A 72089-nucleotide genomic window follows, 5' to 3' on the forward strand; every position below is an offset into this window, starting at 1 on the left:
ATTTTAATAATCTCTCGTCTCTCCTTGTGGCTAATGGTGGTTTGGTTGCTGAATTTTTCCATTTTCTTTCAGATTCGCTCATCTATCATTCTGTCTCACTAAGAATGACTGGTGAAGTGAAGCTGAAACATATCTAGCTGTTTTGTGAAGGATATCCATCAACTGCGATGGATGAATGCCATATTTATGCAGGTAGGCATAACAGGTCATTTTGAACTGTAATGAATTTCATTTCTTAGTTTTTGGTCTAAGATCATGAAATGGCTTTCTATTGTAGAAAGCGTTGCAGTTTCATGAAACCTAGTGAAGAAAGATCATGAAAAATATAAGCAAGATTCTAAAAAAAAAAACTTCAATAATGATAGCGACGAACATATGTGCTGATATACCTGACCCAAAGAGCAAGTTTCAATTCGCATAGACAACCCTTTCTTCCAATGCAGTTATATACTTGTTAGTGAACAAAACTTAGAGAGATTTCACTTCAACACCAGGAATAATGACGCCTTTGTAGTGAAGGAAGTTTTAAACATAGAAGCCATTTCCATTACATATATGATAATGTAAAAGGTTCTCCTCTGAATTCCATTCACCAACATACCTACAACTACACTGGAAGAGACAGACTTCTCTGAGCATTCCAGAAATGAACAGGAGCATCAGAGAATTGAATCTAATCTAAATGACATTTCTTTTCTGGGATTTGAGAAGATGGTAGAGTAGAGCGTGCACAACCTGTCCAACCCTTTTCAGTGGTCTTGTACAAGGAGAAATTTGTTTTATCAACTTTGTTACGAAACGGTAAGATGCCTGAATGCTTAAGACGATTGCACGTTCTACAAACGACCAGTAATCTCTGCCAATGTGAAAAAACCAACCACCCACTGCAAGCTGGAAATTCGGTACCAAAGACCGAGGAATGATTTAGGGTCATTTCTGAAGCAAAGTTGACAATATTAATATCCACGGTATACTTTTAATCAAAAGTAAAGAGGAACTTGAAATATGCAGTCAAATTGGAAATGAAAGAGCCCTCAGTGATGAACGAAGTGGTGTAGTTAGTTCTCTTGAGACCTAACGAGAAATCGTTGTTAATAATAAGTGAAAGCAGAACTTCTGCCAGAGAGGGATCTGATGAAGAACTGGATAATAATCTTTATTTCTAATGCCACTGCCAAGGCGTAATGGCTCCAGTTTCTATACTACCCGAACTTCACATTATACCCGTAATTCAATCAGAATATTTTCTTTAGAATACCATTCTTCAGCCGAAACTTGCTGCTGTTTCTCTAACAGTAAAACATCACAGGATTTCCTGAGGTCAGTCAGGATATTTTTTCTCCAAATTTCATTATTGCAAACGATGTGTCCACTGTTTCTGTCCCATCATATTTCCATAATATTTCCAGAGGTCGGCTAAGAGTTTTGTCTTTATAATGTCGTTGTACAGACGAACCATTTGTTTATCTACAACAGCGAGACTTAAAATTATCTTCGGAAGTCACTCAGGATTTTTGCTCTAGTGCAGATTTACAGACGAATGTCAACTATTTCCGTAAAATCACGAAATATGGAACGTGATTAATATATAAATAGAGACAAAATCCCCAAAGGAATAATAACAAGGTACTGGTGCAAGTTCTTTCGATTTATCGTCCTTATCTAAGCAGTAAAGGACAAGAAGCCGAGATGCCTCGCCGTGGTATTCCATTGTTACACTTTCCTTCGTGGATTTTGTCTTTATCTCAGAACATACTCAGAGGTCAATCAGAATAGTGTTTTTCTAATGCAATTACACCTACATGGAATATCCTTAACTAATGCCTTTTGTAAACTACAGTACTATAATTATATGTGTCTTGTTTTCAGGCCGCTTAGGCAATCCTCATGATTCCATTAACCAGCTGAAAATTTTGCAGTATTACAAAATGATATCTTGCCACTTATTTCTTCTGCGTATTAGACGTTAAAAGAAGGATAGAAATAATCGTGTCAAAAGGGGAGTGATGATTCCCAGGAATAAAGCTCAGGCAAAAGCAATACCAGGTATGGAATAAGCCAAACTTATCCTGTCCAAAGACTAATGCTGTTGTGATCCTCAACCCCTGCATGCTCTCTCTCTCTCTCTCTCTCTCTCTCTCCTCTTGGTTGTAATTCTTCGACTTTAATCCCTCCATCCCATTGAGAGATGAGGGTGCCATGAACTGCCAGTTTCCAGGAAAATATAACACAATCACTTCCGAAATTGCTTCCAGTTCAATCGCGTCACTGTTCTCTTGTGGCAAGATGATCCAGTCTCAAGCAGCGCCCTTCATACATCACTCATCGACGCCTTGAGGTTGGGAACGCGATAGAAATATGAATGACTGGAAAAATCACTTTCGCTTTTGAGGAAATTGAAAGAAACGTAGTTCACAGATCACTCCAAAAATGGCTTTTCATTGTATAAAAATCCTGATCCGAGTACTACTTTCTGTCAAAACGATATTTCGTTAAAAGGTAAATATAACATAAAACAAGAATAAAGCTACACATAGTCATCTGGAAAAGCAGTTAGCGTTCAGTAAATAGTCTGAATGGATTACATGTTGTTCAGCCTTTGAAGGTTTACCTTCATTTTACCGAAACACTGGTTTATGAATACCCACTCACCTCTTCTCAAATACAAAATTAATCCTTTAGTATATAAATAATTTAATTAATGTTAATTTTAGTGTGTCAGTGTTACGTATAATCGAAATGGTGGGTCCTGGACATTGCTAGACTTCTGTTCGCATCGTTGAAATTGAGTACGCGTTAATATTCAGTGCTAATCCCTGGATGTGATGGGATTTGCGCTCTGGTCCACGAATCAACAAAGATTTGCTTTTAATGCGATTAAATTTTGAAAGCAATATGTCGCAGAATACCGATGCTCATAGACAGTGCATAAAGTTTACTGAAGTGAGAGAGGTCGCAGCTTTTAAGTTATGTATGAATTCTTGTATATTAATAATGAACGCTACCGTCACATTAATTTCATCCCAATAGACGCAAGCGCTTGCATATGAATCTTTGTGGTCGGCAAGCAACAGAAGGGCGTCTAGAAAAAATGGACACTCAAGGATCCTCGTCGTATTTGTTAAAAAAAGGACTAGTAAAATAAAGGAGGGAGGTTTTACATTAGGACGTCGCATCATATATTCCACATGTTAAAATGAAACTGATGCGGTGAATGATGGTGCATAGAGCTGGCCGCTGTCGGAAAGCATATATATAGTAGTATATACATACATACATATATATATATATATATATATATATATATATATATATATATATATATATATATATTATTTCGTGTGTATATAAGTGAAAAAACAAAAAAAAGACTAGTAAGACGAAGAGGGACGGGGTAAATGATGGTGCATAGAGTCTGCCAAAGGACACAGGAGATAGGAAAGGTCCCGAGGTATCAAAGGAAGGCTCAAGCTTTCCTAGAGAGGTCAACTCGCAATTTTCTACCGAACTTCGTTTAGTCTCTCCTATTCGGCTGACACCAAATGTTTTACTTTTTTTCATAACTTTTGAAACCTGGACTGACTCAGGTGTTATAACGGGAATCATTAAAAGTCTTTGGAGTGAAAAACGAAGAGAAATAGATTAGTGGTCGCGTAGGTAAGTTTTGCGCTGAAACCGTTTGTAGTTTGTCATAATAGAGGTCAGAAAGGACGATAGTTTTCTGAGAGTATGAAAAGTTGAAGGTCAAGCAACGATGATGACCCGGCTCACAGTCATATCGATAATAGCTTCTGACTTCGAATCGACCTTCTATAATGATGAAGGTCAGTGATTTCCTAAAGAATCAATAGTATGGCAGTTAATGTCCTAAAACAATGGAATTTCACTTCATTTCTTTGCTTTGTCTGTAAACCAATTAATCTGCTTTTAGAGTAAGAAGAATTCAGATTTGCTTCCTTAGAAGAGAATTCCAAAAACGATCAGGCATAAAAAAAAAATGTTTTCATATACAATTGTGGCCTCCCCCTTGTCTCATACCAGAAGCAGGCAGGTTTAGGGGACTGGATTGGCCCTGGTAATTACTGGCTGCCTAATCATGGTTGCCAAGGCCTCAGTATTGTGGTTGCTGCATTACAAGAGGCACACTACAACAAACTGATCCTGCTGAAGTGATCTAGATGAACGGATACCATGAGCAATTACGGTCGTTGGACTCCACGGGTATCATACTATATATATATATATATATATATATATATATATATATATATATATATATATATATATATATATATATATATATACAACCCCTTCTTACATCTATTGCCTTGACTGAGACTGGTATGAAAGTGTAATACATTCATAGCAACCGATGCTGCGAGAAGGGTCCAAGAATGAAGTTCATGAATTATTCCAATTTATTCCGGTTTGAAATTTGATTACACCTTGACAATGTTATGGGACGTTCCCTCTCCAATTCGGTCTTGGGAATATGTTTCGTTCCTTTAGAGTGTGACGTATAAATAAAAATTCGGTATATACCAGATTGTTGAAAAATTTCCGGTTGTTGTAAAGGTTAATCTGAGATTTAGAAAATATCCATAAGACGGAAAAAATATTCACAGGCAAAAAAAAAAAAAAAAAAAAAAAAATAAAAAAAAAAAAAAAAAAAAAAATCCAGTTCGCGGAACTATATTTTCATGGGACTTTTGACTTGCATTAATAGCGGTAATGAAGTGCAAATGGAAGCGATGGTATAAAAAAAGGTAATTTTTTTTTTTTTTTTTTTTTTTTTTTTTTTTTTTTTTACCGACAGGACAAAAGAGCCTTTCGTAAAGAGAACAAAAGAAAGTACCCCCAAGAATCAGGATACTGGAATTGATGTAAATTACTTTCAATGACCTTATATATTTAGACGATTACTTAGAAACAAAGTATCGAGAGCTTAATATACATTATAATCCCTTCAATTCAAATAAATATTTCGGAGGGAATTTTTCCTTGCCTAATGTAGCTTAACTCGACGCTTATGCTTCTCCCTCACAGAATAGGAGACATGAGGAGTAGCGTGTTATTTATTCTAAGCTTTCACACACAATTTGAAACTCCTACCCCAGCCTGACTTGTCGAAAAATAATTTTTGTCGAAGCTCGGCTTCTGGAAAGTGGTTTCCGGGTTATGACCTTTTGTTTCAGAAAAGAATCCCTCTGATTACTCGGAGAGCAGACAGCTGGGGATGTCACTCCTCCAAGATCACCTTCACAGAACTGAATAAAATGTGTGTAATGTAAGTTTGGATTTAATGGGAGATCACTTCTCCCCTCTTTCAAGCAATTTGCACATGGAATTTTTAAAAGCAGAATGTCCAGTATAATCATTCCGGGTAATGTAAAAGAATTTACGGATATTTACAACCCATGTACCTGCCCGAAAATGTGAATACTTTATGCAGTTAAATAAATTATCTGATGCCATTGATTAAATTTATTATAGAAATGGAACACGGCTCTAACCTCTCCTCTTGGGATTCCACATCATTTTTTAGAGAGGTATTAATGGGTTTGGATTTTATTTGTACACAAAACTGACCAATATTTATGGTTAAAGCAATAAAGTAACATCCTTATTTATGTGAGATATACATATAACCAAATAAACTGCCAGTAATACCATTCATCTATATATATATATATATATATATATATATATATATATATATATAATATATATATCATATATATACACATAATATATATGAATAACTTGATCACGAGGTATATAAAACGTGATGCTATGCATAAATAAAGGTTTTGCCTGAGTAAAGGTCGCACTAGGCCGAAAATGCTTGGCTATCTCCCATTTCACTTTTCCTTCGTGGCAAAAACCTTTACCCTTTATATATAATATATAGATATATATACATACATGCACACACACACATACATATATATATATATATATATTATATATATATATATATATATATATATACATATATATATATATATATATATATATATATATATATATATATATATATATATTATATATATATATATATATATATATATATTATATATATATATATACATATATATATGTATATATATATATATATATTATATATATATATATATATATATATATTTGCTGCTAAATATTTGAGTTGGAATAATTTTCAATCCCCTTTATGTCATCTTTATTCAAGCATTTGATATCCGTCATAAGTTTCCAGTGACAAGTATGAAAATTTGAATAACACCAGCGAGTCGTAACTGTCGGCCGAAAAGTTTGTATATTTACATCGCGAAGATTAATTTATTAAAACCCACCATTCTTCGACAGAAAACGGTATTTTTGTTTTGTTTATGATGCCTTATGCCACTAATATTTGCCAGTCATATTTTTATTCGTGAGCCTTTACGCATTCCGGTAAACCTTACTTGTATATCAATAATTAACAATGTGTTCCCCAAAAAATAATTTAAAAAAAAAATTCCTTCTAATTTTTGGTATTCTAATTAAGAGAAGGCGTGATCGACCTCCAGCTTACTCGGCGTGTATGCTAAAATCTATGATGAAATAGCTTGTCTCACCAACGTAAATGAAAATAAATACGCTATATATCATTGGAAATAATTGTTCTGTACTCTTTAGCATGCACATTATTTTTTACATTCTTATTCTAATAAATAAATCATAAATATCCTATCCTACAATTCCTGTATCTTTAACTCTAAGTGATACACCTTTTTCAGACTTTTAGGCTTTTCTATAGATCTTTCCAACCCCCTCCCCCCACCACGACAAGAAAGACAACAGCAAGAAGAAGAACTACAAAGTATTTTGTAGGCTTACTCCCCGAATAAGCGAAAATGGCACGCAAGTGTTTGCAGAAACAGTAGCGAGAGAGACGAAATAAAACTTGAGTTTAGCTTGTGATATTTTTCTCTATTCGCAGTTATTCTGAAATGGTGTTTCTTAGAGCACACCATGAAACAATCCCCTCTCTCTCTCTCTCTCTCTCTCTCTCTCTCTCTCTTCTCTCTCTCTCTCTCTCTCTTACATAGTGTCCCAGGTTACTTAAGGAACTCTAATCTCTACTGATTTTCACAGAAAAAAGGAAATATATCGAAATAACGAAATAACTCATTAACACCTACATTATTCCCACCCACTGCTTTGCAAATCCTGGTTCGCTTTGTTCTTCTGTAAATAAGTCTTCCACTTAACCACAAGAGGCTTCCTGTCAATCATGTCTTCATAATGGCTTTCAAAACTCCTACCTTGACACCTGCCTGTGGTTATCTGCAATCTCAAGCGTTTGTGTGTGTGTAATATTTGTGACTTCTAATACAATGTATCAGTCATTCGTCAATGGCTTGGAAATGAAGTTGAAACCGATCAGGACCTACACCCTGTCTCTTATTTTTTACCTGTGGATATGTGTGATAAATGAATCACATGCTTAAGTTATTAAAACTATATATATATTCAACATAACTTGCTAACCCGATTTGAGTGTGGTTTGAATTCATATATTCCCTCTGATATAGTAAACCGGAACTCCTGCATATAATTTGACGTGTACGTACATTGTACCATAAGGGAGTATTTTAGGAAATGTACCCTACCACTAAATATATATTTAACGTATGCTGTGGTGCTTATAAACTGGGGGAAACTGTATTATGTATGTGATAAGGATAATTTCTTTACGTTCCAGTTCTTGTTCTGCGCGTTATATATTTTCTGACATTTTCCTGTGGCCAACAATTTCGAGATGAAATGCTGAAATAATTTCTGAAGGCAAAATCGTGATGCTTACCTTCGTGTGTGTATGTTATCTCTTTTCCGTGCGAAATTTCACTCATGCTTGAAATAAATAACAGTTATAAGAAATGTATTGTCCTGTTTGTAAGTAACTCTGCCAATGAGTCCCGTGAGATATACGAAGGATTTACGAATCTTCTTCGGAAACCAGACTAAATGATCAACCTACGAACAATTAGTTAACCGTGTTTTATCATCCTATGGTGCTATTACTTTACTTGTTACGTAACATATTAAAATTGATAATTAAGATTAAAATAACAATATATGATCATTTTCACCGCTTGAGACTTACGAGAAAATGCTAATGAAATTTGCCAACATTATTCTTTGTGATATTTTACGTTCATACGTAAGGAAACATTCAATAACACTTATAAAGTTATCTCTCTCTCTCTCTCTCTCTCTCTCTCTCTCTCTCTCAGCCACCAAGACTGAGTCCGGAAAGACTCCATTGTTGATTGTACCAATCCTTTCAACATCAAAGTCGCCTCATGAGGAACTTCAAATCAATCACATTAACAGGAAACAAGCACAGCCTTAAAAAGCCAACAACTCACATCAAAGCTAAAGAAAGTCGACTGAGGAATAAAAAAAAAAGAAACTGGGGAAAAAAATGTTTGCATGAGCATTAAGGTGGAAATATTCTCTCTCTCTCTCTCTCTCTCTCTCTCTCTCTCTCTCTCTCTCTCTCTCTCTCTCTCTTTAAGTCTAATAGTTGCATATTGCTTCCTTTATACCAATTTCGTCCAAACTCATAGTTTACTCATGAAGATCTATAATTTTTGAAAGCTTTGGATGTTTCTGTAAAGAATATATTGTATATTATATATATATATATATATATATAATATATATATATATATATATATATATATATATATATATATGTGTGTGTGTGTGTGTGTGCGCGTGTGTGTGTGTGTATACATACATACATATATACTATATTATATATATATATATATATATATATATATATATATATATATATATATATTATATATATATATATATATAATTGACAATGCATACTTCTTGGAAGAAAATTTTTGCAAAATAAAGTGACTGACAAGGTATTAAATTCTTCTGCATTTGCATTACTTCACGAACCCGTTGTTTATATGAATCCTCGGAAAGAACAGCTTCTCATCCTCCAAACGTGTCATCAACATAACGTTTGTCCTATTTAAACAAGATTCTAATGCAGATTCTTTCTTGGACTTCGTCAATACCCAACAACCTAACATAAAATTTACGCTAGAAAAAGAATCTAACAGTAAACTCCCATTTTTGGACGTTCTTGTTTCCAAGAACTCAGTAGGATTCCACACGGGTATATATCGTAAAGGTACGTTTACGGATTTGGGTATGAATTTTTATAGCTCGTGTTATTTCAATTTTAAATTAAACGCTGTTGCTACCCTTCTCCACAGGGCTTTTACTCTATCATCTAATTGGCTGACCTTTCATGAAGAAATAACTACTGTTTCAAACTATTTCAGGAACAACTGTTTTCCATCAAGGCTGTTCTTCAGACAGTTAAATAGTATGTTGAATAAGAAGATTACGCCACCTCTTCTATATCACACTGTCCCTAAAATGAATTTGTACGCGGCGTTCCCCTACATACAAGATGACACTTTCAGGAAGAAATTTTTAAACATCATTCAAAAAGAATTACCGGCCCTCAACCTGAAACTCATTCCGAAGAATCCCCGAACAGTTGGCTCTCTCTTCAAGTTCAAAGACAAGCTCAGTCCTTTGTTTACATCCAACGTTATATATAAGTACAAGTGCCCCAGATGTAGTCAGGGGATCTATGTCGGATGTACAAAGAGGCTGTTGCGAGTGCGCATTGATGCTCACAGAGGGGTCAGCTTCAGAACTGGGAGCAGATTGTCTAGCCCTGAACAATCCAATATTAAAAACCATTCAAAAATATGTAAAACCTATATAGACAATAAAGATTTTTCAATAGTAGGACAGGTACAAAAAGAACACGACTTAACAATACTGGAATCCATTATTATCAAATTGACCGTACCACCGTTAAACTCTCAAACGTCATCTACACAACTGTTTATTACCTGATGGTCTTGTTGAGCTGTTTTTCTCTGTCTGTGTGTTTGTTTTTGTTTTCTCTCTCTCTCTCTCTCTCTCTCTCTCTCTCTCTCTCTCTCTCTCTCTCTCTCGTTGTAACTCTATACGAGTACAGTTACAGTAGTGTTTTTAACTTCCCTCTGGGTAGGTTGTCACCAGCCATTTGCTTGTTCTTTAAGTAAATGTTTTATTAATTACATTCTGAATGTTTTAATTTAATTATATGTAATTCGGATTTTATTAGTTTATTGATTGCCATGTTCGCCCTTGTTTGCAGCCTAGAAAATGCAACTATGTGGAGTTTGGGGTGAAATGAAATCGGCATATATTTTAATAAAATGCATATGGATAGTGCCTTTCCCTGACCCGCCTTGGATTATATATATATATATATATATATATATATATATATATATATATATATATATATATATATATACTCAAGGAAGCAAGGGAAGACGTTTTCTGGCTTATTTAAAAAGGCATTTATCAAGAGACGTTTCGGGGTCCACCGTCATCATCACGACTGTAAAAAGGTTTAATACTCATCAATATAATACTAACATACATTTCAAATTCGGTTTTAGAATAAAACCTACTACCCAATGCCTGAAAAATTACCATCCTCCCAAAAGGTGAAAGGAAGACGAGTGACCAGAAGAAGAAGGAAAGGTTCCAAGTAAAACATAGTTATGCCAGGTAAAGAGGGGTAGCTGTAGTTTGATTGTCTAATTTTTGAGAATTCTGTGAAGACAACTGGACACCTGTTCTATAACTCACCCCCCTGTGGCAATCAATGCGGGCTTTAAGAAGCCTACGTGAGACCCGACATAATTTCCCAAAGTACATTTGGAAACGAAAATGAATAGACCGCATTGGAAGTCAGAAGAGGGCTCAGTTTTTATTTATATCTAAATAAAGACCCAATAGCTAAGAGTTCCTTAAGATTAGTTGGCCTTCTACGGCCGGACAATGTTCAACGTTATTAATCGCTTAACTTGGGTGTATATATATATATATATATATATATATATATATATATATATATATATATATATATAATATATATATATATAATATATATATAATCATCATCATCATCATCATCATACCATCAGCCGTTCCTAGTCCACTGCAGGACAAAGGCCGCACACATGTCCTTCCACGCCCTTCTGTTTATGGTGTATATATATATATATATATATATATATATATATATATATATATATATATATATATATATATATATATATATATATATATGTATATATATATATATATATATATGATATATATTATATATAATATATATATATATATATATATATATATATATATATATATATATATATATATATATATATATATATTATATATATATAGTATTTATATACTTCGCGATTCTGTGCCATTTAAGTCAGTAGAGCCATAGTCGACTGACTGCCAGATGAACAATTCGCTTCCCAGGAGTAAAATATCTAAATATATTCATGTTTTTCTCATTGAAATTTATTTCTAGGGATTTGTGTTCATGTCCGACATTGGCAGGGAAAAATGTCATTGTTCTTGGGGAAGTGATGTACAGCCAGCAACAAAACCGGCGTCGCCCCCCAAACCTGGCTTAGAGAGATCATGCCCTTCTATCCCTGAAAGGTGGCCCACGGTCAAACAACCAGTACATAGTCAGAATGGTTCGAATGGGAGGAGGAGGGAAATTACGGTAATCAAGCAAAGAAATGCATAATGAATGAAATATATTGGGACAAAGAGAAAGACAAGAGAAGAGAGAGAGAGAGAGAGAGGAGAGAGAGAGAGAGAGTATGAGGAACAGTAACAAAAGAAATGCATACAGTGTGCAGAGAGAGAGAGAGAGAGAGAGAGAGAGAGAGAGAGCTTTTATTCCTGTTTAGTTATTAATCTAAGGAGTATATTTGAGGCCTTCTGCTTTAAGGAATGTTATCGTATATGTTTTGGAAAATAATTATTATGAAATTTTATCACATCGTATTCTTGTAAATCGCTATATTTTCTATATAAAAAAGCCTTTGTTAAATATTATTGGAACTGACTATTCATATTAATATAATTCAGACGGAAATGTCCTTCTTTTTCATTGTCCTGTAGCAGCTGTATTCTCTCTCTCTCTCTCTCTCTCCTTGTACGTTTGACGGCAATGATGCCTCACTGCTGGGGTGTCATCACAGGGCCAAATCATTGCAGAAGGGTTTTGTTTAACCAGCAGTGAGCGCCTTTCCTCTGCTCATTGGCACTGCTCACCATAACTTCTTAGGATTCATTGAAACAGGTTTCCATTTGTAGTTCGTTTTCCGGAGGATCCCTCAAATGAACATTGACAATTTCACTTTGCACAAAATCGGTTTATTGATGATCTTCTAATATAATAGCTTCTTTCTCATTTTGCTCGATCTTCTATTGTCTCTTAGGAAATCAGAGTTTTTCTTTTTCTATCGATGTTCTTGCTATCCTTCCGTTTGACTTCTCTTTGGTTTATCTCGCTTTCCTCCAGCTCCTCTCATTTCCGCTTCCAGGACTCCTTCGTGCATCAGTCTTCCTTTATTTCTCGTCTCCTTGTGTCTCTTCTCTGCAGACCTTCATGCATCCTTTTTCTGTTTTCTCTCAGCCCTTCTGTCAGCCCTCCTCCTCCTCTTCAGTATCTACAACTAATGCCATCTGAATTTCTTCTTATTACCTATTGGAACGTTCTTTTTTACCTCTCGCCTTCCTGGAGCCTCCTGTCCTCTGTCTTTTCTAATGAGCAGTTATGCCGTGTTTGGCATTCTCAGGATTCTTTTTTAACTCCTACTGAAGTATTCCGTCCTGCAACTGCAAAAGTAGCCTATCTCTTCCACCTGCTTCTGAAATTTTTCTTAACTTTCTCTCTCTCTCTCTCTCCTTGCGCTTTTAACGGCATGATGCCTCACTGCTGGGGTGTCATCACAGGGCCAAATCATTGCAAAGGGGTTTTGTTTAGCCAGCAATGAGCGCCTTCCCTCTGCTCATTGGCACTGCTCACCAAAAAAAATACTGTATTTCTTGAAGTATTGCTCCAACTCTGAATTTATATATATTCAGAATTTCTGAATATATATAAATTTAGAATTTCTTGACATGGTGTCATATGCTTTCAGCTTCTTTTTGAACAATAACTTGTTTTTGTGGACGATCCTCGGACAGCTTGTACTGTAGTTCTTGAAGTTTTATATCCTCCAACTCCGAAATTTATATATATTCAGAATTTCTGAATATATATAAATTTAGGATTTCCTGACATGGTGTTAAATGCTTTGCAACTTCTTTTTGAACAATAACTTGCTTGTGGACGGCCCTCTGACGGCTTGTACTGTGTTGTTTTCACATTTTGGAGGGTTCCATATATGTACCAGACATTTGGTTTCCTCCAAAACTTGTTTTTGTACCTTGTGTTTGATGCCAGACTCTCTCGTGGAGGGTGAGGAAAAGAGCTTGAAGCGGAAGGCTGGTTTGAGAATCTGCGGAGGCTTCGACTCGTCTCTTCTCGATTTTCGAAGTCTTCCTCCTTACTTGGAGACGACGGAGACTGTTCGTTCGTTCGTCCTGTTCCATGTGTGTCTTGAAGGGCGCTTTCCCGTTGGGATTCTTGAGGACTTGGGAAGCCTTTCATCCTCATGAGTTCCGCCACCTTAAGTTTGCACTGGAGTCGACGCTTTTCCTTCATGAGGTCTTCCACTTCCTTCAGCAGGCGCTAGAACCTGAGCGCGAGGTCTTTCCTCTTTGGATTCGAGCTGCCTCGGTGGCGTCATTTTGTTCCTGGATGAGCCTCGCCATCCGCGATGCTTATTCAGTCCTGAGCTGCTGGCTTTCTCCTTCTGTCGTAGGAGTTTATCAGACCTTTGAAGCTGGCAGTTTGCCTTTGCTAACTGTTAGACAAATTCCTCCCATAATGCATCGTTTTTCTGCCCAATTTCCTTTGTGTTGTACTTTCATCTGGCGATTTTCTTCTGTGATCTTGAGGACCTTGTTTTCCAGCAGTTGTTTCTCCCTCTTTATCGTTCTCCTTCTTCAGAAACAAAGTTTCAGCCTCGAACGAGTGGCCCTCTCTGTTTGCAACACCTCATGAGTGATCTGTCCCAACGCCATCATAGTAGTCGACCTCTGCTGCAAACTGACGATTTGTTATGTAAAGTTCACCTGCTGAATGGTGTCTCGTAAGGCCTCAATTCTCTCGTCCAGTTGCTTTTCCTTGGGCTCTTCAGCTCCATCATCAGAGATCTACATCCTCACCAGTGAATCGGCCGCTACAGCAAACATGATGACTATTCCTACGTCAGACTTCTCTCAGTAAATCGCTGGACATGTGGACAACAACAGCTGCTGCCGAGGCCAGACAAGGCCATATTTTCTTCAAGCTGGAATCCATATCTGCAGAGGCCATACCCACAGTCTTACACAACACTCCTCCCTCTCGATTCTTCATTGAGTTTTTCTATATATCACGAGAGATATTTCGTTTCTTCAAAATATATCAGGAAGTATTTTGAAAGATTTGGATAATGTCTTCGGTCTCTAAGTGTTATAAATTGCTGAAATAATCTCTCTCTCTCTTCTCTCTCTCTTTGCAGTGACAAACGTAATCTTAGAGTATTAAGGAATAGAGAGAGAGGAGAGAGAGAGAGAGAGAGAGGAGAGAGAGAGAGAGATAGAGAGAGATGGATTATATTTTAGCGCAGAAAAATAGTGTATTGGTATATATGAAAATCACTCCGTTTGGACAGGAAATCTAAATGTTTTTACCATATTTTTTTTCGTGTATAATGCCTTCAATTAAGGATTTTTTCAGTATTCACTCCATATATATATATATATATATATATATATATATATATATATATATATATATATATATATATATATACACAACTTATCAGAGAGTGAGAGAGTGTCTGCCGTATTTTTCTTTGAGGTTATTATAATACACAAAGTAGACAATGCATAAGATTAGAAGAGGATTGATTTGATTTCTAATAATTTTCTAATTCCAGAGAATTGATGAGTTTGTCATATTATTCTATGTCATGTAATACCTATAGCAAAAAATATTCACGCACAAACAAGGGTTGAGTTTGCGATATTGTTGAGCATATAATAATAAAAAAAAAAAATTAAAAAAAAATACCATTTGCCAGTATTACACTAAAATATAATGAAAGTCTATTTCGGAATCTTTACGCTCTCTCTTTGTCCTTCTACAGTTACATCTTTTAAAGAAACAGGAAAAATCTGAATATGTTTGGTAACTCATAAAACATCACTATACCCCCTCCAACCCCCTTAAGGAGTTTCGTAATTTATGAAGGGCCCCTAATTGGTTGCTGCAATATGTGTGATCCACAGTTTGGCTATTTATCCCTTCTGCAGTTTCTAACCCAAGTAAGGTAGTGATGGTCCTTGCTCTTTTTCTTGTCAAGAAATGACACTGTATGTACAGACGGCCAACGAAGAATTGGCGTAGTTTCTTAATTCATTGTTCGTTATGGAAATATTGCCATATGCAGGTGCCAGATTATTTACTTAACAATAAATAATATTTCCTCTCAAAGGTGCTATACTTGAAATAAGTTACATTAAGAACTGAATAGACTTATTCAACGTATTAAAGTTAATTATTTTGCAAGGTAAGGAAAATATATATCGATGGGTCCACGATTTCTAATTTTTTAATTATCAACTCTAGCTTCATGACAGCATACCGAAGAAGATTTTGAAGTTGGCTTTGCTGCCGCTCGAGTCTTGACTCAACATATCGTATTGCACTGGGATGTTGTCATTTCGTCTCCAACAGCCGATAAATAATACTTCAAGGCGTTAACATTCTTTGAAAACGATGTTTAGTTGAACTAATTCTGTCTTTTGATCAATAAAATAATTTGCATGACACATTTAGTGGGCCTAAATTGGACTTCTGATTTTCCACATGATTAGCCTAGGTCTATTTTCAGCAGCATACTCTCTCGGATACGAATATAATTAATTAATATATTATAATATATATATATATATATATATATATATATATATATTATATATATACATTAATCTGCTTTATTTGACTATTCCCGTTATTCTTGTTTTATTAGCCATGTTCGCCTTTCTTCTTATCCTTTTCATAATTGCTTACATAATTAACTCAGACCTAGCTATTCACAGTAAAAAAGCAATCATAAAAAATCAAACGAATATAATTCAGTCTATTTTTTATCGAATTCCTTGCATATCTTCCTGTTTCATTTGGACACCTTGGAAAACTGTGGAAGTCAAAGCTGACGAATACATTAAAAAAGGCTTACTTTCCTTAAAGCTTTCTTAGGTTGATCTTTCTGTAGCTATTCATTTCTTCTAAATAGAAAAATTAATTCAAATTAGTTTCACATATATACTACTAGAAACCTACTACCATAAGCATATTATGAGTAGCTGAAAGGATAAGAAATATTAAAGGTGACGTTCTCGTTTAGGTCTATTTCATATGTGTGTTTTTTTTTTTTTTTTTTTTTTTTTTTTTTTTTTTTTTTTTTTTTTTTTTTTTAAGAAAAACCTACTGCTTTAATCAAGGGTTTGCTCTTTGACGGCTACAGGGTGTAACACGAGTGTATGCACATATTTTGTGGAATGAAAGATAAAGTTTCTTTTGAAACAAGAAAAATACTTTTATAAACATGTAATTTTAAGGCGTCCGTTGTCGGTGCGGGCAATTTGAAAATAGCCGTTATCATTAGTGATGCTTTCACGAGATAGAGTTCGTAGTGAGAAGTCGGATCTAGTCGCCTGAGATGTAGAAGAGAGGCGAGGTGGCGTATAGGAGTAATGGAAGGATGGATTAGGCCGATGTTAATAAAAGTATCTCCCAATAAAATGTATTGAAACCGTTTCCCTCCCTATCCGTGGTATTCACTGGCCACCGATAAAAAACAAAACAAAAAGAGGAAGCCTACCTTGAATCTCTCATCCATCAAAGATAAGTTTGCTTATTCATTAGACTTATTGATTAGACAACTATCAAAGACTTCAAAGTGTAGATTTTAAAATCTCTTCTCCCCATCTAAAGTATTCATCAGACACCAGTCACAAGCGTAGAGCTAGTTATGATTCCTGGTTCAGCCATGTCGTGACGAGGCACTAGAATTCAAAGTTCACAAATGAATGTTGCTCAGCAACATTTACACTACTGTATTGTCTTGTTCTCATATGGTGCTTCCACCTCTAGGCCCATGTTCTAAATTTTGCCGTTCTTTAAACAATTTTATTCATCTATGTATGATTCTCTCCGGTTTATTAAGCTTTCTTGATATCTCTCCAACAGGAACTTGCACCGAATGCAGTGCAATAATTCTCTCGCTCATCGAGGGATGTTTCTTAGACCGATAAATGACACATTGACATTAGATTCCCGTGCACATAACTTCAAAGCAATAGAGTGAGGTCGTCTGGTTCACACTGTTAAGATATCGTTTTTTTTTTTTTTTTTTTTTTTTTTTTTTTTTTTTTTTAATCTGATAGCATTTTGTGAGATTCCAATGTTTTCTGTAAAATTTAACAAAGGAAATAGTTCAACTACCTTCACCTTAATATTGAAATGATAATTTAAGGACTATGTTTATGCGATACTACTAGTGATAGGTGTCTCCTGTCTATTTGGTAATGTATATCTATGGTTGTGATATGACGTTTTTTATCACTTCGTTTCGTTCACGTCAATTTTGCTATATGGAAAATAGTTTTACACAATAACATAATATGATGTTCTAAAGATATCAGTGACTGTTTTTTAACGTCATTACATGATTTCTTCCATCTTTGAAAAGAAAAATAGATAAATAAGGCATGAATCGTGCTTCAGGCAGGTGAACGAAAAATTATGAAACTCTGCCACGAGTAGACTAATCAAGGTATCCGAACTATGACATAAAAGCTTTTTAAACATTTTCAAGTACAATTATTACTAAGAGGTACATATATAAAGCAATGTAACAATCCACAGTTATATTGACTTATAATTCAACGTGCTTATTTAATAGTCTTCAGGTAGGCTAGCTTGTAAGAATAACTTAACTTTTCATAAACTAGCCAAGACTTGAGCTGTGGAGAGGGACAAATGAAAACAATAAACTGTTCCTGAAGGTTGCCAAGTTAGGCTACTATTGCTAAGCTAAGGTTAGGCTATGGTAGGCTACCTTTAGTTATTTGATGATCAACCCTGGTAGACTAGCTGGTTGGTAAAGTTACTTGCAGACCAGCTAATTGTGAAGTTCACTTAAGGCCCAGCTAGTTGATTAAATTTACTTGTAGATGAGCTAGTTGGTACAGTTTACATTTAAAACTATAAAGTAGTATGAATTTGAAGTATTCTTTTAGGGTAAAAATGATAATGGTAAAATTGAAGAATACCTTACTATCTTTTAGTGTTCTGGCAGATCAACTTCAGTTGATACATGGAGGTTTAAGAACTTATTGATAACATGGTAAATAACAGCATAACACTTCGTTAAGACTTAAAACTGCAGCAGTCCTAGGGCCAGGCCTCAAGATACAATGCATACAAAGACCTGAATGCAAGACAAGAAATATAGTCCTAAACTATAGTAATTGGGTTGATGAAATGAAGAATTTAAATTTTATTGCTTATAACAATCATATTTTAATGAGTCCCATTATATATAGTATATAGTATATATACGTGTATATATATATATGTATATATATATATATATATATATATATATATATATATATATATATATATATATGTGTGTGTGTATATATAATATAATATATATATATATATATATATAATATATATATATATATATGTCTCATCACAACACCGTGATTCATATGTAAGCATTAAGCTACTAATGTCCTTTAATCTAATTCGCTCTACCTCAGAATTAATATATTTTCATATATGTTAACTGAAAGGGAATTTTTAGTTGGTATAATTTCGACACCTCCCGGGCGCGAACCTACATAGGAACCAGAAATCAGGACGTCCAGTGAAGCGTCTTTAACCACACAGCTACCACGAGAGGATATAAGTTAACGCCGCCTCTCACCTACAAATCCCTGTCGCGCCCAGGTATTCGTTGTTTTTGGAGTCGGTATCAACCCTCTTCGACCTTGACAACTCCAAAACAACGAATCCCAGAGCGCGACAGGGATTTGTAGGTGAGAGGCGGCGTTAACTCATATCTTCTTGTGGTAGCTATGTGGTTAAAGGCGCTCCACTGTACGTCCTGATTTCTTGGTTCCAAGGTTCGTGCCCGGGAGCCGACGAAATTATTATCAACTAAGTTAACATATATTACATATACCTAAGACGTGACTGATCTCCCCAGGTCTAAAGACTGTCACCCAATAATTTGAGACGTCGCCCAATAATTTGAGACACTAAATATGTTAATAGTATACGGTTTTGCAACACCTGCATCCTTTATACCCTACCATCATTATATTAATGCACCGATTCACACATTCACTTCATTTCATTCATTTCACATAATTTATTTTCTCAAGAGTTCCAGAAACAATATACAAATATAATATAATATGAGAAATATAGCAAATAAAATACTTTCTAAACAGCCTAGATGGTTGCGAGGGGCGGAGCCAAGTGGCCCATCACACCAAATACTGGTAATTCAACTAAGTTATGCCATAAATACAAACCCTGTAGTACTAGAGTAGCATATCCAATAATGTGTTCTTAGCATAGATCAATATATAAAATAATACCTTTGCAAAATTGATGCATTGATGTCTCACACACCCACGACTATAAAACCTGGCGTGTAACATCTTTGTGACTATATTAGCATATTATTGGTAATACAAGTAATTATAGTCCAGTCAATCTAGTGCAAAAAAGTTGTAGCCAAGCAACAGTTGGTAGAGTGCCATTTACGGTTTCGTGATCCTTGGCCACATCCAAATAACATGAATCGTTTACCATTATTTAAATAGTGTATCCAGGTGATTTAAGATGGAGGACAGAACGACAGATGGAGAGAGAGAGAGAATACAGCTGCTCTTAGGATAATGAAAAAGGATATTTCCGTCTGAATAATATTAATATGAATAGTCAGTTCCAACAATACTTAAGGCTTTCTTTTTTTTAACATAGAAAATATGATAACGATTTAAAACAGTACTATAAGATAAGATTTCATAATATTATTTACAAAAAAATGCACGATAATATATTTCTTAAAGCAGAAGTCTCAAATATATCCTCAGATTAATAACCAAAAGAAATAAAAGCGCTCTCTCTCTCTCTCTCTCTCTCTCTCTCTCTCTCTCTCTCTCTCCATAAACTGTACGCATTTCTTTCGTTACCGTTCCTCGTAATCTCTCTCTCTCTCTCTCTCTCTCTCTCTCTCTGTGTCTTTGTCCATATATTTGATACATTATTGTATTTCTCTGCCTGATTACCGTAATTTCCCTCCTCCTCCCATTCTACCTATGTACTGGTTGTTTGAAGAAGGCCACCTTTCAGGGCAACAAGGGCATGATCTCTCAGAGCCAGGTTTGGGGGGCGACGCCGGTTTTGTTGCTGGCTGTACGGTGAGTCTAAGGTTAGAACATGTGAGTGGATTGTCTAACTATTCTTCCTTGAAGAAAGAGAGGTGAGTGGATGTTTAAAGCAAATCAAGATACAAAAAAAAACAGTTTGAACTAATTTTGACTGTTTGTGTGAGACGTGTGGCAAACAAATAAATGAATAAAAATAAAACACGAGTAAGAAAAGTGGTTTCTATGGAGTCAGAACGGTCGGGACTAACGGTATTTTGCCAAAAAGTTGTAACACTGCTCTAAATTTACCAGCTACAGATAAGAAAGAAAACGGTTTAATATTATATGCCTGACACCAAATGCTATTCTGACCTTTATATTACTATAATACTGATGCCAACTAGATGTCTAATTTTCTGAAAAAAGAAACCAAATGTGAAGCAGATCTGGCCTTGTGGCGTAGTGCAAGCAAACATCTCTGCTGGTCGTTAGGGCATTCCAGACTTTTATATCAAAATCAAATAATAATAAAAGGAAAAAAAATTTTTGGAATACACCTTTTTAAGATAACTCTAGTCGTAAGAATTTGATTAAGGCAATGATAAAGGAAATAGTTTCATATACATTCAGAATGGCACTGGAATAATGGTATCTACGAGGGAAAAGGTTTAAGTTGTCTTTTCTGTGTTTAATACAGACAAATTTCCACTTGACGTAACCTCCTGCCTCATACTGTTACAATCACGAATTGCCAATATAAAAAGACTTTCAGTTTCAAAGCACTGGTGATGAATTATTAAGTGAATAATGAACTGCATGAAAACAACGAAGCCTAACTTGCCATTGTAAACCTCCAACCCAGGTTTCTCGATGAAAATAAATGAAGTGCCACTCTCTCAGAAGCGAAATTAAGTGAGAAGTGATGATAAGAAGAAATTAGTATGTTATTCCTCAAATGAATTGTTAGGTTCAAAAAGCATAATGACGGGCTGGTTGAAACTCAGAATTCTGAAACCAACCTCTCAATAGAAGTCTACAAGACTACTGAAAATTGGTTTAACTTTTGATGGAATTGCATAGACATGCAATGTTTTTTCTTTTTTGTAATATTTGACATCTAGTGGTTGACATCAAAACTGGTACCAATAAGAACATTAAACCTCGAAACCCCCATTATAGTCTTTTAGCGCTACGAGCTACCTACTAGAATGCAAGAGAAAAGACTATGGACGGGTAATAGACCAGGGAAATTAATATCAGACTATGCTCTCAATGGATAATACTTGTCTAGAATACTCATAAAAATGAAGATTGTTGTAAATTCAACTTTAACCCTCGAAACTGAATTATAAACTTTTTTTTTTAACGCGGCGTTTGATGACGAAGCTCTTTCGTCCTCGCCTCGAATGGAGGCTACAAGTGGATGCAAATCCTTTTCTCATTCCATTCCCTCAATGTCTGCTCCATCCTGACTCGGAATCCTAATTGTAACCTTACATAAGATTCTACTTAATCATTTTCCACAAATACCTTACATATCATTCTACTGTTTTCGTGGGCTGGCTTTTGATGTATCAGTGAGATTGATCCAATTAAGAACCGCAATAAAGAGATCACTGTTTCATAGCAGTATTTGGCCTTTTGTCGAAAGTTGAAAAAGGACAGATCTAGCGGGGTTTCCTAATCAGTATTTAAGCTGCCTAAAGTAATTCGTGGCAGATGTCTTTCACTTAGTCATTTTTTTTTTTGCAAAGGAGTAATTAAGGAAAGGACCATTGTAAATACAAAAGCTTCAAATAAACTAGTTTTATTCCCTGTTTTCGGAAATTCCTTCGATAGGTATTTTACAAAATTTCTTATCGTTTTCTCTTTTGTATTTTTTCTGATAAAAGTTTGTTTGGTCGTCCTCTGAAGGGAATATATATTTTGTTCGGTTGTTCATTCTGTACAACAATACAATGGACAGATGACTGATATTCAATTTTTTATTTTTTTACTTTTAGAAGTTATAATAAAATTTCCTTATTCAATTAACCCTTTCAATTTCGTTACAATAAAATATTCTCTTGCCAATTATCATTCAGTAATCAAATTTGATAATTTACATTTCAATTCTAGTGAACATATTAAGGACCTTAGACAGATCGACTCTCTCTCTCTCTCTCCATCTCTCTCTCTCTCTCTCTCTCTCTCTCTCTCTCTCTCTCTCTCTATCATAGTAAATCCATTCAATGTTATACGAAATCTTAATTGGTTTTCCCCTTGCTAATTCTGGTCTGCTTCACAAGTTTTTATGCAAAAATTAGCAATCATAAAAATATCAGTAATGGGTTTATTTCTGGGTTTGTTTATAAAGTATACAAGTTGTTTGTATTAATCTAAGTTTACATTCCAAAACTGAAATGCAAAAAACTGTCAAATCCCTCTATTTCCTTTTGAGATCATTCTTTCATCTATACATTCACGTACCATTTACTTTTACATCACATTTTACCTTCTGGTTCTCGCCTCCTTTCTTTCCTTCACCTGAGGCAGACTTTCAGCATCATGCAGGTCAAACCTAAAGTTCATTGGTTCCTGCCCTAGTGGAAAATTTATTTGTAAATTTATCTTTTTTTGTCGGTGACAAGATGATTAATATGAAAACAACACTGGATTGAGAGTTGGTGGGTTCAACTACAAAAGAAAAATTACATGAATAAAGTTCACCCATATTCGTTTAGAGAAGGACTTTTACAATTTTGATAATAAGGCTTCCATTTCTATCACAGACATCTGCAATTGCATAGGACGGTGCAACGGCCTGCTGTTGAAGTTCCAGCATCCATAATAACATAAACATTCTCCATTAGAAGCTCCAGCAGTGAATCGTAGCTGTTGAGAATTTGTTGTAAATCCATCTGTATACTTTTGCCAAGACTGAGTAGGCATTGAATCCAAAGTATTTTTTTTTTATGTGGAGATGATAAATTAAGCAATTTGTCCAGCTCATTCGTGGTCTCTGCTACGATGATTGTGCATCTGCAGATATCTTTCAATTTCTACATTTAATCCAAGCGTGAAGCAGTGATAAAAACTTGTCAGAAAACACAATGACATCACATCTTTTATTTCTAAAGAGATAAATTCCTCCCAGAACAGCTTCAGATAAAATTAGATTTATATTCATTACCATTACGTAATATTTCAGTAGTATTCTGTGAGGATTACGCCAATAACCTCGGTATAACAATGCGTCTGATGAATGTCAAAATTGACGCGGCAAATAATAAATTCTCACTTTGCAATCTAACTTTTGCGTGACATTATAATTACCAGATAATCACTAGATCATATCTCTCTTTTTATACGATCATTTACGCAGCGCAGTCATCACTTGCCTGGAAAGGATTAAGGATTAATGGGAGACGAAAGACTGCTGCTGCGATAAAGACACTCCCGAGGAATCGGGGATTCCCTCAGGATGAGAAATGGATGATGGATGAACTCGGCCACTAAAGAGAGCGCACAGAAATTCAAGTGAAATAATAATTATGCCGCAAAGAAGGTTCTTTTGTTTTATGGTAGAATAAGAAGGTATGTCTTCATTCTTATTCTCGCTCTCGCGCTGTTATTGTTTTATAATTTTTTTATATAAGAAGGGCTGGTTGGAGGTATGTATAGGTTGTTGGGTAAAGATACTCAAGAGATATTCTCTCTCTCTCTCTCTCTCTCTCTCTCTCTCTCTCTCTCTCTCTCTCTCTCTCTCATATAAAAAAACAATGAATTTCTTATTTACCCCAAAGCTGCCACCACTGCATGGTCAGTTAGAGTCAATTTATACAAACAATTTATACATAGTACAATGTTGTATGTTTTTCATGTTTGCATAATCATGTTTGTATGTTATCTATGTTTGCACAATCATATCTCCATGTTATTTATGTTTGCACAATCATGAACTGTTAGGCGCCGATATTCTGAGGAAGAAAGAAATGGTATGGTATACATAACAGTTGGGTTAACAAAAGGAAAGAAAATACTATTTTTATGTTCCCAGCCCTGTCATTTCTGCCAAATAAATTGATGCATGTGGAGTATGGTTGGGAAACAAAGTTTTTTTTATACCTGAGTGAAGATCTGTTCGTATTATAAAAGAAAGAAAAAAAATTGTCAGGTAGACAATTTTTACTATCACCTTTTTTTACAAAAATAACTGAAACAAACAAATTTTCTGTCACTGAGATTAACAATGAGGACTCCCGATGCCCTTTAAGTCCATGTTCAGCCCAAATAGGGAGGGGGGTGTAAAGGGGTGGGAAGGGGTGACGTAAAAAACCCGAAAATTACAGATATAAGCATGTTATCTGTAGTTTTTGAGGTCACTGAGGTGAACAGTGACACTTCTGATGCCCAATTTAAGTCAAGTTTAGCCCCGATAGGAAGGGGGGAAAAAGGGTGGGAAGGGGCGACATATGAAAATAACAGAAAATGGCAGATATAAGTGTCTAATCAATAGTTTCTGAGGTTGCTGAGATGAGTAGTGACACATCCAATGGCCTTCTATTCAAGTTCAACCCCAATAACAAGGAGGAGTGGGCTGGGGAAGGGGATGAAAAAGTAGAAAAAAACGAAAACGACACATGAATAGTGACACTTCCGATGTCCTTCAAGTCCAAGTTTAGCCCAGATAGAAAGGGGGTAAGAAGGGGGTGGGAAGGAGTGACATCTAAAAATGACCGAAAACTACAAATATTAATGTTTAATCCATAGCTTTGGAGGCTGCTGAGATGAATAGTAACAATCCCAATACCTTTAAGCCCAAGTTCAGCCCCGATAGGAAGGGGTTGAGAAGGGGTAAAAAATTAAATGTAAAAATGATGTACATTAATGTCTAATCCATAGTTTTTGAGATAGCATTATGAAATATTCTTTAAAAAGCATATGCTAATTGGCCTGAGTACATCAATGAAAGAAAATAAAAAAAAATCCGCGCGGGCCATCATATCCTTAAAAAAGTCGAAACACCCCACTGCGATTCGGTCATTAGAGCACGTAGAAGTCTGCATGAGGATTTATCCGGAGGTGTCCGTATGACCGATCATTTGGGCGGGAATCGGCATTTTGATCGTCTGGAAACGGTATCGAACAATCTTGGCTATCTCCAGAGAGAGAGAGAGAGAGAGAGAGAGAGAGAGAGAGAGAGAGAATCGGTACTAGCTTCAGCTGCCTCATTTTACTCTATTTTGTGCTGAATCGCTGAAAGTGAAGTAGGGCTTTGTGTACAGAGCCTAATTTTCATTATTTATACTAACATCCATTATACCATAAACTGTATGTGGATAAAAACAATCGAAAAACTAACTAATAATTAAGTACTAAATATGAATTAATCCTAGTCACTATGAACTACAGAGGTACCTCGAGATACGAAAGGCTCAACTTACAAAAAAAACTCTAGATACGAAAGCCAATACGAAAAATTTAACGGCTCTACATACGAAAAGTTTTCAAGATACGATAGGTTTCTGAAAGTCCGAGATACGCCCGGATAACCAATTTTGAAACTCTCGCCGCGCGCCGCCATCTTAGATTGTAGACTCGCCACCATCCTCCTGCTCTCCCCATTGGTCCCTGATGCTAGTCGCAGGCCATGAAATCCTTCTCTCCATATTGGCCAGCGTCCCTCCATCATGCATCTACTATGTACACACGTGCCTCGGCCACTCGGTACCAGCATTGTTATAGTACGCACGCGTTTATTCGTTTTCGGGATCATCAAGTGTATTTTAAAAAAAAAGGGACCAAGATCTCTCACATGGGATAAGTGATCAAGGTCTCTCTCATGGGATAACTGGAAACTTTGCAAGGTTGGTAGAATCTCCACTCCTGCTGAACAGAGGGTGTAGACCAATCATTTACAACATGCATACCAGTACTACGTATAATCAAGGCACTTCAGTTTATGTTGAAGGTCAGCAGCCGAACATTCAGTACCAAAATCAGTGGCAGAGAGAGCATTTGGTTGACCAGGGTTTTGATGGACACCAGGGCCAACAGAGTCATGAGGTGCAAAAAAGCAACCAAGTGATAAAAACAGAAAGTTGAAATTCTGTAGAAAAAAAAAAAACTACGTAAGTAAAAAAAAAGTAAAGAAAAAGTTAAAAATCAAAAAACGAAAAAAAAGGCAGAAATTAAAGCCGCTTTTCATAAAGTGCAATCATTTGTAGAAGACCAACCGCCGAAAAAGACTCATACAGGAACTTGTGAAAAGTAGGCAGAAGCAATCTTCCTTGGATAGTTATTATATATATTTTTTAAAGCGTACGTACGTACATACGTATCTGCCATTTGTCCTCCTCCTCCTCTGCCGCCCACTTTCGGAGATAGCCTCACTCGAAAGGTAAGCTTCCACAAATTTTACGTTCAGTATATTTCTTGTTACCATGTACACTAATATACACTTTATTTACAGGTTATATTTTGCATTTTTTAAAATTTAGGTATTTGAATGGTCCAAATTGTTGTAGTATTTTCATTGTTTATAGGTCAATTTAGCTTTATTATGAAATTTACTGCGGTGTTTTTGGAGGGCTTGGAACGGATTAGCCCATTTTACATGTAACATGTGGTCCAAGATACAAAAACCTCATGATACGAAGGGCGCCTCAGAACGGATTAATTTCGTATCTCGAGGTACTACTGTACTTGAAACTACTTACTTACTTTCTCTCTCTCTCTCTCTCTCTCTCTCTCTCTCTCTCTCTCTCTCTCTCCCCACACGTTTTATTATCTAATCTTTGCCTGATGATGTGCAGTACTCTACTTATCATTATATTGACTATATCCTTTTCTGCTAATGTGTTCACTTAACCTCATACCCTTCATTCTACTTTACATGGTACCTTCCTTGCCTCTTTGTATTAGCATATTGTTGCTCATGACATTTTCTTTCGAAATATTCTATCATCTTTAAGAATCCTAAGGTTAGTTTTCAAATGCCAGACGTAACTATCGAACTGCCAATTCTCAATTATCAGTTAACTGAAATTGTTTGTCAAAATTTCATTAGAATAGATACACGATTTTCACATTTACTTGTAATCCAGACTTTCTTATCCGTTTGTTTATATTTGTCAAATACTTCGAGAACTTTTTTTCCATTCAATTGCCTTCCCATACAATTTCTAAAACCACAACAATATATATCAATCAAGTTACAGCAGACCAATTAACCATCAGCAACGAGACCATCTGTGTAATTCAAGGCAAGTGGTGTGTCTAAAATACCTAACAGGGCCCTTATATATAGAATCCTCCTTTCCAATCTCTATCCACATACTGTAGAAATAATATTGATTTACAGAAAAAAATTTTTGTCCCTTACATTACTTTAATTATCACTAAAACCATAGTGACTTTACTGTGACCAAATAATACACTGCACGATGATTCAAATATATATATATATATATATATATATATATATATATATATATATATATATATATATATATAGATTAGAGAGAGAGAGAGATAGAGAGGTCAATTTAGCAGCAATAGCAGTGGCAAAGGATAGTTGAAGTGAGGATAAATAATATTTGAAGTTTTATCATTGCTATCCTAATCATTATTATTTCATGCTCTCTCGTTGTTACGGTCGTAGCTGAGGCAGCTGATTTACAGCTGACCAGTACGTGCCCAACTCAACCACAGCTGTTCCAGCATAATAAGATTCTTTCGGTGGAATCCGGGAAGGGGACCAGCCTAAGGCTCCCAACTCATTGACTCACTGGAGTCTTAACTATTTATTCCTAAAGTTTAATTGCGAAAAGTAGGTGGCTGTAAATCATTAGTACAACCTCCCCGGACACTGGGCACATAATGAAGACGTGGAATAACTTTGGTAGCACGTAAGGAATAATCAAGACTTAGACAATCACATGCAAGATCGTTTCCAAGGACGGGTAACTAATTATCACTAAACTGGAATTAACTTGTCTCCGCTAGTGCTTCTACCATCACCATGATGTTTTGGTATTGGTCTGACTAATATCTCTAACAAACTTTTTATTACAGTGTGAATTAGACATCTTTCGTGCAATTAGAACTTCAGAAGTTCAGGTAAATACTATTATCTTTGTATTTTAATACATTTTTATTTACTGTTAATCTATTTTTTTCTTTTTTTAATAAGTAGGGTTCCTTCTTTCTGTATTTCCCTTGGAAGCTTGAATGTCAGGTCAATGGCACTGTGGGCCTTGTTCCATGCGGATAGTTTCATCGTCTGAACAATAATAATAATAATAATAATAATAATAATAATAATAATAATAATAATAATAATAATAATAATAATAATAATAATAATAATAATAATAGACTATACAGCCAACTAAGAGGGGAAGACAACCACCCAGAAATTCCTGAAGCCGAACCAAGTAAGAGACTCTGGGAAAACATATGGAGCAATCCGGTATCACACAACAAACATGCAACATGGCTCCAGGAAGTCAAGGAAGAAGAAAACAGGGAGAATAAAAACAAAGATTCACAGACATCACGACAGACACAGTCAGACACCAACTAAAGAAAATGCCAAACTGGAAAGCCCCAGGTCCGATGAAGTCCATGGATACTGGCTCAAAAACTTCAAGGCCCTACACCACAAATAGCAGAACAACTCCAGCATTGTATCTCAAATCACCAAGCACCCAAATGGATGACCACAGGAAGAACATCCTTAGTACAAAAAGACAAGAGTAAGGGAAATATAGCCAGTAACTACAGGCCTATCACCTGCCTACCAATAATGTGGAAGTTACTAACAGGTATCATCAGTGAAAGGCTATACAACTACCTAGAGGAGACAAACACCATCCCCCACCAACAGAAAGCTGCAGAAGGAAGTGTAGGGGCACAAAAGACCAGCTCCTGATAGACAAAATGGTAATGAAGAACAGTAGGAGAAGGAAAACCAACCTAAGCATGGCATGGATAGACTATAAGAAAGCCTTCGACATGATACCACACACATGGCTAATAGAATGCCTGAAAATATATGGGGCAGAGGAAAACACCATCAGCTTCCTCAAAAATACAATGCGCAACTGGAATACAATACTTACAAGCTCTGGAATAAGACTAGCAGAGGTTAATATCAGGAGAGGGATCTTCCAGGGCGACTCACTGTCCCCACTACTCTTCGTAGTAGCCATGATTCCCATGACAAAAGTACTACAGAAGATGGATGCCGGGTACCAACTCAGAAAAGAGGTAACAGAATCAACCATCTGATGTTCATGGACGACATCAAGCTGTATGGTAAGAGCATCAAGGAAATAGATACCCTAATCCAGACTGTAAGGATTGTATCTGGGGACATCAGGATGGAGTTTGGAATAGAAAAATGCGCCTTAGTCAACATACAAAAGGCAAAGTAACGAGAACTGAAGGGATAAAGCTACCAGATGGGAGGCAACATCAAACACCATAGAGAGACAGGATACAAATACCTGGGAATAATGGAAGGAGGAGATATAAAACACCAAGAGATGAAGGAACACGATCAGGAAAGAATATATGCAGAGACTCAAGGCGATACTCAGGTCAAAACTCAATGCCGGAAATATGATAAAAGCCATAAACACCATGGGCAGTGCCAGTAATCAGATACAGCGCAGGAATAGTGGAATGACGAAGGCAGAACTCCGCAGCATAGATCAGAAAACCAGGAAACATATGACAATACACAAAGCACTACACCCAAGAGCAATACGGACAGACTATACATAACACGAAAGGAAGGAGGGAGAGGACTACTAAGTATAGAGGACTGCGTCAACATCGAAAACAGAGCACTGGGGCAATATCTGAAAACCAGTGAAGACGAGTGGCTAAAGAGTGCATGGGAAGAAGGACTAATAAAAGCAGACGAAGACCCAGAAATATACAGAGACAGGAGAAAGACAGAAAGAACAGAGGACTGGCACAACAAACCAATGCACGGACAATACATGAGACAGACTAAAGAACTAGCCAGCAATGACAATTGGCAATGGCTACAGAGGGGAGAGCTAAAGAAGGAAACTGAAGGAATGATAACAGCGGCACAAGATCAGGCCCTAAGAACCAGATATGTTCAAAGTACGATAGACGGAAATAACATCTCTCCCATATGTTAGGAAGTGCAATACGAAAAATGAACCATAAAACCACATAGCAAGTGAATGCCCGGCACTTGCACAGAACCAGTACAAAAAGAGGCATGATTCAGTGGCAAAACGCCCTCCACTGGAGCCTGTGCAAGAAACATCAGCTACCTTGCAGTAATAAGTGGTACGAGCACAACCTGAAGGAGTGATAGAAAACGATCAGGCAAAGATCCTCTGGACTATGGTATCAGAAGGATAGGGTGATACGTGCAAACAGACCAGACGTGACGTTGATTGACAAATTCAAGAAGAAAGTATCACTCATTGATGTCGCAATACCATGGGACAACCAGAGTTGAAGAGAAAGAGGAGGGAAAAATTGGATAAGTATCAAGATCTGAAAATAGAAATAAGAAGGATATGGGATATGCCAGTGGAAATCGTACCCATAATCATAGGAGCACTAGGCACGATCCCAAGATCCCTGAAAAGGAATCTAGAAAAACTAGAGGCTGAAGTAGCTCCAGGACTCATGCAGAAGAGTGTGATCCTAGAAACGGCACACATAGTTAAGAAGAGTGATGGACTCCTAAGGAGGCAGGATGCAACCCCCGGAACCCCACACTATAAATATCACCCAGTCGAATTGGAGGACTGTGATAGAGCAAAAAAAAAAAAAAAAAAAAAAAAAAAAAAAAAATAATAATAATAATAATAATAATAATAATAATAATAATATATTGAATAACGTATTTAGGATGTTGATGCAAGTTATATAGGCCTATTAACAGTGGACCAAAATCAGCCGAGGTTCTCAGTCCGTATCGGTTAAAATCGCCAGTGAGTGAAATTTTCAGAAAAAAAATTAATAAAACTTATTATTATATTTGCTATTATTTTCATAGTAACGATATTTCTTTTCTTTTTTTTATGTGAAAAAGGTGAAATGTCCATTAAAGAATTTAAGGTAAAACTCTAACAACAAATTTCAAAGTGCCTGCTGTTTCTATATCTGTATATGTTCTGTCATATTTTCGCTTACTCGGGGAGTAAGCCTACAAACTACGTTGCTGTTGCTATTGTTCTTGTTGTTATTGTTCTTGTTGGGGGGTAGGATAACCCAATGGAAAAGCGTAAAAAGGTCTGAAAAAGGTGTTTCGCATTGAGTTAAAAGATACAGGAATTTTAGGCTAGGATATTTATGACTTATACATTAGAATGAAAATGTACAAAATAAATAATGTACATGTTAAGTAGTTCAAAACATTATTTCTAATAAACTATATCGTATTTATTTTACTTTCGTTGGTGAAACAGCGCGCTATCAGACTGCAGACTTCAGCATGCAACTCCGAGTAGATTCTAGGTAGTAACGAAAATGAATATCCTCGAGTGATGAAGAATTCCTCTATCTGAGGCAAAAAACAAAAAAATAAGCATCATTAGGCAAATGATCTCAAGAATGAGACGAACCATTCGTTTAAATTAGAGTATATGAAAAAAAAGTTTAAAATAACATAGACCAGATCGTAATTAATATCCAAATCTCAGTGTTTGACAAGCGTTACATTCTCTAACAGACAAGAAATTAAAACACACAGAACACGAGACTCGTAATGCAAAGTAAATCAGGTATTGGCAAATGATTTAGCTAAGTTCCTTCAATGGCCTCGCTAATAGAGGCATTTGTATCTACCCTTCACTGATAAAAGGCATTTGACATAATGTGCATTAAGTGCAATTCAAAAATCATCGATAGGCACTAATGCCTTTGCAGTTCTCAGCCTTTGGATTCACATCCCTGTCCATTATTCGGTTCGCTTCACGCGTCTCATTTTGACACTGTACACACATTTCTATATTATATATATATATATATATATATATATATATATATATATATATATACGTGTGTGTGTGTGTGTGTGTTGTGTGTGTGTGTGTATGTGTGTGTGTGTGTGTGTGTGTGTAATAATGAGAAAAATGCACCAGTGATATTTTATAGGTAGCCTTGAAGAGAGTTCGAGAGACAATGAGTTTGGATAATACCAAAATAATTTTTTACAATGGACAATAAGCAAGTCACTGAAAGGGTCATGCTTAAAATGCAATCATTGAATCATTATCAATCATATTCTTTGATAATTCTCCGAAAGAAAAAGTTCAAATAAAGGTTCATGAAAAACCACAAGATTTTCTATTTAGTCAGTTTCTCCAAACTCGAACAAAACCTATGGCAACTGGAACTTCTGAATGCAAATCACATAAACCTTGCCCTCCTTCAATGTTATATCAAGTAAACGGAAAAGTTAGTCTTTTCGGTTATATTGTACAGTTCTTGTGAAATGAAATATCAAAGCAGAGGTTATAAGTGAAGTTGAATATATCTTAGTTTAACCAGACCATTGAGCTAATCAACAGCTTTCATATTACGGGATCCGAACCACATCATATCGAGAAATTTATTTCTAATCACCAGAAACAAATCCCTCTGATTCCACTTTGGCAGAAGGAGAGGTTATATGCCAGACAAATTCAAATTCCTTGTAAGTAAAGGAATATTTGTAGGATTGTAAATATCAGCTATATTTTAATTTCTTTCTGATCACTCAAATAATAAAAGATGTCTTAAAGGTAGAACAAGTGAAATTATTGCAGATCCTCTTATCTGGACTTCGAGAGCAAAGGAAAAGACAGAATCAGGGATCAGCGAATAGTTTCGCAACCAATTAATATGGACAGAAAAAGGAGCGTGGGGAATACAGTTTGATTGATTATTCCATTAGTAATTAAATTATCGTCACAAAGGAATTAGAGATTAAGAATACAAAGTAGTATAGTGGGGAAACTGTGAATCATTATGAGGCAGAAAATTGCATCAGAGAGAAAGAGAGGGTCAGTTGCTAACGAAGGATCCGGCAAAGGAGAAGATGCGGTGGATTGAATTGGACTGAATTATAGAGTTTAGGTCAAAGGCCACGCACTGGGACCTATGAGGTCACTCAGCGCTGGAAAAGAACTTCAGAGTAGGTATACTTGGAAGGTGTAACGGGAGGAAAACCTCACAGCTGCACTATGAAATCTTTGTTAAGAGAGGGTGGATAGCAGATGTAAGGGAGGTAATATGAATGGAGGTACAGTAAAAGGAAGAAATGGGGTTGCAGCTAGGTGCCGAAGGGAGGCTGCGAAGATTCTTCAGTAATGCCTACAGTGCAAGTAGCAGAGGAATGAGATAGAGAGGACTGTCTTCTCTCAATGAAAGTGTTCAATCTGAACATTTCAATGCGCATTTGTCTCACGCACGATCTAGACTGCTTTCGGAAATCGTTGGAAAGATATAAGGAACAGTGATTGTATGCTTTCTGCAGGTACTGCATGATTTTCAACGGGAAAACTCAAGTGGTCATTTCATTGTAGGTTTTACTAAAATCTAATTTCCAGCTAAATTTAGACATAAATGTGGTGATAAGGAAAAGTGGCTTAGTTGTCTCCAACCTGCAAGAAGCATTGCAAGAATTTAGTTTTAAAAACCTGTTTTCCCAGTAAGGATAATATGAAAACCTCAAGCACATCAATCTGATGGGAAATAAATTTTCTTTAATAATAATAATAATAATAATAATAATAATAATAATAATAATAATAATAATAATAAAAAAATAATGTGTGGCGCCGCCTGGCAAAGGGGGTTAGGTCGTCAATGGACTGGTTAAGCAACATTGGGGTCTGGTCAGTCCGTTGGATGGGTGACCGCTCTCCTCGGCGTTGATTCCTTGGGAAAGGATCTTTACCATAATTTCCTCAGTCTACTCAGCTGTAAATGAGTACCTATCCCTGATGGGGTAGGGTCCAGCTATGGGTTAAATAGCAAAAACTCAGCAATGATGTTAAGAAATGAAGGAATAAATAAAAACGACGTAATGGGACCTCTGCAACAGAGGAGCTTCGTCCGGCAGCCAGGTATTCAACCCAATTGAAGGGGAAGACGGTCAGGTACTTGGAGGTCGTCATCCAGCAACTGACCACCAGAACGACAGTAACCAACAGCCTGAGACTGGAGCTACAGAAGCAAACCAGAGGAAAGAAATGGACAAGAGAAGAAAATAAAGAAATATGGGGATGCTACATCAGAAGCAACCCAACGGAGAGAGGTATAGAAGAAGGTTAGTCAAACATCTGGAAATGAGAGGAATAACACCCCCCAAACAGAGCAGAGGATGGCAGACCAAGTAAGGAACATAAAGAAAACGAACTGGCTCTCCCCAACAGAAAGAGAAGAACTGGAAAGGGAAATGTCACACGACAACGAATTACACGAAGACGAACTGAGAGTCGATGCCACAGAAGACGACAGGGATGATGAGGTATCAAACAATGACACACGAAGAAACACCGACGAAGTAACAGAGAGGATGGAATGAGTAGAAAAGATTAGACAATGGATGGAGCCAGATACAGAGAGAACAAAGATCCCCTCCATGAAAGCCTACAACACCAAGAAATTAAGGGAGAAAACAAAACGTGAGGTCAATGAAATAATGGACTTAATACACACCACCAGTATCACAGAAACAAATAACTTGGCATATGCAGGAGCAAGATTAGTAGCAGAACTGATGGGGATACCGAACACCAACACCAACAGCACAACCAACCCAACAGAAAACCAAAACATCAACCTCCTTGGAAAGGCGCCTGGAGAAACAAATCATGGTGATGAGATCTGACTTGAGTAAACTGAAAGAGATAGCAGAAAAAGGCTGAGAAGCAAGAAAACAAGGGAGGAACTCAACGAGAAATACAAAGTACAAGAGAGGGGACTAAACAACACAGTAGATGTAAAACAGAGGCTTAAGGCCAAAGCACATAAGATCCAACGGTACATGAACAGGATAAGGGATACCAACAGAGCAAACTATTCGAACCAACCAGAAGACTTTACAGCCAACTAAGAGGTGGGGAAGAAAACCACCAAGAAATTCCTGAAGCCGAACCAAGTAAGAGACTCTGGGAAAACATATGGAGGCAATCCGGTATCAACACAACAATATGCAAACATGGCTCCAGGAAGTCAAGGAAGAAGAAACAGGGAGAATAAAACAAAGATTCACAGGCATCACGACAGCACAGATACACCAACTAAAGAAAATGCCAAACTGGAAAGCCCCAGGTCCCGATGAAGTCCATGGATACTGGCTCAAAAACTTCAAGGCCCTACACCCACGAATAGCAGAACAACTCCAGCATTGTATCTCAAATCCCCATGCACCCAAATGGATGACCACAGGAAGAACATCCTTAGTACAAAAAGACAAGAGTAAGGGAAATATAGCCAGTAACTACAGGCCTATCACCTGCCTACCAATAATGTGGAAGTTACTAACAGGTATCATCAGTGAAAGGCTATACAACTACCTAGAGGAGACAAACACCTTCCCCCACCAACAGAAGGCTGCAGAAGGAAGTGTAAGGGCACAAAAGACCAGCTCCTGATAGACAAAATGGTAATGAAGAGCAGTAGGAGAAGGAAACCAACCTAAGCATGGCATGGATAGACTATAAGAAAGCCTTCGACATGATACCACACACATGGCTAATAGAATGCCTGAAAATATATGGGGAAAAGGAAAACACCACAAACTTCCTCAAAAATACAATGCGCAACTGGAATACAATATTTTACAAGCTCTGGAATAAGACTAGCAGAGGTTTAATATCAGGAGAGGGATCTTCCAGGGCGACTCACTGTCCCCACTACTCTTCGTAGTGGCCATGATTTCCATGACAAAAGTACTGCAGAAGATGGATGCTGGGTACCAACTCAAGAACAGAGGCAACAGAATCAACCATCTGATGTTCATGGACGACATCAAGCTGTATGGTAAAAGCATCAAGGAAATAGATACCCTAATCCAGACTGTAAGGATTGGTATCTGGGGACATCAGGATGGAGTTTGGCATAGAAAAAAATGCGCCTTAGTCAACATACAAAAAAGCAAAGTAAACGAGAACTGAAGGGATAAAGCTACCAGAAGGGAGCAACATCAAACACACAGATGAGACTGGATATAAATACCTGGGAATAATGGAAGGAGGGGGTGATAAAACACCAAGAGATGAAGGACACGATCAGGAAAGAATATATGGAGAGACTCAAGGCGATACTCAAGTCAAAATTCAACGCCGGAAATATGATAAAAGCCATAACACATGGGCAAATGCCAGTAATCAGATACAGCACAGGAATAGTGAATGGACGAAGGCAGAGCTCCGCCAGCTTAGATCAGAAAACCCAGGAAACATATACAATACACAAAGCACTACCACCCAAGAGAAATACGGACAGACTATATATAACACGAAAGGAAGGAGGGAGAGGACTACTAAGTATAGAGGACTGCATCAACAATCGAGAACAGAGCACTGGGGCAATAGTTGAAAACCAGTGAAGACGAGTGGCTAAGAGTGCATGGGAAGAAGGACTAAGTAAAGTACGAAGACCCACAAATATACAGAGACAGGAGAATGACAAACAGAACAGAGGACCTGGCACAACAAACCAATGCATGGACAATACATGAGACAGACTAAAGAACTAGCCAGCGATGACATGGCAATGGCTACAGAGGGAGAGCTAAAGAAAGGAAACTGAAGGAATAAAATAATCTACAGCCAAAGAAGGAAACTGAAGGAATAATAATCTACAGCCAAAAAGGAGAGCCTTTTAATCAAAAACGAAAAGTTAAAATACGCTTAAAATAATTTTATTAGAAATTATTTTTCGGTACTGTTTAATATGCACATAATTCATTTTTTTTACATTTCAATTCTAATAAAGAAATTATAAATATCCTATCCTAAAATTCTTGTACTTTGTAATTTTAACTCAACGCGAACGTAACACCCCTACCCCCCACCACCAACAACGTACTTTTGTAGGCTCACTCCCCGAGTAAGCGAAATTAATATAGTCAACATAATAAGTAGATTGCCTGAACCATCAGACAGAGATGAATTTAATAAATAAGGTGGTGATAGGTATAAAAAACAAGATAGCGAGAGAGAGAGAGAGAGAAGAGAGAGAGAGAGAGAGAGAGACGAGAGAGAGAGAGAGAGAGTAGGAGTTAGGACACTGCAGTTCAGAGACCATGATTAAATCACCACCTAACACTTTAATAACATGAGTTCTTTTTTTTCTTCATACAGTTTATGGGTAAAATGTAATATTAGTCTAAATGATGAAAATTAGGGTCTGCACAAAACCCTACGTCCCTACGTCCCTTTCAGCTATTCAGCGCAAAAAGAGAGTGACATGAGAGACTGAAGCTAGTCCGATTCTCTCTCTCTCTCTCTCTCTATCTGGAGATAGCCAAGGTCGATCAAAACGCCGATTAGCCCAATCACTCGAATCAAATGATCGGTCATCCGGACACCTCCGGATAAATCTGATTGTAGACTTCTACGTGCTCTAATGACCGATCGCAAAGGTGTGTGTTTCGGGTTTTTAATGACAGGATGGACCCGCGCAGATCTTTTTCTTTATTCTTCATCTGATGTCTTCAGGCAATTAGCCTATGTTTTTTTTTTTTTATTAAATAGAATATCTCATATTATTCCATGTGAAGTCTTGTATTTTACTCTATTCAATATCCTATGCTATTTTTTTATTAAGAGAAGTACCTGGCATGGAGGAATGATTACATTATGTATTTTTTAAACATATATATATATATAGATATATATATATATATATATATATATATATATATATATATATATATATATAATTATGATGAACAATTAAGAGAGTATCTATATAATATTTCTCCAGCACGTGACAATTTTAAGATTTGCCGCGTCAGTTTTGACATCCATCAGAGCATTATTATACCGAGGTTATTGGCGTAATCTTCACTAATACTAGGCTGAAGTATTACGTAATGGTATGAATATAAATGTAATTTTATCTGAAGGAGTGGTGGGAGAAATTTATCTCTTTAGAAATAAAAGATGAGATATCATTATGTTTTCTGACAAGTTTTTATAACTGCTTCATGCTTGAATTAAATGTAGATATTGAAAGCTATCTACATATACAATATTGGTAGCAGAGACCACGAATGAGATGGACAAATTGCTTACTTTATGTTTTTTTTTCGACATAAAAAAAAGAAAATACTTTGGATTCAATGCTACTCAGCTTGGCAAAGCATACAGATGTTTTTTTTCCCTTTACAACAAATTCTCAACAGCTGCGATTCACCTGCTGGAGCTTTTAATCGAGGAATTTTTATGTTATTATGGTGCTGAACTTGATAAGCAGGCCGTTGCACCGTCCAATGTAATTGCACATGTCTGTGATAAAAACGGAAGCTTTATTAACAACATTGTGAAAATCCCTCTAGAAAAGAATATGGATGAACATTTATTCATCCAAGTTTTAGTTTGTAGTTGAAACAGAGATTTTTTCATTTCATGGATATTCCATGTTATGAATTTTGCAACGGGAATCGCCAGTACTCAGTACCAGTGGGGCTCCATATTAATTATCTCATCACCGACAAAAAACAATTAATTTACAAATTAATTTCCCAGTAGGGCAGGAGGCAATGAACTATAGTTTTGACCTGCATCATAATGAAGTCTGTCTCAGGTGAAGGAAGGAAGACGAGAATCAGAAGGTAAAATATGATGGACAAGTAAATGGTACGTGAATAATATCAAAATAGGAAAGAAAATTAAACATTTTTTAAGTTATCGAAGGAAATCTTTCAAATACAAGCTAAAAATGATTAATTTTATTCATTCCTTTACTTATATAACTTTTTTTTATTAGTAATTATAATACAATTAACTTTTAGTTTTTGCTTACGTGTTTTCACATAATACTGTACTTCAGAAAAAAATCCCCAAATAAGGAATTATTCTTAGCATTTTTATTATTACTGAGTTAGGCTACATATAATAGCCAAGATTATGAATAATTGACTAATTACAAAAAGACACGCAAAGCAGTCAAGGACTGACTATTAGCAAAACAACCGGATCTTTTAAGATCCAGTCCCTCAGGAAAGTCTATTATCTTAGAGAGAGAGAAGAGAGAGAGAGAGCTAGGTCCGTAATGTTGATCTTTTCGATAGATTTAACTATGTGATTAATAAAATTAATCATTGAATAGTTATTTTTAGTTATTTCTATCTAAACAAAATTTATAATGTTATGAGTAAGAAAAGTTTACAGTCACCTCTAAAGGAAACAAAATCGGAATATCAATCTTCTGCGCATTAAACGTTGTACAACAACAAAATGATCAAACAAAACCGAACACAACTTCTAAAGCGAAAAAAATATATGGTCCCTTCAGAGGACGACCAAACTTTTATCAGAGAGAAAAAAAAGATATGAAACTTTGTAAAATAACTAACGAAGAAATTTCCGAAAACAGTGAATAAAAATAAATTACTTGAAGCTTTTCTATTTACAATGGTCTTTTCCCCGTATAACTCTTTTGCACAAGAAAAAAAAATAGAATTCTCGACTGAGTGAAAGATATCTGCCACGAATTACTTTAGGCAGCTTAAATACTGATTAGGAGACCCCACCAGACCTTTCCTTTTTCAACATTCGACAAAAGGGCCAAAAACTGCTATGGAAAGGTGATCTCTTACTCAGTTGAGGTTATCAATTGCATCAAGCTTACGGATATATCAAAAGCCTGCCTAAGAAAACAGTAGAATGATATGTAAGGTTAAAATAAACACAAGAAAGGTTTGCATTTTGCATGCTTCGCTGGGCATCATGCCATACACCATACACACAACACACTCACAAACATGCATACATAAATACATTCACACATACGTGTAAGTTTATATCTATGTGTGTGTAGGTGTGTACAATGTTAATGTATATACATACATATACAGAATGCAAAGAAACTTGAAGCTTCCAACTCCAATAACAACAACTGTTTTCTGTTGATACAATCAACAAGGGGAACTGTCACACTTTTCAACCGTATTTTTTTCTCTAACCTCTCCCTTACTTCTCAACTGTCAGACGCTCTCGGTTAGAAGAACGATCATTCACAATGAGAGAGAGAGAGAGAGAGAGAGAGAGAGAGAGAGAGAGAGAGAGAGAGAGGTACATATACTATAGGGCTGTGATGTTGTCAAAGAACTGATGCATTGTAAAAATAAAAACAAAAGTAAAAATAAAACTGTGTTAAATATGATCATTGGGAGGGTCTAGCATGAAGATGGGAAACTTTTAGTTTCTTTTAGAAAAATACAGCTTTAATTCAGGATCTTAAGAAAAAATTCCACTGCACATGCACCGCCGCAGTGCTGAACGTACTTGGAACTAAACTACTACTGCCATTATTGTTTAGATTACATTCTTGCCGCTAGATTTATTTTAAAAGAGGAATTCGAGAAAAGTTTCTGTCGTTGTCTGAACATCTTGTTTTAATATAAAAGTCTGGAATACTTCAGGACCAGCAGAAATGTAGACTTGTATATGATCATGAGGTAGACTTTTTTTAACCATAGATTTTTTTTGTATACGACCTCACGACGCTTAGACATTTTCCCCGCTGTATGCCAATAAATAAGTAAATATAATATATGTTTATGTACATGTATATGTATAATGTATGTATGATAAACACAATAAGAGAGAAACGTCTAGCTTCTATACCGACGATTGTTTCATGTTTTGGGTTGATAAAACAAATGAGGTGACCTGTCAAATGGAACCCTACCAGTATTTTTTCTTCCACACATGAGAGAGAGAGAGAGAGAGAGAGAGAGAGCATTTAAACAAAAGTACGAATGTACCACGAAGCTAACGCAATGTTACAAAGCGTTGCATAAGAAATAAAAATAACACCAAGGTTTTGCATGAGGAGGAATCATCGTACGAATTTTCTGGTTTCATTAAAGTGTTAAAAAGCGAGAAATAAATAAAGATTCAATTTAGGGTCTTATAAAAATAAAAACGTGTATAGATATTCCCGTGCAATACTGAATGTACATGGGAGTTTACCCTTAGTGTTGCCCTAATTAAATTCTTGCGACGAGAATCTTCTTAAAAGAGGTATTCTAGGTATGTTTTTATCCTTGTCTCAATACCTCGTGTTAATATTAAAGCCTAAGAACTAGCAGAGATGTTTACGTGTATACTCCACCGTCCGTCCGGCCAGATCTCATTTAGTTTGCGTCAAAATAATTGTAATATAAATAAGGTCAGAAAAGCTTTTGGTTTCCGGTATATATTGCACGGCACACTAAGCTCGTAATAAAAGATAATCATCAAAAACGTAATTTATTTTTATTTTTTATAAACATCATTTAATTACATTTTCATCAAATTCAGAACATATGCAAGGGACATACTCAAATCCATCAGATTCCCTAATATAATTAACCTAATTGCCAGAGAATTTCTTTAAGAAAAACTAAATATTTTATATGTTCCTAAAACGCCGATAGATGCCTAGAGAGTAAATGATAACAAATCTCCTTCATTATTCTGTTAAATATTGGCTTGCTTTAAAAGAAAACAACGTTTCTGAATAACTGTGAAGTTTAATTTCGTCACTTTTTAATTAAAATACCGCTAAATTTGACGAAATTCCTTTTTTTAATTATTTTAGGAGGAACCCCATATTTTTTTACCTATTGGAACACAAGTAAGATTTACAGGAATGCGTAAAGGCACATGAACAAAAATATGACTGGCAGATATTAGTGGCATGAGGCAGATATTAGTGGCATGAGGCATCATAAACAAAAATAAACCACCGTTTTCCGTCGAAGAATGATGGATTTGAATAAATTAATCATCATGATGCAAATATACAAACATTTCGGTCAACAGTTACGACTCGCTGGTGTTTTTCAAATATGCATACTTGTCACTGGAAACTTATGACGGATATCAAATGCTCAGCTCTTGAACAAAGATGTTAGGAAGGGGATGGAAAATTATGCCATCACAAATATTTAGCAGCAAGTGTGTGTGTGGTGTGTGTGTGTGTGTGTGTATACATATACATATATATATATATATATATATATATATATATATATATATATATATATATATATATATATATATATATTCATATACTACTCAAACTCTCTTTCTTGTGTGTTTGAATGAACGCTGGATATCCCATGGTTTCTGAGGGCTCCATCCCCCTCCCCTTCCCATCCTTCTTCCCTCCCCTCATTACTCTCCACTTCCCTTACTTTATGCTTTCTCTCCATCTTAAATACCCTGATACCTCGGTGATGGTCAGATTTAAATAGAAAGAAAAAATGATTCTGAAACCTATTTTGAATATTCCTTCATGTACGTACGAGAGAGAGACGAGAGAGAGAGAGAGAGAGAGAGAGAGAGAGAGAGAGAGAGAGAGAGAGAGCCTTAAGATCTAACTAATTCACGCCAGGAGGCACTACATTGAACGTGAAATAGCTCATCTAATATATATATATATATAGATATATATATATATATATATATATATATATATATATATATATATATATATATATATATATATATATATATATATATTATATATATATATATATATATATATATATATATAAATATATACATATATAATATTTATATATATATATATATATATATATATATATATATATATATATATATATATATATGTATGTATATATATAGGCTATATTTAAAATATGTGTGTGAATGTATTGATAATCATTGTTAGCAACATCTACTTTCGTCCAGTTATTATTTAGAGTAACCAAAGTGTGTCTGGCACTCTCTCAGTCTTAATTGCCTAATTAATTATTCAATAACTTGTAACCATCGGAATGGCTACTCAGCCAGAGATCGTATCATGTAGATAGTTCTTAAGATGAGGAATATCTTAATTTGTTACTATATGGTATTACTGGTAAGAAATTTGTTTATGTCTCTCACTTGCTATCATATCATAATGTATTTAATATCTTGCCTCTATCCCTAACTACAGCTACTTCGTCATTAGCATATTCAAGGCAATTGCTGTCCTCTTTGAAATATGAATGTTGCTTTGCTGCTTTGACTACTTGGGATGAGTGTAAGATTTTCCTCTCATGAATAAGTTGTAAACCTCATATTCCTAACCTTTAGCGTACAGTAAAATGTGTTAAAAACTACGGACAAATAGAGCCTTGTTTCACCAACAAAAATAAAATAAATATTCCATATTTTATTAGAAATAATTTTTTTTTTTGTTCTGTTTAACGTACACTTATTAATTTCTTTAACATTTTTCATTCTAATAACTAAATCATAAATATCCTATCCCAAAATTCCTGTATCTTTAACCCAACGCAAAAAACACCTTTTTCAGATATTCTTTAGGCTCCTCCATAGAGCTTTCCTACCACCCCCATCCCCGACAACAACAACAACATGAAAGTAGTTTGCATGCTTACTCCCCATATGGGCCAAAATATAAATAGGCAAAAAGTACTGGCCAGTTTTATGAACAAATGAAAGGTAAACCTATTAATACCTAATTGCTTAATAAACTGGGCAATCCCAAAAAGAGCGGCTATTGCCACTTTCCATTGCCATAATGAATGTAATCGATGTCACCAGTTCATTTAATTAACTACAGAAGGTATTTACATTTTAGGTCCCTACCCAGATACATATGTTGGAAGTGATTTTACTTGATGTTCTGCTGGTAAATAAATATTCTATATTTAAATTACTTGAAAATGGGATTAGATGATTTCCTATTAAACCAAAAATTAAATTCTTTTACACATTTTATTCAATTCAGTCAAGGTATCAGAGGGATTCTTTTCCTAACAAAATGTCATAACCTGTAAATCATTATTCAGAAAACTGGCTTCGATGGAAATTAGGTTGCTTTTGCCACGTCATTCTTGGGTAAGTGTTTCAAAGTCTGTATGAAAATTATTTAAAAAGAAATAAATAACAGGTTATTCATAGCTCCTAATCTGCGAGGGAAAGCATTAGCTCCGAGTTAAGTACATTAGACAGAAAAATTCCCTCGAAATGCTTATTTGAATTTTCAGGAATTGTAATGTACATTCACCTCTTGACACTTTTTTAAGAAAAGTAATTTCCATCAATTCCAGTATTCTGGTACTTTTTTTCTAATTAAGAAAGTCTGTGTTATCCTTTCAGAAGAGTGATAAAAAACGTGTACTGCTTTTTTTCCCTATGTTTTGTTCCATGTTTACATTACCACTATCAATGCAAGTCAAAAATTCCCATGAATATAAAGTTCCGTGGCAGGAAATGATGTTTTTTACCATCGAATGTATTTTCCCTCTATTAAAAGTGTGCTAAATCTCAGATTAACCTTTACAACAACAACCTCTTTTAGCCGGGGACATTTTTCAGCATTATGGTGTATACCGAATCTTTCGTAACGCACACATTTTCTTAATCTAGATGGAAAATAAAGGCAAATCTGCTTTTCAAAACCTTGGAAACGACTTACTCGGGGAGTAAGCCTACAAACTATTTTGTTTTGTGCGCTCTTCTCCTTGTTGGGGAGGGGTCATTAGGCAAGGTTATGGAAGAGCCTAATTGGTCTGAAAAAAAGTGTTCTGCCTTGAGTTAAAGATACAGAAATTTTAGAAAAGGATATTTATGATTTTATTCATTAGAATGCAAAATGAAAAAAAGTTACATAATATGCATAATAAAAACCACAGAACAATTATTTCTGAAAAAATATACCGCATTTATTTTATTTTTGGCTATGAAACAACCTCCAGCTTACTCGGGATGCTTTCTAAAATCTAAGTCAGATAGCGCTCTGTTTTCACCAACGAAAATTAAAATTAATGCACATTTTATCAGAAAAAATTTGCTGTACTGTACTGCTTAACATGCACATTTTTATTTTTTACATTTTCAATCTAATGAATATATAAATATCCTATTCTAAAATTCCTGTTTCTTTAACTCAGCGCAAAACAGCTTTTTCAGACCATTTAGGCTCTTCCACAGGACTCTCCTAACCACCCATCAAGAGCAACAGCACCAAAAATAACAACAATAACAACAACAACAACAAAGAAGTTTGTAGGCTTACTCCCCGTGTAATCGAAAATACCACAATTATGATTGAACGAATGAGAATACATATTATGTGCATTCATGTGGGAGTGACTGTGAAGTTCAGGAAAAGAATTGAAAACAGCCAAAACGCAAAGCGGCAGAAACCGATCGTATGTCAGTGGTTTGGAGAAACGGTGACATGTAATCAAGTAGTTGGCAAACGTTGTGGCCTCGGTAAATGAAGGCAACGTTCCATAGAATTTGAAGAGGAGCGTTCGCTTCTTTTTAGAAGCATGACGTTGACAGAGTTTGCTTAAGTTTAGTTTATGTCCTACGAAATCATACCATTTTTATTTCAATTAAAAGAGGGATGCAGATTCTTACTGAGAATTCGGAAGTTAGTAGTGGAAATCAATACTGAATATGCGCTGTATCCACTGTCCATTCATGATGTAAGATTGGTATGAAATTGAGATATTGAGTATGGAACCAGAAGTTATTGATGGCTGACCGAAGCGTGAAATATGTATTCACACAACTTCCAAATATGTTTCTTCGCACAAGCTGATAGAGAAGACTCTGTAATATAGTATTACTTTTATGAACCAGAGAAACGATATGGTAATATTATGATAAAATAAGATCAGGAAAGACGACTAAAGTGTGTTTTTGTCTGAGAAACCTAAGTAGAGATCAGTGAAGAGTATGAAAGGATTAACCATCAAACAATGGTGGCTCCCGAGTAAATAATAGAACTACAACATCAGCGGCTTCATAACATATTTGTGTAATCACAACTTTGCCAAAAAGACTTCCGCATACCTAATTATAAGTACTGAATTGAATTGACTTGAATGGAAACAGAACTAGGCCAAAGGCCAAGCAAGGAACCTATGAGATCATTCAGCGCTGAAACGGAAATTGACAGTAAAGGTTTGAACGGTGTAACAGGAGGAAACTTCCAAGCAGTTTGCACTGGGAATCAATTGTTAGAAGGTGGTAAAGTTAGATGGAGAGAATGAGAAAGGAGGTACAGTAAAAAGGAACGAAAGGGGTTCAGCTATGGACCGAAGGGACGCTGCGAAGAACCTTAAGGAATGGGCCCCCCCCCCCCCCCCCCCCATCTCCCCCGCGTTCCGGGATAATTATAAGTATGGAAACAGAATGAATCGGCAAAGAGAGGTCAACTCCAGTGGGGCAAATCAGAGGAAACCTTATCCTGAAGTTCACATTTTGGAAACGAACTAGAATTCTGTCAAAGGACAAGAACTATCGCGTCCCTCTCTGGACACAATGCAAAGGATCAAGGCTCGTTAATTAAACTTAAGAAACTCGTCATGGAGAGTTATGGCTGCTGTAAACGAAACAGATCAAACTAATTAACACTTCAGTGAGAGAGAGAACTGTGCTCATCGAGATGAGTTGCCAGAAATGTTTGCTTGATTCGTCTCTCATAATCATTTCGGGGGAAAAAAATAAAAATGAAAACCACTCCGCACAATCGAGTTTTCTGTACAGCATATAATGCTATATGAAACTGTCAGCCACGGCCCATGAAACTGTCAGCCGCGGACCATGAAAATTTCACTCACAGCCCGGTGGTGGCCTGCGTTGTTGTCACTTGTAGCGATGCCAGACGCACGGTCATGGCTAACTTTAACCTTCAGTAAAATAGTAACTACTCAGGCTAGATGGATGCAATATGGCGTGTTTGATGATTGGTGAGTGGATGATCTACATACCAATTTACAACCCTCTAGCCTCGGTAGTTTTAAGATCTAGGATGGATAGATTAACTTGTATTTCAATGGTTTTCTTTCACAGAAAACTAAGAACGCTAGAATCCCTCCACAATAACATAATTCACGATAGTCTCCGCAACCCTGTGAAAGAAAAAACTTAACTTTTCTTGAAATAATAACTCGGATACACCGTAACATTTCTGACTGCGCTTAGATTTTACACGTTTTTTTTATTTATTTTTTATTATTATCAAGAAAGAGACAGTGCCATAACCAATTCAAAATAATGGGCCACCAGACAAAAAGGATGTTTGGGTTTGGAGCAAAATAACAGAACACTTCCAACTTTCATCTCGCCGTTTTTGGGTTCCTGAAACCCGAGAGGTTCTTAGCATGACTTTCTTCTTACTCTTTCACCCTCTTTGCCCTCTTAGGCAAAAAGCGTAAGTGGAAAGGCAGATTTGATGTAAAGTGTAAGATTGTTACTGACTGAAAGGAACGATGTGCAAAGGCTTGATGTGGTGGGGTTAATGTTACTATTGTTGTACATGTTTTCATTTTCACTGATTTTATCTAAAAGTTTCAACATCCTCAACATTCATATTTTCATCATCGTTTGCTACTCTTGATCATGGAACTAATGATCTTTTGCTCCATTAAACTTGTATATTTCTCTCTCAATTAAAATGGTATATGATGCTAATACATATTCTTTGATCGCCTAGTTTTCACTGGAAGTATCATTGTGGAAACTGACATTTGGTAAACCGTCACATGGGCGGCAGAAAAAAAAGAAACAAAAAGCTTGACATAACTGACCACTCAGATCAACAGGCTTGGATAAAAAAAAAGTTTGATGTAACTGATCACTCAGACCAACAAGCGTGGATATATATATATATATATATATATATATATATATATATATATATATATATATATATATATATATATATATAAAGTTTGACATAACTGACCACTCAGATCAACAGGCTTGAATAAGAAAAAAAAGAAGAATTTGATGTAACTGATCACTCAGATACACAAGCCGTAGATAAAAAATAAAAGTTTGACATAACTGACACATCAGATCAACAGGCGAGATTGACGAAAAAAAAAAAAAAAGCTTGACATAACTGATCACTCAGATCAACAGGCGTGTTTCTAAGGCAATTAGTTGCATGACTCAATTATAATAAAACCCACAGCCCCGCAGAAAACGTTACGGTTCCCTAAATGAATTTTGAATATAATAACTACCATTTCGATTATATATAACACTGATACACTAAAATTAACATTACTTAAATTATTTCTCTCTCAAAGGATTAATTTTGTATTTGAGAAGTCAGTGGGTATTCATAAACCAATTATTGATTCATATTCGTTTATATTCCCGTAAAATGATGGTAACCCTTCAAAGGCTGAACAACATGTAATCCATTCAGTCTATTTACTGAACAATAACTGATCTTCCGGATGACTATGTGTAGCTTTATTCTTGTTTTATGCTACATTCAGCGTATGATGAAATCTCGTTTTGACTGAAAATAGTACTCGGATCAGGATTTTTATTCAACGAAAAGCAATTTTTGGAGTGATTTGTGAACTACGCTTCTTTCACTTTCCTCAAAAATCGACAGAGAATGCTCCAGTCATTCATATTTCCATCGCGTTCCCAACCTGAAGGCGTCAATGAGTGATGTATGAAGGGCGCTGCTTGAGACTGAATCATTTCGCCACAAGAGAACAGTGACGCGATTGAACTGGAAGCAACTTCGGAATTAATTGTGTTATATTTTCCTGGAAACTGGCAGTTCATGGCACCCTCATCCCTCAAGAGATGGGGGATTAAAGTTGAGAATTACAACCAAGGAGAGAGAGAGAGAGAGAGAGAGAGAGAGAGAGAGAGAGAGAGAGAGAGAGAGAGAGAGAACGTGAACGTGTGCAGGAGTTGAGGATCACAACAGCATTAGTCTTTGGACAGGATAAGTTTGGTTAATTCCATATCTGGTATTGCTTTTGTCTGAGCTTTATTCCTGGGAATCATCACTCCCCTTTCTACAAGATTGTTTCTTTCCTTCTTTTAACGTCTAACACACAGAAAAATTGAGTGACAAGATATCATTTTGTAATACGACAAATTTTTCATCTGGTTAATGGAATCGTCGTGATCATTGCCTAAACGACCTAAAAACATAATAAATTTTTTGTCCTATAAAGCTGGAAAGAACAAGCTGCCTAGATCATGGAATCAAATGGATTTCCTACGTGACCTAAATAAAAAAAATTATTAAACTAGAAAAATATATTAAATATCCAGTTAACAGCTTGATTATAAAAATTCAGACTGCAAATGTGATTATCTAGGGATATATTCCGAGTAGGTACCAAACATATATATATATATATATATATATATATATATATATATATATATATATATATATATATATAAGTGGTATAATATTGTCTAGAAATAGTAGGGTTACCTAATCTTGATATTATCAGAAAGAATATTTTGATTGAATTCTAAATAAGACCTGAGTTTTTTTAATGGAAATAGTTAAAATTGGTCGGAAAATTTGCACTAGAAAAAATATTCAGAGTAACCTACGAAAATAATTTGAGGTCTCGCTGTTGTGGCAAAATAAATATTTTGTCTACCATGACACTGGTAAGACAGCAATCCTGGCTGACCTCTGGTAAAGCTCCCAGAATCTGATGGAACAGAAACAGGGGGCATATCGTATATATTTTGGAATTTGGATAAAAGATATTCTTACTGACTTCTTGAAACCCCTGAGGTTTTAATATTAGAGGAGCAGGAGAGATCTTCCTCAATAAAATGGTATATATTGGAGATAAAATATACATCTGTTCTCTCTCTGCAAGAAGTTTCACTGTTTATTGTCATTAGCATCGGTTCCTAGTTTCATGTTCGAAGGCTTCTTCATTTCCTGTTTAGCTGCATATTTCAAATTCCTCTTGACTCTTGATTAGAGGTAGCTTGTAGGTATATCAATGTTCTCTTTTTTGCTTTAGAAGTGCTCATGTTTTTGCCATCTCAGTATTAAATACTAATTAAGTATAGGGCTGAATCATTCCTAGGTCTTTATTACCGGTTTTCCAGCTATTGCAATGAGTGAATGAGACTACGGATCGATTGTAGGACCTTCACGCATCTCGAGAACTTTCATACAAGATAGAATCAAGGCGCTGATGCTCTTGTTTATTTCTGGGATGCTCCTCTAGAAAAGACTGTCTGTCTCTTCAACTGCAGTTATAAACATGTTAATGAATACAAACAAGAAATAAAAGATGAGAGATTGTTACTGTATTTCCAGTAAAAACGTCCTCCTCTAAATAGGCCTAATTTTTCGTTACAGCCGGAAGATCCCTACTCCACGTCGATGGTGTAGCAAGCAGATCTAAATTTTAGATATTCAAGGAAAATACGACAGCGTTTTAAAGTTAACAACCATTACCACGTTCGACATTTGCACCTAAACGATCTGGCATCACTGAGCTCTACTTCAAACTTAAGAGCTAACTTACAGGAGCCGTGTTGACCGCATAGCGATAATATTTTTTAATATTGCTCCGTTTAAACTTACAAATTCCATGCTACGTTATTGAATTTCTTTTTTCTGTGAAGCTAATGAATTGTAGTTTATTATTATAAGTTTAAAAAAAAAAGTCCATAAAACCAAAATAGAGCAACCCTATCACGAGTTTTGCCAATTTTTTTTTTATTTACCAAAAATCGCTAAAAAGTCATACCTTAATTCTTGTTATTCAGCACAAATTTGAAGAAAATTCTCTTTCTCTTGATATATAATTCATTACTATTTATGTTAGTTATGATATAACAAAGGGCAATGAAACAATTGCAAAATATGCGCACGAGTTGTACTCGTAGGCTATCGATAAGCGACAACTGTTTGTTGGTATTTTTCAGAAAATGACCAAAAATAGCTCTATTGAGATATCTGATTTTTTATTATTTCTACGGTGAAAAAATAAATATAACCTAGTTTTATTATGGTCCATATTTCATTACTATTTGTGTTGTTTGATGCAGCATACCCCCCCCCCCCCCCCCCCCCCCCCCCACCCCCCCCCCCCCCCCCCCCCAAAAAAAAAAAAAAAATCCCCCCCCCCCCCCCCCCCCCCCCCCCCCCCCCCCCCAAAAAAAAAAAAAAAAATAAATAAACATAACCAAAAATTATGTTTTAAATTGGTACATTTTGAAATATCTCATTTTTATATGCACACTGAGAAATCGCAATATTTTCGTTTCCAATGATGTATAATTCTTTACCTAATGTGCTTCGTATGACACAAGTCCCACCCCGCCGCCCCCCCTCCCGCAAACACCCACCCAAAAAAACTCGCGAGGGCAGTCCGGCAGAACTTAAAAGTAAAGTAAAATTTCAAGTTACTTGATGTTAAAAAGATAATATAATTAATTAAATACAAATATGTTAAGTATGACTGAGTTCCCCATCCACACAAATTAAAAGTTATATAGTAAATTAATTCGCTAACCGCCACGGAGAAATTATTGGTATTGTAAAATATGTAATACATTTGCAAAAAAGTAAATAAATAATAAATAAATAAATAAATAAAATAAAAAAATAAAAATAAATAATTTATAAATGTTGAAAAATAGTAGTAATTTTGAAAATGCATGGTAGGCAATATTAATGTCAATAATCGTAAACATTTTCTCCCAAAAAACATATCAAACTAAAAAGCAAAAAAAAAAAAAAAAAAAAAAATAATGAAGACATGCATAAATTACATAGAAATACCAGAAAATAATGCACTGTACAAAAAACTATAAACAACTCAATAAATAAAGTACATATATGAAATGCAATCTGGGGGACTCACCAGCAATCCTGGTCTTCATGTCTAGCTATTGCCTAATTGTTTTTGTTTGTATGGTGTTTTTACGTTGCATGGAACCAGCAACGGGACCAACGGCTTTACGTGACTTTACGTGACTTCCGTACCACGTCGAGAGTGAATTTCTATCACCAAAAATACACATCTCTCACGCCTCAATGGAATGCCCAAGAATCGAACTCGAGGCCACCGCGGTGGCACGCCAACACCATACCGACCACGCCACTGAGGCGCTCACTAACAGCTGTCACACTTACAGGTCTAAATTCGCGTCATATGCTATGTTGCCTCTTCCGCTCAGAGAAAATACGTCTAATCAAATTGACGATAGTGAATTTCTTTTCATTGTAAAGCGAATGAGTCGTAATTTATTATATGTAAAAAAAAAAAAGGGTCCATAAAACCAGAATAGAGTACCCCTATTAAGAGTTGAACTTAGCCGAATTGAAAAATGTTAAAGACATTTTTTTTTTTTTTTTTAAAAATTCACCAAAAATCGCTAAAAAAGTGAGTCTCCATTTTTTTTCATTCAGCACAAAATTGAAGAAAAAATTTACTTTCTCTTGATATGTAATTCATTACTTATTGTGTTAGTTATGATATAAATACGGGCAATGGAACAAATGCCAATATGAGCAAGAATTGTACTCGTAATTTATCGGTAGGCGACACCTATTTGTTACTATTTTTCAGAAAATCACCAAAAATAGGCAAATTGAGATATCTAATTTTTATTTGCACGGTGAAAAATAAATATAACTGACGTTCCTTATGGTACACAATGCATTACTACCTGTGTTAGGTTTGACGCAGCATACACCCAAGAAAAAGTAAACAAACCAACAATTTTTGAAAAATTGGTACATTGAAATATATATCTCATTTTTATGTACACAATGACAAAGTTCGATCATTTTCGTTTCAAATTGTGTATAATTCTTTACTTTATGTGTGTGGTATGACACCACCCCCACCCAACCACACCCTACACCCCCCCCCCCCCCACCCCCCACCCCCCCCCCGCCCCCACCCCCCCCCCCCCCCCCCCCACAAAAAAAAAAAAAAAAACTCGCGAGGGCAGCCAACGCCATCTTGAATTGACAAGGCCTGAGAGATACAAGCATGAGTCATCACCAGTCGTCCTAGTCTGGCCGTGCGTTTCCATTCACAACTTTGTATTTTTGGTGGCATTTATCAGTTATTTGCAGAATGCATAATTTTTGTGTAAGTAATAATGTTTTACAGTCTTTTGCATCATCAGTATCCTTGGACCTGGTTAATATGATTTAATATAAGGGAAATCAGTGCAGAAACAGTAATGAGAACAAAAAGTTTGTTCACAGAAATGAGTATATAATACATTTTTACATAGAAAGGATGCCTCTCTCTTTAGGAAAAGGTATAAGAGCTATATACAAAATAAATATTCTCTATAATTTACAGCAATTGTCCCTCAGAATCTTATTTCTTCAGTGTATTCAGCTTTCTCTTTTTTGTTAAATTTTTGCAATTTTGAATGTTTTCATTACTTTTCTTACAATAATTGTTTAGTAGGGCATTGGAGGAAGCAAATATCAAAATTTTTTTAAATTTTTTCTACGCTATGCCCAGCATCACAATCATTTAGAGGTAAGAAGGCATCATTATCAGAAAGGACAGTGAGTGAAATGTCCGTGGCCAAATTCCTTTGATACATCGATTGTATAAAATCAGGATACTGTGACAGTTTATCAATGGTTATATAGTTAAACAGAATTACGTTTACTACAGGTTCATGCGGATAAAGAAGCCTTCCTCTACTTATACCCTGGATGAACTGTTATGTCTGGTAAGCTATCTTTTGTTTCTTGGCAAGTAAGTAAGTCTTTACAGGAGCTACACTTAAATTTTTTCACAACAGCATACACACAATAGCCAGCAAGGTATGTTATAACCGGGAAAAGATCCATACATTTATCAATATCATCTTGACTGACATCAATATAAAAAAAATCGTTATTTCCGGACTCCTGATTATTCATGCCCTCCCAGTTCGTTTCTTCGAAGATCTTCAGTTCAATGTTTTTATTATTAAAAGTTATTCTAAGAACAGACATTAAACCTCAGTTTTGTTTCACACTCGAACACTTGTCGTAAGGAAATGTTGTAATTGCAGCCAGCAGCAAGTCGACGATATTTACCAAATCTATTTTCCAGTTGATCGTTTGAAATTTTCCTGTAAGAAACATGGCTCTCAACCAGATGTTGCAGAGATTCTCTTCTTTGGAAAAAATGAAAACATGAACCTTGGGCCCATTATTGTAATTCCCTTTACAAAGGGGAACAGAACATCTGTGTGGCATTTTGTCTGGAGTTACACGTGTGTCTGGAAACCTTCTTCGCCGGATTTAAGTACAACATAGAAAGGTCATGGAGATGGGAGGTTGCCAACTAGTAATGTCTCATTAGATGGCCTCGGAAAAAGTACCCACAGCAATGCAAATTAAAAACAAATGGTTGAACAGTTTACAAAATATGAAAGTTGCAAGTACTGAGTTTTCATTTCAAAGTCATCAGCAATGACTGATATGTATTTTATAATCATTTGTGTTAATAAACTGTTGTTTCTCATCATAACTTCTGCTCTGATTTTCCACCATTATGCAACATATTTAATCATATTAACCAGGTTTTAGAGGATTATGATGTTGTTAAAGACTGTGAAATATAATGATCTAACATAGCAATTAGATACTCTAGATCAAAAGTAATAAATAACACCAAAATACAGAACTGGGAATGGTAACTTGTGGCCAGGATAGGACCACTAGTGATGATTCATCGCTCTGTTTTGAGTGATCGTACAGGCCTTGTCAATTCAAGATGGCGTTGGGGCAGCACGGCAGAACTTAGCAAAAGCGAAAAATTTTAAGTTACTTGAGTGTTAAAATTTGTCCCAAAAAAGTGAATTACAATATCTAACATTTCTTTGCAGAAAGAATATTTCAAAATAAATTTACCCAAAGATATGATTATAATTCATAACTATATATGCTAAGTATGACTGAGTCCCATCACCACATATTACAGTACGTTATACATATTCTTACCTAAGTCACTTAACCGCCACGAGAAACGTACGCATATTATAAAAAATGTCTAATAAATTAGCAAAATAAATAAATAAATAAATAAATAAATAAATAAATAAATAAATAAATAAATTATTCATAAATACTGATATAGTAAAAAAATAATAATTTTCAAAAGACAAATGCAATATTAATTTGGGTCTATAATCGTAAACTTCTACCTAACCTTTTTCTCCAAAAAAACATATTACTCTCAAAAGAACAAAAATTAATGAAATCACATAGTGAAAACATGCATAAATCACATAAAAATACCAAATAAATATACTACATAGCCTATATGGAATACAATCTGGGGTACTCACAAACAATCCTGGTCTTCGTATCTTGCTAATGCCTCCTCCTCTACTCCGAAGACCTGGCAGTTGGCACCGTAAGACTAGAAGGGGAGGAGGAGGAGGTGGCATTCCTGTCGCTCCTACTGCTGCTTCCCTCACCCCGCACCTCGTAGAAAACGCAGTGGTAGTGCACGAGTTACGTTAAGTAGTTTAGCTTCGTATTATAATCACAGAAGCACTGGGTTTTTGTGCAATTATATATTCTTGATGGCCAAAGGCCGCAGTGCCTCTGACACGAGCACAGTGCCTCCACGAGACAGACGAGATACGGAGCCAACAGTCCTAGACTTCCGTTTTGGAGTCTTGTCTTCGGATACCGAAGGCACGGCTGCTAGCAGGGAAGAGAGGCATGAGTTGTGGTGCTAGGGTGTGGACACTGCAGCTAAAGTAGGTAGTGGTACTACTATATGGGGCAGCAGGATCCCACTCTCATCTTGGTAAATGCGAGTTCATGGAACTCTAAGCAACTATCATCCGAGAAACACCTTTGAATTGATGCAATACGGGGAGGGGGGTGGGTGGATGTGGGTTCCGGATCAGGTATACCAAAGGGGAAGGAATTGCGTCTACAGTTCACAGGTGAAAACAGAGGTGATCACTTCGATCTCCTCCCCCCTGCTATCAACGATTTCCATTTGATGTTATCAAATCGTCATTGCTATTATCACCATCAGTGTCACTTGCAGTTTCCATAGGCTACCTATATCTTTCAAGGCGCGAAATTACGCTTCTGGAACTCAGTAACGTCTGGTAAACTGAGCTTTTTTTGGAGGGAAGACGCCATCATGTGCTGGTTTCTCCAAAAGCTCACCTTCCATTGTAGGCCTTTACCCTTAATAAAAAAAAGTGCTCTAACACACTTCGGCATTTTCAAAACGTTCTGTAACACATTTGGAACAAAACCTCAAGAAATCGGCGTATTGGAGTACGAAATGCCTGAGTAATGTGAGTTTAAATACGCAACACTCCTGGGGCAATCATCACATATCAAGACACGCGGTGACCGTCTTAAAATATAAAAACAGAAATGCGGGCTGCGGCGCATGCGCAGGTCACAAGCTCCGCCTACTCCATGCTACGGCCTACGAGGAGAATTAGAAACAGTATCTCGTGACGTGTTTCAAACAGCTCTCATGATTCGCTTTTATATTATTATTATTATTTTCTATGGCCTAAAAATATATCATTTTCTGCCGCACGTTCATCGTGCATATCGATGCGGTGATGTACGGGCGCACGTATGCACGGAAGGGTGAAAAAATAGCACCTAATATACTATAAGTCCTGACGCGGTAGACGTATAGTTATGTTTCTCTTTCCATCTTATATAATGAAATTAACAATTCCATATTGTTTGCTCTATCATTCGTGAAGAAGATCGATTATATCGTTCATATTATTCTATCTCAGTGGCTAAATCACAGAACCATTTAGTGTGTTAGCCCTTTTTTTTTCTTTTTTTTTCGTAACATTTTTTTTATAATTTCTTTTAATGTAAGATTAGTAGTACTAGGAATAGCTTCTTACTACCTGACATCGGCTGGAAGTACCTAACACGGGCGGTTCAGTGAATTCAAAACTGTATTAACTTAATTCTCGAATGCTTTGGTTGGTATGTGGTAATATATATATTTTACTACCATTTGAGAATGAAAAATATGAATTCTAAAATTTGGTTTCATTGGTAGTTAGACCAAGAATGCTCTCGATGTTTAAAAAATCAAGCATCTCTCTCTCTCTCTCTCTCTCTCTCTCTCTCTCGTATGTTGCATCTTCCATATAAATTGTTATTTATGGAGGTACAATTCGGTTAGACTCCCTTTAACGAAACATTTAAACAGTCAGACATTGCCGATGGCTTCAGCACCTTCAGGCCTCCAGTCGCATTTTCTATGAAATGTTGGTACTATAGAGCAACAAGGTTTCAGAGATGTACAATTCCCTACTGGATAAGAAACCACGCCCGCTGTTGGCCGTCTGTTTCTTTTACCTGCAGAAGTTCATTGCTGTTTCCCTTATAAAGAAGTCTTGTTGGGGCAGGTGAAGCTTCTCTGTGGTCACAGGGATTAAATCCATCAGCTAATCGTTATTTTCATATCTGTTTCTCTCTCTTCGTTGTGTGTTGGTTTGTTGTAACAGTTTCTCGTCGGTCGTTAGGCCTAGGTTTCATTTCGGTAATGAATGTTGCAGTTTACCTTCACATTCTATGAACCCAGTTCCCCCTCCCTCCTCCATCTCCCTTCCCCTTCCTACTCCCCTCCTCCGTTCCCCTCACTTCTCCCCCTGCCCCTTCTCCCTCCCACTTCCCCCCCTCAGTAACATCAGTTACTAAGCCGGTATCCATAAAGTCCCAGTACCATTACAAGTATTTATTGCTGGTAGTGGTACTGGGACTTTATGAACACCCTGTATATATATAGATATATATTATTATATATATATCATATATATATATATATATATATAATATATAAGTCATATCACATTTCCGTGATTCATATACATATATCGAGCTACAATGTCCTTTAATATCTAATTCGCTCTACCTCGGAATTAATATATTTTCATATATATTAATTCCGAGGTAGAGCGAATTAGATATTAAAGGACATTGTAGCTCGATATATATATATATATATATCTATATATATAATAAAAAAAAAAAAAAATATATATATATATATATATATATATATATATATATATATATATTTATATATATATTATAGATATTATTATATATAATAAATATTTTTATGTTTAATTTTATTTATATTATATATATATTGTATATATATATATATATATAATGACTCTTAACCAGTTTATCAATATTCAGACCATGATAAGACTGAGCAAATTCAACTTTATGTAGAATCTTCACTTTACCATCTCCAACGGTATTTGACTTTGCAAAAATGGCTTTCGTCCACCGCTAATTCATGCAAACATTTATCATGTATCATTATGTACAATATCTTCATAAACGTATAAAGTACAAAACAGCCACAACAGTTTTTCATAAAATATTTACACCACAAAGACAAGATAGAAACTATAAAATGTATTTTAAAAAAATCGGGAATGAGATCTTAAAGCTAGATGTTCTACAATAACTATAAATTCTGTCAACAATAAAAGAAAAAATATCACTAAAAAACAAAAAAAAACTTAATTGTGTATTTACCGTAACACAGAACAGGGAATCATCCTTCCATGGGAATTAGAAAGTGAATTATGGTGGGTCCTGAAAAAATTTTTTTTTTTTTTATGGTGGTGCTTTTCGTTTATGATGCAGAGCTCCCTGGCGGCGGGCATAAATTTTCTCAGTAAGTAAGTAGCTTTTAGTGAACGCCCTTTATCCTACCTGAGCAAAGATCGAGATAGTGTTATACGTAAGTATGTATATGTATGTATGTATAGTAAAATCCCCTATTTTTCAACTCAGTTATAATATCCGATTTCATTTCAGCAAAGTTGGTACCAAGCTAGCAAAAGTCGGTATACCATAACTGAAAATTTGGAGCTTTTTGTTATAATCTAATCTAAAGGATGTCAGTAAAAGAAAGTTTAATATTGAGAATTTCGTTTTAAAGTTCTAACAGTTTATATTATTTATGCAGATCCCCTATTTGCTCTACTGTTTAGAAACATCATGGAAGTATCGTCCACATATTTATCCTCAGTAACTCACTCAGTGTCCTGAACGCTTATGGGCTGTTTCCATCCATTCGGATTCAAAGTGAAACATAATGATATATCCGAAGTCAAGGTAATAGTTTGTAATAAAGAAGTTCATATTAGGCTATTTTTTGTTAGTTTTTTTTTCTTTTTGTATTTTGTTCATTATAGTTTTGTAGAATTCTTGACTAATCTGTCTCTCAGGTGGACAGTCTATGTTCGGTATGAATAACTGAGCTAACTTACAATTTCATGTAGTTTGTAGATGATTTAGTTCAAATATATATATATATATATATATATATATATATATATATATATATATATATATATATATATATATATATATATATATATATATATATATATATATATATACATTTCTCGCCCTTACTTTTCAAATAGTACCTCATGGCAATTTTTATATAATAACCAGATTTTAGATATATGGCGCGAGTACTTTTTTCTTCTCTCCATCTATTTATGAACGTAGAAAAAATATTTCAACGCCAAATCATTTTTGGGGAGGCAATATTTTTTCAGCATTTCGACTCTGGAAACCGTTTAATGCTTCTTATGTCTGCAAAGTAGATTTAATCAGCTGACGACTGACAGACGAAACGGCGTAGTGAAGAGCTCTCGACTCTGCCTCATTTATGCCTCGGGATAATTCTAGCAAGGATTACAATTGCCAGAGAGAAATATTCAATACCTTATGTACAAAGTGTGTGTAATACTCAACACCAATACACGTATAGATAAGAGTGTAACCATAAATATTATAAGAAATGTTGATAAAAACTGATTTGTTTTGCTTTAAAAAATACTGATATAAAAACAGTCATATAATTCTCTAATATTTTCATTTTTTTTATCTACGCGAATTATCTTATATGCGTTATGAACATCTATATCAAGGAAACCTGTAGCATAAAAAGATAGAAAAATTGTTAGAAACGATGTTCATTCAATTGTCACTTCACATATCTATAGAGGTCTTAATTAATGCTTCGCTACATCTCCTTGAACTAGAGGTAAACTTGTCTACCGATTTCCTCTTCATCTCCTTTTTCCTCTGATAACCGAAGCCTCTATTAGAAGGTTCTTCTCCTCTTCATTTTCAGTATTTTGCCCTCGAGATCCCACCAATTTGACAACCCCACCCCCCACCCCTCACGAACCATACTACTTTGTTGTTGTTGGTGTTGTTCATGCTATTGTTGTCCTTATTGGGAGGTTATGAAAACCCTATGGAAAAGCCTGAAAAGGTCTGGAAAAGTTGTTTTGTGTTGAGTTAAAGATACAGGAATTTTAGGATAGGATATTTATGATTTATTTATTAGAAAGAAAATGTAAAAAATAATGTGCATGTTAAACAATACAGAACAATTATTTTTAATAAAATATACCTTATTTATGTAAATTTTCGTTGGTGGAACAACCCTCTATTTGACCACAGATTTTAGTACGCGCCTTTAGTAGCCGGAGGTCGGATCACGCCTTGTTTTTATAGATAACACTGTTTTGAGTAACTATATATAGAAAATCAATGAATTCATGAAAACTAATGAGATTGGACAATGATTAATGGAAGTAAGGAATTGTTTATGAGAAACATGTTTAAAATAACAAGATTGTTTGTTTCTTTTTTTTTCTAAAAATTCTACACGAAGAAGATGAGCACTTCATAATATCAAACTTCATTTAAGATTAACTATATGTACAGGAAAAAGAAGAGCACTTCCTAATATCAAAATTAATTTAAGATTAACTATATGTACAGGAAAAAGAAGAGCATTTCCTTATATTGAACTTTACATAAGATAAAGTATGTGTAATATGATTAAGTGATACTCTGGAAGATAAATATATAGCCCTTGCTGGTCGTAACTTATCGAAACGAAGAAGCAATTAGAATAATACAAATTTAACAGCATCATCATCAATTGTAAGAATAAAAGTGGGAAACTTGATAGGTCAGTAAGCACAGGGCTTTCATGTTATGTAATAGCTAGTATTAAATAATGCTACTTTCTAGTGTTTTTATGTAAAAGTAATTTTTTTATGATTTTAATCTCGAAAGAAAAATGTTGCCATAAGCACTTAGTAATTTTCACTAACCACCATTTCACAAAAAAAAAAGAACATATAATTGGGTTCATAACTTACTTAAAGTTCTTTGTTTGTCCGTCCGCACATTTTCTGTCCGCCCTCAGATCTTAAAAACTACTGAGGCTAGAGGGCTGCAAATTTGTATGTTTGGTGCTTGAAGGGTGGACGAAGAACGTGACAATTTGTAGCCCTCTAGCCTTCGAAGTTTTTAAGATCTGATGGCGGACAGAAGAAATGCGGACAGAAAATGTTCGAACGGACAGCCAAAACCATCTCAATAGTTTTCTTTTGCAGAAAATTAAAAGGCTCACTATAGTAAAAAATTAAGAACTAAAAAACGAATGCAAAATGTATCAGTTACACAGGACAAGAACAATGTTAATAATATGCAAATAAAGACGAAAGACGACCGAATGCTTAACAAAACAATGGGAAATGATGACAAGCCAAATATAATAAAAGAGTTGACATGACTCCATGAATTACCGTTTATAAGTGGGCTATGTTACCAATGTACCGTCAAGTTATCAAAAATACTTCACTTTAGTTGAAAAGGATCCAACGAACGCTATGAAATTCGCTTCTCCGATTTGAATCAAGAGCAAATAGAATAAGCATTGGGTAAGCACTGATCACTCATGGATTTTGTTTTCCTTCTTTCTCTTTTTCTATCTCCACTCAGCTGGGAAACAGGACAGTTGAGTAAGAACCAAGTATATTGATAACTTTCTCAGGTCGATGGAGGCATTTGATCTTTTTTTTTTTAACCATGACGCCAAATCAATTCTCAACACCTCAGGTTTTCTTTTGCTCTCTCTCTCTCTCTCTCTCTCTCTCTAGCCTCACAAAACTAGTACAACACTTCCATAAGGTGTCCTGGGCTAATTTTCTAACCAACTACATTGCCTTTAACTATTATCCCCAGCAAGACAATGGCAAGGAACCCATCAGAGTGGAATTAAAAAAAGATAAAAAAAGAAGAATAGGATACAGTAAACTGAAAAAAAAAGGCAATCAAGAAATGACAATGGAGCCCATTAGCGACGTCAATACCCTGCCACTTCGGATTTCTTGTGCTCGCCTCTGATTATGCGTTGGGTCCCTCCGTCGGCGCCTTCTGTCTCAGAAAAAGTAGTAAGTACTACTGTTAAGGACCCAAGGCGTTATTTTTAGCCGTGAAATTTGCCGCGAGTCTGTGCAAAGGCTTCAAGGTAGGTTTTCTTTTTCATGGACTGTACACTTGCAACAGCGAATTGCTGGTCGGGGTAGATATATAAGTAATTTGCAAGCGTGCGACAAAATCTGAAATTTTTTTCAGTCACCAGTAAAATACACTCACCACACACACACAACACACACACACACAAACATATATATATATATATATATATATATATATATATATATATATATTTATATAAATATGATATATATATATATATATATATATATATATATCTATATATATAATAATAATATATATATATATATAAATATATATATATGATATATATAATATACATACCTATATATATATATATATAAAACTAGATATTCATATGTATATTTATACGTACACACACACACACACACATATATATATATATATATATATATATATATATATATATATATATATATATATATATATTATATATATACATATATATATATATATATATATATATATATATATATATATATATATATATATATGTGTGTGTGTGTGTGTGTGTGTGTGTGTGGTGTGCTATGTAGAGTCCATCATCTTTTCGGATAGAGGGGTCGCTTTCTTTCCGCTTCTTCCCTCCCCCTACCCCTCCCCCCTACCTACCACCCACCATACCACCGTCAGCTTCCTTTCATCTTCTCTTCCTTTACAAAGTTTTGAGAAGTTTACAGGTCATTTTATCATGTAAGTTTTTTTTTTTCTAAGCTCTCTCCTCAAGAACTTCCCTGACAGAGAAACGCTCCCTAAACCATCGTATATATTTCTGGCGATTTCACTATTTTACTGTATAACAATGTGCCTCATCAGCGATCAAATATGTTCAAGTTCTGTCTTTACCTCAGTGCAATAAAACGTTGTTTGGTTTCCTGATAGTTAAAGAGAGATAATCTATGAATAAAGATATTATTTATACTGTGACTTGCATCATTGCAGCGACTGCTTGATTTCATACATAATAGACAGTGGAATTGAAAAGATCGCAGTGTCTAACTTACAAATGTCATAATTTCAAAGGCGGGATCTGACATTAGTCTCTCGAAACCGACATGATTTCTGTGCATCGTAGAAGAATCGACACTGCCTCTAAATGCGGTGATGTTAAAGTTAAGTATATCTTAGTATAAATAGACCACTGAGCTGATGAACAGCTCCCTAGGGTTGACCCGAAGGATTAGATTTTTTATTTACGTGGCTAGGAACCAATTGGTTACTTAGCAATAGGACTTACTGCGTATTGTGAGATCCGAACCACATTTATCGAGAAATGAATTTTCTAATCAGCAGAAATAAATTCTTCTGGTTCAGCATAGGTGCCAGCAGTGAGCGAACTCGGGCTACTAGATTGATAGGCAAGTACGCAACCCACTCGTCCAATGTGAAATTTAATGCTGTGAAGTGTGAAAGGGATTAGGACTGCCTGCGCCGACCTTCTGCCAATGAACACCAAACAGAGATGAATCTGTGACGGTAAATTGTTATATATGGGACGAAATGTTGGCGTATACAAGTCTTTCATTGTTCAGAATGAGAGATGGTGTAGGTTAAATTATTATCTTTTGTCTCGGTTTCTTTCGTAGAATCTACTAGCACAAGCATATAGCAGCTCTAGTCGATTATTGAGCCTATATCTACCATTTATGTCAAATAAATAAAGCAGACTAACAGGCACACCTAACATGAAGCTGGCAAAAAAATAAAACAGAATGAATAAATAAATAAAAAAATAAAATAACACAAAATAGTATAAGTAGATAAATAAATACTAAATATGAACAACGCTTAATATCCACCATTCATGTCAAATAAATATAGCAGGCTAACAGGCACAAGTAACATGATCTTGGCAAAAACGTAAACAAATAAAGATAAAAACTTGAAATGTAAACACCGAACACTATCGACACCACAGCGATATTAGATTCATACATAAAATTTTTAATGTCTCTTGGCACAAAGAAACCTCAAAACAAGACGCAAATCTAGAACGCTCCCTCTCTCTCGCCCCCATCCCCTCTCTCCTTGTCTAACCCCAGTGTCACATAAACCCTTCCCTCCCATGGACTCCACTTCGTCGTCGTGTCGCTGGAGGCGAGAAAGTCATACAAGACAAGCCGTGCTTTACAAACCTAAACATGACGTAACCCAAGACGATCAAAAGTGATAGTCTGCTTGGCATCACACTCTCCCGGGGGTGGGTTGGGGTGGGTAGGGGCGGGAGAGTTTTGTGTGCTCATTACCTTGCTATGAGATGAACTAGAGGCATTTGTTTTTTTTTTCGTATGATGTGTATATATCAAATTATCCAGTTCGGTATTTTTTTGTATTTTATATTCCCGCTAAATCCAATGGCAATCACGCAATGAGTACATTTGCAGGTGTTGAGGACAGTATGTTTTCTATGCGTTATTTTTTCAAGCTTTTCTACTCTGGAAAATGTATGATAATGAAAGGGGACGATAATTAGTATTTACTCAGTTCCTTTGTGCAGCAAACTAGCTTCTCTAATATTTTGCTTAATTTTTTTTTGTACTTGCAAAAAAAAAAAAAAAAAAAAAAAAAAAGAAGATGAAGAAGAAGAAAGTCTGGCCAGCCGTATAAGGAACACAAGTCTCAAACTCTACAACTTAGTTATTTGAGCTCTGTGAACCACCAAAATGCACCTTTTATCCTTTTATCTTTCAACACCTGGAATATATATTAATTTTCAACATTTTCTGGGTTTCTTTATCGTTAATAAGAATTACTTCAGATATTGGCCTTTGAAAGTATTGTGAATCGTCTTCATTTCCACATGAATTTTTTGTTGTTTTAGAACAATTTTAAATTCTCAAAAAACGATGAAATCTAACGAACCAAAGATGCCTATTACGATAGCATCCATACATTAGATCGACCCTCTATATATTTACATCAAGTTACCTACCATACTAGGAGACTTAGGCAAGAAGATATAGTATAGCCATTATTTTTTAGCTTTAGCAACTTTATTTGAAGAAGATAAAATTGATAAAATTGAAATGACGTGACCACTGATTTAAACTGGAACTAAAAATAAAAAGGTATCCAATATGAGATCTCGTGAAGAATGCTAAATGATTGTCTTTCTCAGCAATTCAAAATGTTTTTTCTGTTCTTTTTTTCTTTTTTATTCTCTTCCCAGTACAAATAAAAACCGGCCTTTTCGTATTCAAAATACATCATGCTGGTCAAATATAAAAGAAGTTATTTTCATTTGAAAGCAAATAGGAAATCCACATTTACACTATCAAAACCCGAATAATGAGAATTTGCAATAATAGAGTTTTCTTTTATTTTGCTCTACATTCTCACTCAGAAGAGGCTGCTTAAATCACTAATTCTCCCAAACTAATTTCAAAATAATTAAGGGTTTATTATAAATAATATATTAAACAGTTAGCCATTTATTGGATAAATAAATACATAAAAAATAATCAGATTGACAAAGAACTTCTCCCCAAGAACAATTAGGATTAAATTCACTTTTGTGTGTTTTCATAGATATTCATAACGCCTGAAATGCATTGGAAATTAGATATTATACTTTGAATTTTTGCCTGTCCATCTCCCGAGAGACCACCCTTTGTCTAACTCTTATGAAGTCTTTATCTTTTCATTTTTTTTTCTTTCCTTTCTTTTGCCATCAATAATAACTGGCCTGAGATTCCAGTCACAAGGAACATTTGTGAATCTTTTTCAAAGGCTGTATGTCATTATGTCTACGATAGTTGCTGTACCGTCTCTACCGAATGTGCATCATCCATCACCAATCCGTCATGTTTTAATGAGGAAACTGACTGAGGAAGTCTCTCTCTCTCTCTCTCTCTCTCTCTCTCTCTCTCTCTCTCTCTCTCTCTTTAATAACTCTGACGCGCGTGTGTGCATGTGCGTGCTTTTGCGTGTGCTGTTATACTCCTTTATCCACAATTTAAGAATTTTAGTATACACTAAAAATTTTTCCATCGGGGAGAAGGGTCTGGAAATTCATTTATTCAAATCATGATTTTTTTTTAAATACTTCTGATTAGGAGACGAAATTGGAGAATGTATATGAAAATAAACAAGCTCCCAAAACAACGGTGCAGGTTCAATCTACATATCAGTAAATGATATTAAGTAGATAAATAGATGAATCGATAAACATACATTACAAAATAACAACGGAGATTCGAAGAGACCCCAGTAATGTGGCAGATATATTATTATGCATACGGGATCAATGCAATTCTTTTGCTAAGATTTTGTTGCCCGGGAGCCAATGAAGACCGTATCCCGTACAATGGGTCTTTGTTTATCTATTTATTTAGTTTTTTTTTGTCCATTCAGGAAAAAGGCGAGGTACAATAGGAAAGAACTTTATTCTAATTTTAATGGGTTTATGCTAAACATTTCTAAAGAAATATCCAGCACCTAGATTGAATATTTATACGGAAAAGTAACAAATGGTTATGCTCAAATCAGGAGAGGTCGAATGGACATATACTATCTATACATGAATAAACATATAAATGCACACACACATCTCTTATATGTATATATATATATATATATATATATATATATATATATATATATATATATATATGTATTAACTCAATATATTGAGCAAAATTAATTCTTTATATTTATAACACTACATTGTACGTCGAGTCTGGCGAAAAGCGGGCCACATAGCTTTTACCGGCTGCTTATGAGCAAGAGCCCGTGCTGGCATAAGGCCAGCTCTATCATAAACAACAACAACACATAGTTAACACAGACCAGGACGAGGATTTTAAACTTAAACGAAATTAGAAATAAATGCAAAGGATAAAATTAGCCTTCTCAACTTTAATCCACCGTGCCCTTTAACCTAGAGCTTCTACGCCAATGTTCTTGTCATTTTATATATCTCACCATTGCCAAATAAATCTGTTGTTTACCTACTCACTTCCACCCAAGAAATAAAGCAGATTATTTTTGCATTTGACAGGTTTGAAGAAAGAGGAGCTCGAGACGAGCACGCGTTCAGAGAGTGCCGAATTATTTGGAAACTGTGTATGGGCACTTGAAAACAACCATATCCAGAAGGGAATGCAAAGCAATACATGCATAAAAATCAGTCCTCGGTTACAACAGATTTAATTACAAATGATCGACGATAACCTCTGGTCCTGGATTCGTGTTAATTGCTTAAGATACATAGATATCTTAGTAATTCATCTATAATCCTTTATTATTCAATGTTGAAATGAATTTACTCCATCAAAAACGTTTACAATATTCCATAATTTCAAACGATTCAGCAATTCAGCAATTATTGGAAAACAAACGGCTTTTCAATTGGTTTCGCCTTTTCTCAGCCAAGGTTCCAGTTTAATGGAACAATATTTTTCATATGTTACACTTATTCAGTTATTCACTTACCCCGAAATTTATTTCAGTCAATAGTTATCTTCTGAACAATTATTATCACTAGCAATTTACCAATCCTTACTAGAAGCATGTTCATCTGCTGCTTCTTATAAGTGACTCGCTAGTGTTTTTTAACTATTATATGTATGAAAAATTCGTAAAGTAACTAAGTCTACGGCACAACCAGCCCCGTTTCACGTGCATAACAGGCTCCGTTCCTAGGAATCCCTTCTCACCCCACCCCTTCGGAGGTTAAGGGAGGTAGGAAGAAACCCCTTTATAAACCATCTTAGGGGTCCCCACTATAACCCTGCCAAGTTTCATGCCCATCGGACTAGCCGTTTGGCCGTGATTGAATGACAGACGGACGGACAGACATAACGCCCATCAAAGTATCTAGTAAGATAACAAAAACACATGTTAATTTTGCTGCTTTGCAATACTTTTATTACTTTTGCAACAGGCATTTCGTGATTTTGTTAAACATAAGTATATAACAGTACACCAAATCATCCAGAATATTTCTTTTATCATATCCCTGGATTTTCACCACTTTGTATGGTTTTCCATATTCTGGTTTAGTTCACTAAATATGTCTTTTTTTCTGCGTGTCTGATGTTATTGAAATGCTCTGGATCTTCATCCAGTCAATACGTTTTTCCATAATTCTGATTCGTTCACAGCAAATGGCTTTCTACCGGATCTTTGTCGACAGAACTTGGAAAAGACTTTGCCAGGCGTCACCCTCCGTCCATTTAATTCGGTGTTATAGCCATTAGCAAAGTCGCTTCAATCCGATAATGTTCGTTTCTATCACCCACTCTCCTTTTGGAAAAGACTTGGAGCCAGATCTTTTCATTGTGGGATCAAAGTAAGTCTCTTTGTAGAATACCAAGTGAAATAGTTATTATACCGAGAGGTTTTCCATTCGAGCTTAATAAACTACCTGGCGAGCATCCGCTTTGTAAGTTGTAAATAAATATGAGAAAATTGTATGTAGAATGCATATACCTGTCACATGTATATAAATACATATATAATATTATGTGTGTGTTTATGTATGTATATATATATATATATATATATATATATATATATATATATATATATATATATATATATATATATATATATATATATATATATATATAGACGAAATCCACGAGGGAAAGAGAATCCGTGGAGTCCTGCAAGGCCCCTTCGACTTCTTGTCCTTTACTTAGAGTAAAGGACAAGAAGTCGACAGGCCTTGCAGAAATCCATCGTTGGATTTCGTCTTTATATATACCATTAAGATATGGCTTATATATAATACTCATTAGCTATCATGAAAAACACCGTTTAAACTTTTTATTTTTTTCGTCACGAAAACACAATATTCAGGGGAAAGGCAATAATAACGTCAGAAGAAAGCGCCATCGCTGGGCGCAGTCAGTCTATAAATAGATCCAGCCAGGAGAACGATGCGGGCAAAGTCCAGCAGGCACATAATATTGTGTGGACAGAAACTACATATTTCATGGTGATGTGAGCCTCCGAATTCGGTTCAGTGTATGCAAACTCAGAGAACGCAGGAACGGTCAGGACTGTAATGACATTGCTCCATGAATAAACTCTACTCGTATCGCTTCAGAATTGCCCTGGAATACGCAGGGCGCAAAGAATGTCAACATTTGTGCAAGAGAATCATCTTCTCTCGTATGATGAGATATCACAAGCATTCTCTAAAGACAGAAGCGTGTAACGTTTCAGTGTACTAATGAAAAAACTTGCCCTCTTATGTACAGATTCATTGTATTCTAAAGGAAAACATACTAGATGGCACTGGAGTTTTTTTTAGAAAGATATATGTTCTTGTTTAGAATGCCACATTTCAATTATTTTTATTTATTTATTTATTTATTTATTTAATTGGCCGATTCCTCAAATTACCTCAATAATTTTAGTTTTCTGTAAAAGAAAACTATAATGCCAGCTTTGTCTGCCCGTCCGCCCTCACATCTAAGAAACTACTGAGGCTAGAGGGCTGCAAATTCTTATTTTGATCATCCACCCTCCAATCATGAAACATACCAAATTGCAACCCTCTAACATAGAGAGTATTTATTTTGTTCAATTTTGTTAAATTTAAGCCTTGGATCGTGCATCTGGCAGCGCTTTCGGAGATATGGGACGCGCCCTCACTCTACCGCGTCTGGTGAGCAACTTCAGGTTCTCAACTGCTCTCAAACGATTATGGCTCTAGTCTTACTTAAAAGTTTATCTCGGATGGCCTCTTGGTTCAACACTAAAACGACATGGAAGTATTAAGATGGTAGCCTGATTACTTGCTCTAACGTTACCCTGCAGATGTGATGCTCTCAGGTGTAGTAGCTTAGCCATTAAAGGGTGGTAAAGATATCAGTTGTATAAGCGCAGTAATGTTGATATTCTCTCTCTCTCTCTCTCTCTCTCTCTCTCTCTCGTCTCTCTCTCCTCTCTCCTCTCACTTCTTCACCTTAGCTTCAACCCACAACAGTCAGATAACTACCCAATTCGCTGCATAGGTCAGCAAAGCCGCAGTTTCCGAACTGATTATGTAAGTGAAACATTTTTATGTTCAGCTTCTGATACGAGGAACAATTGTTATCGTATAATAAAAATCCATGCTAGGTAGATTAAAAATGGAATCGAAAGAAAACGAATAAAACTCTCCGAATATCTCACTTTAATGTCAAAAAAAAAAAAAAAAAAAAAAAAAAAAACAAAAAAAAAAAAAAAAAAAAAAATAAAAAATCTTACAGAGGGAAATAACAAAGATGCTTATTTCTTATATCATATTATATTAATAAAAGTTCCCTTTCCGCTATTCAGTGACGTATGAAATGGACAAGAGAGGAAATCGTTAAGGTGGCAATTTACACCAATACAGGGTGTCCATAAAGTCCCAGGACCATTACAAGTATTTATTACCTGTAATGGTACTGAGACTTTATAGACTGTATATTCAGAGACCTGATAAAAAGAAATACAACACAAGTCAGTAGCATCCAGTTATATTGATCAGCACACACACAAAAAATAAATAAAAAAATAAATAAACAAAGAAATGAGCAAAAAATAAATAAATATGATCTAATCCCATAATCAGTAACAATAGGTTCACTATCTAAACTACGAACCGTATCTGGGTAAAACAACTAGCAGTACTTTCTCAGTAGGTGTACTATATATATTCTTTTTATTACCTTACCTGCCTTCATTTAATGTTTTTTTAAAACTCTTTTAATGACATAGTATGTAATTGATCTCTACTAAACTATTTATGGGATAATAAAGAGCCCTAATCTACATTAATCTGGACCATTGTTTCGTCTTTGCCAAATTTGAACACCGATAGAAGACACCCAACTACATTTTTGGACTACAGGGTTTTCTTTACATTACCCAGTATGCTAAGTAAAATGCCATATCTTTACTGTTTTAATTATTAATCACTTTCCTGTACTGACCGAGTAATAACAACACCTTCATTTTTATCACAGACATACTACAAATTTTTAATCAGGAATATCTATTCCAGTGTATAAATAACTCAGTTGGACGTATTGATTTTGTGAATTAGATTGAAGGAATTTAATCTAATTCAGAAAATGTATGACACATAATTTATAAAGGCAAAATAAACAATAATAAAAAAAAGATCAATCAAGATGATTGCAGCTAAGAGCACCAACCAATTTTCCACTGATAGAATCGTCAAATATGGATCAACATTATTACCTCAAATCTTCCAGCGATCTCCTTACCTCACCTTTGCACGATGACCTGTGGTG

Source organism: Macrobrachium nipponense, chromosome 2, assembly GCF_015104395.2.
Source record: "Macrobrachium nipponense isolate FS-2020 chromosome 2, ASM1510439v2, whole genome shotgun sequence".
NCBI classification, from domain to species: domain Eukaryota; kingdom Metazoa; phylum Arthropoda; class Malacostraca; order Decapoda; family Palaemonidae; genus Macrobrachium; species Macrobrachium nipponense.